We start from the raw sequence: 72,089 nt of genomic DNA on the forward strand, positions 1-72,089 counted from the left end.
AAAGCTAACCTCATTATTCAACCAAGCCAGACATGAAAACTGGATTTTCTGGCAAACTTTTCTTTCAGTATTTATCTATCCTTTTAAAACCTGATTAACTTTGCTATATGCTAGATCTGAAGATAGAAACTGTGAACCTAATAGACTAAGCCTTCTGTTCTTGTGGAGCTTATGTTTGATGAAAAAGGGGAAGGCAGATAACTATGAAATATCTACATATCAGACAAGTGAAATTCATAATATCTAATAGAGTGGTGGGATACATAGTATAAACAGTGAAAACATATTTATGATTAATATGAGCTTATAGTCCAGTGAATAAAATCCAAAAAATTTCAAGAGATAAAGTCAGAATTTGTGGTTCTGAGATGAAAAATTAAAAACAAAACCACAAACCAGCTGAGAACAGAGAGTATATGTCTATGAGGAATGCTAATGTAGGGAAATGTTGGAGAAATCCCCAAAGGGATAGCATTCCTCCTTTAGCTGCCTCATCTGTCCTCTGAGATAAATTAATCTTACCATATAGCATCACATAACCTGCAGAAATCCTACAGCACATTGCTGTGTTGTTACAGTTATTAATTTATCAACAGGACATGTCACATGGCTCTGGACCCCTCTAGGGAATATAAGTCACAGTAAGGTTCCTGAGAGATTTGAATGAAGTAGTTCAAGTTAAAGTTCTTGCCAGACTCAGATACTTGGTGTGTCATACTCACTGGAAGCTGATATCCCTGAACTCAGAATCCAGGATGTAGATTGTGACAAGAAAGCAGAGGGTTGGAGGATATGCTCTGGGGATCAGAGACTGGGAAGGAGTGAAATACGAGGGGCTGGACAAAGGGAGTTCAAGGTTCAAACTCAACAGAAGCATCAAGCAACTTCATAAAGATATTGAAGGTTGGAAGACCATCACTAATTTGAGCAAGGGGCTCTGCAATAGCTTAAAGAAGATTTACCACAATCCAGTCTATTAAAACTGGGATATGGGTATACAGAAGGTCTTTATAGTTGTTATTCTATTTTAATAGTATTTTAAGCCTTCTTTAATGAAATATAAAAAGATTGAAAGGAGAGATGAGAAGCAAATGATATTGACCTTTGATTCCCTAACTGACAGGCAAGCCCATTACATATTCTTAGTTGGTTGGGACAGTCTTTGGTAGCCATCAGAGAGAGAAGGTACTCAACAGGGAACCTTCAGCAATAGCATCTACAATAAGCAGATGGTCATAAGAATCCATATCAGCAGGTTGGGGCAGCTTCCCAAGTTGTTCATCATAGTGCCTCCTGCATGTTACTTTCCTTATGTGCCTTAGACAGTTTCAGGAGTTGTTTCTGGCCAATAGGGGTGTCTCATGTTTTATAGATGCTTTATGGTGGACCATGCTTTGACCATTTCTAAAATTCACCATTCTGCATGAGCATCTTTGCAATGTACTATGAGAGCCAATGCCATGATGATCTAGAAAGAAACCAAACCTGCATGAGGCCTCAGACAGTGGGCTCTGGAGTCAGTGTTGTCTGTACCTATTGCTCCTCTTCCAAAGTTCAGGCTCCATTGAAGCACCTCACTGTTTCTCCATCTGTGCAGTGTCTTCTTCCTAAGTAAATTGATTAATTTGAGTCAGCAACAGCGCCCTGCAGAATGCCATCAATCTTCTAAGGACACCTGGGTGGCAATGTGTCACCACTTCCTTCAGAGTCCCAGGCTCTTATATTTGAGAGCAGCTGCACCTGTAAACAGGCAGAACCCCAGAAGGCTTTGCCTAGTGACTAGTAAGGCTTCATGAATTCTGTCATCTCTGTTTTTCAATGCCACTTCCACTCTCTCTCAGCAGAGGTAATGAGAACTTTAGAAAACACATTGATTTATTATTCCTCTTGGCTACTGTGATGGATCAAATGAGACATGTTCCCCATAGGCTTTGGTACTTGAACGCTTGATCCCTAGGGTTTGACTTTGCCAAAGAAAGTACATCACTAGAGGTGGGACGTGAAACTTTAAAACATCATGCTAATCTAATTCACTTTCTCTGTCTCATGCTTGTGGTGGAAATGTGAGCCTTCTGCTTCCAGCTCTTGCTTCCATACCTGCTGCTTGGCACCATGTCTCTTGGCCTTGATGGAGGCTCTCATTCCCCTGGAACTGTAAGCCCAAATAAATTCTTTCTTCCACATGTTATTTTTGACATGGTATTTTATCATAGCATAAAAGATAACTAATGACTGACTTCTTATTGACAGCTTATAGTTGTCAGAATGTAAAGAAAACAGCAGTTTCCCAAATCAGGGCAAAAGGGGAGAGTGTCTCCTTACCCTCAGGTAGACTACAGGACAGAGGCTGAGGGGTAGAAATGTGGAAATTTTGGTCTTCAGACTACCCAGGTATATTCTATGGCCTTCTGATGAGGCAATAAATTAACACTGCCCTGGTTTAAGGTTTCAGAAGAATGATCCATTGTTTTGAGGATATTGATAATATTACATTTTAGTAACAATATTCTGTGAGAAAGCAAAGATAGCAAAATGTGTGATAAATATAGATGGACTAGGAATTATTTAATAAGACCATATACAAACATTTTTTAAACATAAACATAACACTCAGACTATTTTAAAGAACAAATTTTTAAAAACTGCTTCCTCTTGTTTCTAAGATGTAACATCACCTTTAGTCTTCACATTTGTTATGTAATTTATTATATTTATAAATTTTTCAAATAACACTGAGACTTAAGGAAATAAAGTGACACGTGGGTCACAAGTGACTCCTTCAATTTTCATGTTAAAGAAGATTCTAACTCTTTTCTAAGCAGAATAAAATATGTTTTAAATGTAATGGTAGCACTAGAAACAAATATCTGTAGAAATGTTCATGGTATGTTTTCAGAGCTTATTTGAGTGTAACATCCTAATATATTCAAACCCTTGGTTTCCATGTTGCTCAGAAGTTCTCTGATTTTGGTAAAAGAAGAGCCAAATGACCAAAAGAGCCAGGAAATACATCAAGGTGTAGCTGACATCATAGTACACAAGATATGTGAACACATTGTAGTTCATCTTGAACAGAGTCGCTGAGAGCTTTAGGAAATGCATGTTCTTTAGGTTTTTATTGGATATTTATTTCATTTACATTTACAATACTGTCCCAAAAGTCCCCCACACGCTCCTCCACCCACTCCGCCACCCACCCACTCCCACTTCTTGGCCCTGGCGTTCCCCTGTACTGTTTGCACGACCAATGGGCCTCTCTTTCCACGGATGGCCAACTAGGCCATCTTCTAATTCATATGCAGCTAGAGACACGAGCTCCGGGGGGTTTTGGTTAGTTCATATTGCTGTTCCACCTATAGGATTGCAGATCCCTTCAGCTCCTTGGGTACTTTCTCTAGCTCCTCCATTGGGGGCTCTGTGATCCATCCAATAGCTGACTGTGAGCATTCACTTCTGTGTTTGCCAGGCCCCGGCATAGTCTCACAAGAGACAGCCATCTCTGGGTCCTTTTGATAAAATCTTGCTAGTGTATGCAATGGTGTCAGCGTTTGGAAGCTGATTATGGGGTGGATCCCCAGATATGGCAGTCTCTAGATGGTCCATCCTTTCGTCACAGCTCCAAACTGTGTCTCTGTAACTCCTTCCATGGGTGTTTTGTTCCCAATTCTAAAAAGGGGCAAAGTGTCCACACTTTGGTCTTCGTTCTTCTTGACTTTCATGCGTTTAGAAAATTGTATCTTATATCTTGGGTATTCTAAGTTTCTGGGCTAATATATCAACAAATGGTGCTGGCACAACTGGACTGGCAGTTATCATGTAGAAGAATGCGAATTGATCCATTCCTATCTCCTTGTACTAAGGTCAAATCTAAGTGGATTAAGGAACTCCACATAAAACCAGAGACACTGAAACTTATAGAGGAGAAAGTAGGGAAAATCCTTGAAGATATGGGTACAAGGGGAAAAAATTCCTGAATAGAACAGCAATGGCTTGTGCTGTAAGATCAAGACTTGACAAATGGGACCTCATAAAATTGCAAAGCTTCTGCAAGGCAAAAGACACCATCAATAAGACCAAAAGCCCACCAACAGATTGGGAAAGCATCTTTACCTATCCTAAATCAGATAGGGGACTAATATTCAATATATATATATAAAGAACTCAAGAAGGTGGACTCCAGAAAATCAAATAACCCCATTAAAAATGGGGCTCAGAGCTAAACAAAGAATTCTCACCTGAGGAATACCGAATTGGTGAGAAGCACCTGTTCTTTAGTTTTAATGCTACAGATCCTTCTGGAAATCTGATGTGAAAACAGACAATTAAAGTCCTGCATGATAACATACTAACTAGTTTGTTATAACCTGTTCCCATCATCCTCTTTATTATGTCATGAATGACGTCGGTCAATTAGGAGTGATATGCATTCTCTTCTCAAAGAAAGAGACACACAGCAAGCAGGAAGACACAAGAGAAATAACTCCTTCCTGACAATGCCCTGGAGTCCCCAGGACAAAACTCTAAGCTGCCTGGCTTTGAGAACAAGTAGCCTATTATGACCAAAATTGTTTTCTTCCAAGAGACTCTTGTTCTCTGAAAGCAAAACAATAAGAAGGAAGCTCAGAGGGAAGTACAGGAGACAAACTGAGAACCAAGGGATGGCACACAGAGCAGAGCTCCCTAGGTAGATTGACAATTTTAGCAGAAGACACCACAAAGGCATACAATCCATCTAAGATTATATAAGCAAGATGGCCATAAGTATTCATATAAATGGCAAAGCACAGGGAATACCTGACATCATAGTACGCAAGATATGTGAACACATTTTAGTTCATTGTATTTACTAAAATTTACTATGAACTCTTCTGTTTGAGGTGTATTTCACTTATGAGCGCATATATTCCTCACGATAGCCCCACTGGATGCATTGCACACACCATTATATGGATGAAAGCACTACATTGGGGAGTTCTATTGTTTCTGTCATGATCCATTTCCTTTATGCTTCATTTAGTAACGGTACAGTTTGCATGTTTAGACATTACCTGATTAACACATTGAATCATCATTATTTTAGAGAGGCACAAGCTATAAGAATGAGCCGGTGAATGTTACTTTGTTTCCTATCTCATTTCTTTTCAGAACTTGCTGTCTTTGTGGCCAGTCTGCTCCCTTCTTCAACTGGCCACACCTCCCATCTCCCCATCCTATGGTTCACAAGTCTGTGGCTTCATTTTTCTGGAAATGCCCAATGACAAAAGGAAATAGCATAGCCTATCAACCATCCATCTACATTCCATTGTTGCACTTTGTCTAACCATGTCTTGTGCACACCACTGTAAAGTATTCATGTGGGATCAGGCTCTGGGCTTTTCTGGTTACTCACACTGCATAGACCAGCAGGGTCTTAGTTAGGGATTCTACAGCTGTAAAGAGATACTATAACCAAGGCAACTCTTATAAGGGGAAAACATTTAATTGGTGCTGGCTTAGAGTTTCAGAGGCTTAGTCCATTATCCTGATGGCCAAGGCATGACAGCCTACAGGCAGGCATAGTGCTGGAGGAGCTCAGAGTTTTACATCCTGATCCAAAGGCAGCAGAAGCTAATGCCACAGTAATCCTAGTTTGAGCAACTAAGATCTCAAAGTATATCCCCCCCAGTGATACATTTCCTTCAACAAGGCCTCACCTACTCCAGAATGGCCACACCTTCTATTAGTACCACTCCCTATGAACCTATGGGGGGATATTCCTATTCAAATCACCATTCCACTTCTTGTCCCCCATAGGTTTGTAGCAATAGCATAAAGCACATTTACTCCAATAAGGCCACACCCACTCTGACAAGGCCACACCTATACCACCTAATAGTGTCACATACTGTGGGTCAAGCATTCAAACATATGACTCTTATGGGAGGCATTCTTATTCAAACCACCACAAGCAGCTTTCTAGAGTCTCGTGCCCTGAGTATACAACAGCAGTTAGCTTCATTTTTAGTGCATGGGCTGAGACAGAGTTACTTCGCATCTTTTGTATAAGTGATCAGTGAACATCTATACAGCATAATCTTAGGGATATAGATTGATAAATGATTTATTTATGAAAATAATGTATCACCACCCATTAACTTCTCAAATTACCTCAGTAATGCACAGACCCATGCGAGTATAGAAATAGTATCAGATGGCCTAGATTCTTGAAGTTATTGAGTAGATATCAAACTGGTGAATGATAAACACCACTCATATGGGACTATAGAAAGAGCCCAAGACTGAGACATGGTAGGTATACTGACCTGTCACCCAGTCACTCATTATGAGCCTCAGTTAGGAAGATCACCAAAGTGAAAGGTCACTGCCATTGTCCCTAGGATGAGGGACATAGCTAAAGTACAGTTTCTCCCACCTAGGAAACATAGACTCTTTATATGACACTAAGAACTTCCAGCTACTCAGACATGAGTTTGACAACACTATGCCCTAAACTGCATAGTGCAATTCCCAAGACTTCTGTGGTCCCTTATAGAGACTTACATCAGCTTTATTGTCTACCTCCACCTTCAGTGTGGACCCCCTGAGCTTAGAAGTTGCTTTAATTCATTCATAGCAATTCTGAAACACATGAATATAGTGTATATTGTATGTGTGTATAAGTGTGTGTACACATTATTGTGTGAAACACATGCAAGCTGAGAGTTGATATTAGTAATTAAGCTTGAAATAAAAGAATTTGGTTTTGCTTTCAGCCATGCCTACCAAGTAAAACCTGCTCAAAACCTGCTTTTGGTGAACCAAAAGCCAATAAAATTAAAACAGCTTGTAAACTTATTATTCACAGAATTATGACACTATGGCAAAATCTAGTATGTCCACCTATGCTTCTGACATAGCTATCTAACAAAATCTACCCAGATGTTTCTTTCAAAAATCTGTCACATATAAAATAAACCCCAAAGTCTCTAGACCATCCTATATCACCTGCTCCTTCTCTTTACTGGGTCCTATAGACCATTCTTACCAAATTCTCTAACTGTAGGCTGGGGCTGATTGATCACTTAGTGTGCCCTGGAATTCAAAACACTCAAGGTGCTGTGTTTTTACTTGTACTGACATTTGGAGGTGAGGCTTTTGGGAAACCATGGGCATTATAGGAAGTCATTATAGTTGACCACATAATTGTACTAGAGGTAACTCTGTCTACTATGTATGCTGTTCTAACATGCAACAACCCTTTGTCAGGATATGGTGCAATGAACCCTCATCAAATACCAAGAAGTTGAAAAACACTAAAACTACCCAGTCTTAACAACAATATGAACTAACCAGTACCCCCAGAGCTCATATCTCTAGCTGCATATGTATCATAAGATGGCCTAGTCAGCCATCAGTGGAAAGAGAGGCCCCTTGGTCTTGCAAACTTTATATGCCTCAGTACAGGGGAACACCAGGGCCAAGAAGTGGGAGTGGGTGGGTAGGGGAGTGTGGGGGCGAGGGTATGGAAGACTTTTGGGATAGCATTTGAAATGTAAAATAAGAAAATACCTAATTTTAAAAAACTACCCAGTCTTGTATATGTTTACTATAGCAAAAATAAGTAGACTAAGATAGAAACATGATTATGAGAATTTAACATATATTATTAAATATATGATTTATGATACTGTGGTCAGGCATTATTATTGTCCTCATTTTGTGAATAAGAAAATTGGTACAGAGGATATAATTAGCTTACCCAAGGTAATGCATTTACTAGGAACAGCTGTTTAATATACATCCAAATACATTTATTTCAGCCACACTATAAACATCTTAACTAACATAGCAGTGAGCAGAAATTACCTGGTAAGAAAGAGAAACCCTCTCAAATTCCAGATCCTTCATAGCCACACAGTGAGCCTCAGTGACAGAAATACGTCATACACTTAGAGTTATTCATAATCCATCAGTGAGGACCTTAGTGCAAAAATGTTAGTGCTGCTGACATTCTCACAATTTTAGTGACTAAGTAATTTTGTTGGACTTATTTCTAAGTTGATTATATTGAAATCAGATAGAACAGTGAGTATGTACACCATTCATTCCTTGTGCTACTCAGTTATAGACCAATAGACTTGTTTGACTCCAAGTAAACTATTGAAGAATATATATTCCCTGCTTGGTCTCAGGTTTACCCATTCTATAAAGCAAATCTGTATATACACAACAAATCAAGTTCAAAGTGCTCACTTGAGATTTGCTTGTGCTTTCTGGTCAACATTGCTGTGATTTACCAACTTGAACAATGTATGGCTGCTGTCTCTCTTGCATCTTTTCCAATCTCCCCAGCCCTACCTGTACTCAGACTTAAGTTAGATGGTTCATTTTTATTTTGATTATCTCCTGTTCTCTGTTTGGTATTTTTCTATGCTGTATTATGGATGAATGGGCTCTATTTAGTCTTCCAGCTTCCTAATTATTTTTCAATTCTGTGCACATCTAATATGTCCATTGGGTTTTTATTTGCAGTGATATTTGCCACTTCTGGAAGTTCTACTTGGTTCTTTTGTAAATATACATGGCTTTTCATACAGAGAACTTCATTCTGTCTCCTTTATGTTTGTCATTATTTAATTTTTACTTTTTAAAAAGTAAAGATAAACATAAATATAATCAATACTTAATTTCTAACTTATGCATATATGTAGACTGAGAAATCTAAACATCTTGATTTTTCTGGTCTCATTGTCAGTGCACGCGTGAGTATGTTAAAGTCTTTAATCTGAGCTTATTTACTCTGAGTCCATCTCTGTGACTCCTGGCAGAACTGGGTTTAGAACGTCCCTTTCCAAAGGGCCCATTTATCCCATAATATGAGAGTGATCCAAGTCTGGGGCTCTCTCTCTCTGTTAATCAATAAGCACTGAGAGTCTTAGGTTTGTAGTCAGTAAATCACTTGCCGGTTCTTGTGTTGGTATGGTTCTGGACATCAAATTCTCTATGTATCTTTCTTATGTTAATGGGTAATGACAAACTCTGGGAGCTGGAGAGCCACTGCCACTAGTGCTATAATCCACACTGAGCCTACATGGTTCCAATAGAGCTTTCCAAAGCTAAGGTCACACCACAAGTCCACTATATCTCAAAACAAAACAAAAATGAATGTGGAAAGGGGACTTGTAGGGAGGTGTTGGGGTTGAAGCAGGGAGGAGGGAGGGGAGAGTAGGGGACGAGCAATCAGAATGAAACACACATGCATGAAAGGTTAACGAACCACTTCAATAATTAAAAAAAAAAGAAAAAGAAAAATCATCACTTTTATTCTATCCTTAAAAAAATACATCCAATATTAAGCAAGATCTTAAAAGATACATATAATTCTAACTGTAGTCCTTTGTTTCCCAGAAGGCAGTTTTCTGAAAGGTGAAAAATGCCAGATTTCTATTCCTAACTCAACATTCACTAAGTCAGAAGTTGATCCTTGCCATAAGATACAGCAGTTCAGTGGGAGTCTAAGCCACCCCAGGCTTTCCCACACTACACCAGTAAGGGTCACACTGGTTCTCTAAGGCCAAGTATTTTCCAGGAAATGTTTGGAATGGCTCTTAAGATGCATCAAATTGTAAACAGTGAAATGAGAACGAAGCCTGCAAGCTCCTACCTGGTTTACACAAGGAGTGCCTGCATCTCAGAGCACACATTAAAACCATCCCGGTAACATAGTTAGCTGTGTTTACTCCCCGGGGTCTCACTGTAGATGACCTCTTTCCTATGCAATTATAGAGTTAGCGCCTAAGCAGTAATGTGACTAAACCACCCAGCAGCCTTAGGCTTATGGATTTCAAAGGCTCCACCTCCAACCCAGTTCAGGAGCAGGGTGTTTCAATGACTCTGAAAGTCATATTAGATCTTCCTAATGTTTATTGACTTCAGAGGTCTTGGCATGACCACCTTGGCTAGGGTATCAACATTTTGAGTGCATAGAAAGCAATCACATGGCCAGATGACTTTTATTTTTAATCATCTATTATCCAACAGCCTTTTCTAGTAAACATATTTCAGAAGCACCTGTTAACTGAAGGACACGGAGGCTTGTTAAAGATTATGGTCCCATCCAAATCTCTTTGGCTTTGTCCTGTTCAAGACCTACCTTTAACCTTGAAGCCCCACCCGCCCCAAGGACTTAGAAAATAACAGCCTCATAGGAAAACCCAGTGGCCTTATGGGTTTGTCCTAATAAGCTCCTGTCTCCGTGTCTCATTTTGTCCTAGCAACACTGGCATTGTAAACATTTACTACCAAATAGGACTTTTGTGTGGGTTCTGGTGGTGCTGAGTCAGTTTCTCATGTTTGCATGGTGAGCAGTTTACCCACTAAGCTGCTTCCCAGTTCCAGATTTAGATATTTGAAACGAATGATTTTAAGAGTTCTTTTCCTGATCTGAAACACTGTCTTGCTCTCAGTATTAGTCATACTCCATTAGCTGAGTCCTTCTCAGCTATGTTGCAATTCTGTACATCCTAGACAATGAGTAACTTCCTTGACAGCCACTGACTTAACACTTGTAGCCTTATCCTCATAGCACTGTAAACTCCTAGCTCTACACATCAATCACCAAGTGCCCCACTCCACCCTAAATCCCTGTTACAAATCTCTAAAGTAATTAAACATTTTCTCAAAGACAGTGCTCCCTTGGGGGTGGAACAGATGGCCCCATGGTTAAAAGTGCTTGCTGCCCAATCCTAAGGACCAGAGTTCAGATCTCAGCACTCATTTAGGACATCTCACCAATGCCTATAGCCCCAGCGCCAAGGGATCTAATACAAATCTGTTTTAGCAATGAAGAGAGGAGCATGAATCCAGCCTCTCCTTCGCTAAGTTTCTCAGATTCTTATGTATAGAGGGTTAGAAGCACTTTTTAAACGTTCATTATCTGACACATGAAAAATATTAAGCCATTATCTACTTTCATTTATGTGTGGATTAATGTTCTTTTAAGTATTCAAGTATAAGAGATTAGACTACAGGTGCAGAACTTAAAAAGATAAAAGCTGGAATCAATTCTCTCTGAGAGTACTTATCTTTGCTTCTTCATGCTTCCTTCTCTATGGCTGTTGCTGAGGCTCTCTTGAGCTGCTCTTCTTGATTCTGTTTGATAAAATGTCACTCACAGTTGAAGACACATCAAAGGTACCAATAAGTCCATCTCCTGCAACTTCTGCTTATGGAAATGATGTATTTAGGGCTTGGGGATAGATTACATTACCAGTGAAAGACCCTATCTCAAAAGGAAAAGAAAAGTAGATGGCTCCTGAGAAGGAAAACCTGAGGTTGTCTTTTAGCAAGTACACACATACACACACACACACACACACACACACACACACACACTGATGGACTTATGTCTTTAGACTTAGGGGTGTTTTCTCTTCCCTAAGAGTCAGCTTGGTTAAGGTCAGAGTCAGCACTTCCACCAACTGCTCTCCTCATCTTCACACAGAGGAAGCACAATGACTCTGGTTCCTATTCCATGCATGCGTGGGCTAGGATTGTTTCTTGACCTCTTGTGTGATGGAGGCTCCCTCCTATAGGGCTCCCTAGTCTTTGCTATTCAGCCATGCTCCTTGATCCTCCCACTGAGCTGGACCCCTGTTACTTTTGCTCACTCTGCCTTAACATATCTATTGGGAGACTATCTTCTTTTTTTACAAAGCCATTTCCTCTGAGAAGCTTTGTGGGGCAATTCCACTTTCTCAAATCCAGATGAATTCAGACTTCCCTATCCCATAGCTTCCTGAATATCTTTTTTCAAACACCCCATGTCCCATTGCTAGACCATCTGTCATGGTGTCTACAGTGTGGGGTGATAGCCCTCCAAGAACTGTTCAGTGGATTATCACAATATTCCTAATCTCTACCTCAAGTTAGCTCACCAGGAATTCATTCCAGGCATGTGCAGCCAGTGGACAGAAAATTCTCCCAGGATATCCTGCAGAGATTTATTTAGTACCTGTCTCCTCCCCTAGACTTTACTGCCTCTGATATCAGGGACAAGGTGCTGTAATTACGTCAATTTGTACAGTAGTTTATTGGTGCCTGGCAGGTGTTCCCTCAATAAAGGTTGATGAATGCATCTACCCAGCTGTTTTGCTACATCTCTGTTTCCTGGCAACTCATGAGTTTGTATAACAAGTATCGTTCTCGCTGCTGCATAGTCTCAGTGTCCAGACCAGTGCACGGTGATCACTTACTGCTTATGAATTCATATATATCACCACTGTCATTGTCTCCAGTACTTCTTGAATGTGCTAGGACATGTGACAGTCACTTCTCAGGAATTATTTACTATAACCACCTTTAGGAGACATGGGTTACAGCCACTTTTAAGGCAAGGCAACTGAGATTTTGAGAATTTAAATTCTCTCTTTGTTCACACATTACCTGTCAGTGGAATGAGTACTCAGCCACATATGGGACATATATACCATCACCAACCTCAGGGATTATCAAGAAACAGGGAAAAGAGTCTAAGAGCTTCAGTTGTGGAACACAAATCAAAACTCTGTCTTCTGACTTGGCAAGTACTTAGCAACTCTTGTTTCCTGCTTAAGATCTGCACAAGATCAAGTCAGTCAATATGCTAGCTAGACCCCTGACTGAGGAGTGATAGACATCTGATGGCTTCTGGGGGAGGAAGAGTGAGTGATCCTTAAGCATGTGACCCCACACTCTTTAGTATATTGACAGAGAAAATTGGCTTTAATGGGTTATTGAAAAATGAAGAACAAGGAGGAAGAAGAGGAGGAGGAGAGGACAGGAAGTAGGAGATGGGGGATTAGGATAGAGCTCAGAGCACTTAAAAGTAGATGCAGGGGATGAATATAATCAAAATACATTTAGTGAAAGGCTAAAATGATTAATAAAATAGAGTAAGTAAAAAGATCATGATAGAAAAAGATCCTAGAATAGATGAGGTACATAGATGCTCTCAATGCCCCACCTCTAAGGAGCTACTGGCACTTTGTACCTGTTAGTGGAAGGAAAACCATCATCTTTTTTGATGTGATCACTGGTGGGCTCCTCGTGTTTCATTCAACTGCCACACACCCATCCACTCAAGAGCAGAAGTGGACATTGTACATTATTAAAAAAAAAAAGGCATAAAGTCAAGAAGGAATATGTCGGGAGGAAAGGGGGTTTAAATAGGCTAAAAAATAATAGATTGTTTTTTATGTCAACTTGGCACAAGCTAGGCCCACCACAGAGTCAGGAGCCTCAGTTGAGAGAGTGCCTCTCCATGAGATCCAGCTGTAAGTCATTTTCTCAATTAGTGATCACTTGGGTAGGGCCCAGCCCATGGTGTGTAGTGCTATGCCCAGACTGGGGTCCTGGGTTCTATAAGAAAACAAACAAAACAAACTATGGGAAGCAAGCCAGTAAGCAGCATACCACCATGGCCTCTGCATCAGGTTCCAGCCCTGCTTGAGTTCCTTTCCTGACTTTCTCCCATCATGAACTGTGATCTGGAAGTGTAAGCCGAAAGAATGCTTTCATTTCCAACTTGCTTTTTTGGTCATGGTGTTTGTGTTGCAGCAATATAAATCCTAAAACAGTAGATATCATCATACTTCATTTGATGAAATACATGAAATTCTTTAAAAACAAAGAAAAAATTAAAGAAAGTAGAGTACTTTAAAAGATACATATGTATTCTTAACATTTTGTTTTAATGTACATAACTGTTAATGTGCATGTTTGTGTGTTTACCTCCTGGAACTCAGATCATGGCTGCTGCTTTGAATACACCTTCCTTACTAGAGTCCTACTTAACTGGTATAAACTATATCCATAAAGTACTCTCTATTCTCACAGTTTATCCTTTTTAAGATGAAAGACTTTAAGGTGTTTAAGATACCTTCTAATATAGATGTCATCTAGGTCTTCATGATTTTGCCTCTATTTTTTTCTACTTATAATGACCAGATGAAAGTAGCCATCAATTTGTAAAGCAGCATTTCTTAGTGGCTTTGTCAATGCAAGGTTCCAAGTTTTTCACTGGTTTCAGAAATAATATTCTCTTTGTGCCCTATAGTAGCCTTGGTTTAAAATAGAACTTTTCCATGATGCTTGCCTATCAGAAGCCCCAAGGTCTCCTGCTGGAAACCATTCACCTGTCTACATCTCCAAGCTGGAGTGCTTTGCAGGAGATCACCTCTTATTGGTTAGCAGGGCAGGTCCCCTCGATCTCTTCCTCCAAAAGAGATATGCCACTCAAGCACTCTTCATTAGAATTTTGCTACATATTAACAGATGTTTTCATGCTTAGCCTTAGGATAGTACAGAGAAAGAGGACACTGGATCATCACAGCTGGTGTGAATTGCTGATGAAGGTAGCTCAAGATATCTGATGTAGAGGAACCAAAGTGTAAAATAAACAATGGGATGGGGAAGCCCATAACTGTAGTTGCCAAAGAGGCCAGTCTCTTAAACATTCTCCTGCTAGAGAATTCTGGGAGGTGGCAGTGAGATGTCCTGAGGCACAGGGGACAGCTTGAAGCCATTAAAACTTAGCTTTTTAAAACTGAATGACTGACTAGACAGTTTGCCAATTCTTGGAACAATTGCTCCTGAGGCAATTTGTTGTATTGTAAAAGCCTGAATTTTCAAAAGCAGTCTATAGCCAGAAAGCCACTCAGCAAGAGAAAAGGAGAAACAGAGAGGAGGAAGGTGTGTACCTTCCTGTTATGAGCTTTTCTACAATAGGGAGATCCTGCAGAGTGGGAGGTGTCATCTGTAGATCAGTCCAGCTCTGTGAGTATCATCAGGACCTTCTACCCACCCATTCCCAAGCACATACATCCTATAAGAGAATAACTACTTTAAAATAACCACTATCTGTAAGCAGTTTTATTTTGATTTTTGTGGTTTTTTTTTTTCTATAAAAATGCACACTGGGGTTCTAAAAGGCTGTGGCCTCTAACTGCTAGGCATAGAGCAGCTACAGACCTCAGATCAAGCACAGCGGCTTCCTTTCTTATTGAATGTTTGGAAGTCAGCCAGCAAGTGACCGAGTTTAGGCTAGCTCTCCACAGCAAACAGCAGCATGAGGGCAGTAAACACAGCAATCTTTGCCACTCAATACCATAAGGGAGGGGAACCCAGTGGACAATGGTGTGTGTACAGGAGATGGGAAGAGACAGGAAGAGATACTGGCTTCACTTTTTCATTTCTAGAAACTTCCTGAAAGCCAGTTTCATCCCCAACCTGTATTTGAAAGATAACACTTTCTTATTATATGAACATTTCCTCTTTTGCTTAGGTAACTATAGTTCACTTAATCCTGCTATTTTCTGTCAGAGTATTAAAAGTAATTGAATGATAAACACCTGCATATTCTGACTGTTCACTACATGCCAGATAACTTCTGCAAGGGAGCTACTGTGGACTGATGGTCTCCTCAAATCATATGCTGAAGTGCCAACCTATTTGCATAATGTATTTGTCAACAGAACTTATAGGGAGAATTAAGACTTAACATGGGTTTAAGGTTAAAGTCTGGTAAAAAAAAAAAAATGCTTGCTTTTTAAGAAGCGGGAAATAGAGGCTAGAGTGGCATGCATGCCTGTAACACACAGGAGACTGGGCCAGTTAAACTACATAACAAGTCCCAGGCATGCTTGAGCCATGTAGTCAGACTCTGAGGGAAACAAGAAAAGAAGGGAGGAGAAGAGGGAGACAAAGAAGGAAGGAGGTAGGGAGGGAGGAAAGAGAAGAGAAAGGGCAGGAAGAAAGGGGAGAGAGGAAGAAAGGAAAAGAGAAGAAAGGAGGAGGGAGATGAAAATAGAGGAAAAGAAAAGAAAAAGGAATAGAAGTTGGAAAAAGAGAAGAGAATCTCTTTGCAGAATAGGATGGAGTTGAGAAGGCCCCATTAACAAGCCAGAAGAAAGCCGATAATAGGAACTAAAGCAACTGGATAATTGATTTGGAGCCTCTGAGATTTTTAAAATCAGTAGAGAATCAATCTCTTTTGTTTTCAGTACCCCATATATCGTGTTTCATTCTGGAAGCCTGAACTGACTGACACATAAATGACCATTGCTTGTTTTGCCTTCTATGATCTTTGGCCACTGGCATGCCTCGGAGATGGAAGACAGAAATGCAGGAGTATATTCACATATCTGAGCCCATTCAATAGATGCAAGATCTGAATTAGCTCTTTTAGATGACAAAAGCTGGGGTTCACTAATCTACCTGCCTGTTTTTCAGAACTGGATGCCCACATGGTTAGCTCCAAGCTCTGGTTATTTAATTCAAAATAACACTTACACAGAGAACAGGAACAAAGGCCCCTTGTGGAGAAAGTTGAAGATTTTGCCTTGGCATACATGACTGCAGGCAAAGGGCGAGTAGGATGAACAGTTGATCTCTTCAACTCAGGAGTCCATTTCAAATGTCTTCTGCACCAATCTGAAGAGTGCTCCTGCAGGCATGGTAGATAGGAAATCTAGAAGCCCTGTAGCCCTGCAGCACAGTAGCCATGAGCACTGAAGCCTTTGACCAGAATTCTGAATAGGGAAAAATGGGCCTATAGTAGGCTTTGCCCCAGGGCTGGCATCGCTGCCTCCAGCAAAACATGTCAGTGCCCAGAGTTTCCCAGGAGCAGCTGGAGGCAGGTGCACTCCCAGACAGAGGATGACAACCTCAGAGCTGAGCTCAGAATGTCAGCTCAGGACACACAGTGACTTCAGCTGGAAAGCCATATGGCTTTTCCTCAAAGATTACTTTAATTAAACTGTAATTTTTTATATAGTTACAGATTCATAACCATAATTGTAGCTTCACATACAGAGATTTCCCTGTGTCTCCTCACGGTTTTTCTTCATGGATAACAACTTTCAGGGCTGGGGTGAAGTCTCATAGCCGAATGTTGACAATGAAGCCACCCACTGACCTGTTTCATACGATGTAGGTTTACTTCGACACATGCGTACAATTTGATCCTTAGTGTGGATTCAGATGTCCACTCCAACAGTACTGAGAAAGAATGGTTCTGTCCTCAAGAGAATGCCTCTTGTTGCCCTTTCTAAGAACACTTCCATCAGACCCTCCACAATAACCCCTCTGGCAGCCACAACTCTCGTCTGCAAACTTGTAACTTATCTACTTCAAAACAATCACAATGTCTACAAACCCTTTGGGGTTTCGTCTTTTAGAGATCCTTAATTGACAGTTTCTTATTTATATAATGAATTCATGTTGTTGTTGTTGTTGTTGTTACCCTGCCAGTCCCTTCTCTCAGTGCCCTCTTCTGCTAGAGCCATTCTCAAGGAGACCTGCTCTTACTTCTGTACCTTCTTTCTGTGTGCTCCAATGCATTTAATGAGTTTCTTGCCCAACTGTGGGTGGCAGTTAATTTACTGGAGCAAGGAAAACTTATGAATGGTGAAGCTATTTTAAAAAAGAAAGAGAGAGATACCCTCTTCCAACAACCATTAATTGCCCATAGTCACTCAGAGAGAGGAGAGGTTTAGTAAGACCCTCCCCCAACTGGGATAAAATGTTGAGGTCATATTATGTCACTATTTGCAGGCATTATGCAAATAATCATGCCTACAGGGAATTCCTGAGAGCAGTGGTTCCTTTTGCTGTTTGTTTGTTTGTTTGTTTGTTTGTTTGTTTGTTTTCTGCTCATCTCCCCTTCCTCCGGCTCTCAGGCTCTTTCATTCCCTCTTCTGGAAAGTTCACTGAGCCTTGGACACAGCAGCATATGCTGAAGTCTCAGAGACAGAAACAAATGGCATTTTATGCAGCATGTTCCTCCGAAGAGCCATCGAGGTTGCTATGTGCTTTGGTGGTTTCTTGTCTTCCATTTTTGGATACATGGCATACCATAGATGGACAGTGGCTAGTTTAACCCTTCAAATGACAAAGGGCTTGTGGTTGTTTCCAGCTTGGGAACACGGAAATAAACCTCACAAAATTTTCATGTGCCATGCATTGCTTTGTGTGTGTGTGTGTGTGTGTGTGTGTGTACATAAATCTATATCTCTCTAGGGAAAATATTCAGATCCACACATTCTGGATTGTAGATGCATCTGTTCTTTTTTAAGAGAAACTACCCAACTGTCTTCTGAGCTGTTTTCTGGCATAGTCAGCAGCTGCCTCTGCCTTTGATGTTTCCACTGGTTTAGATTTTAACTATCCTGGTGGGTGGGCAGTCAGGCATTACTGTGTTTTATCCTGCATCTCCCCAGTAGCAAATGATGTTATCTGTCTTTTAAAGTCCTTATTTACCATCTGTATATCCTCTTCAGTGAATGAGCTGTCCAAGCCTATTCTCCATTTTATGTTTGGATTTAATTGAATATAAAATTTTGGATTTTAAGAGATTTGGCTTTTTTAGTTGTTTTCTATGGATCTATTTTTCACTTTCTAAATGGTATCCTTGATTGAATAGATGGTCTGGAAATTTGGAAATATAGTCTCCCAATCTGTAGCAAGTCTTTTTTTTTTTTTCTGCTAATAGAACTTTGCAATGTAAAAGGTTTTTTTTTTTTTTTTTTTTTTTTTTTTTTAATTCAGGGAATGGGAGACTTTTAAGTAAAACCTTACATAAACCACACTTTTACTTTAAGTTCAAAATCCCTTTGCCAAGACACTAACACTAAAGATTGTTTCTCATAGTTGGGGGGATGAGGGGCGTGTGTGTGTGTGTGTGTGTGTGTGTATGTATGTGTATGTGTGTGCTTTCTCTCCTATGCACATAAATTAAGAGACAGGAGAGCAACAGCATCTTCTCTGTCATTTACCACCTATCATTTTCCTTTCTTTTCTTTCTTTCATTTTATTTTGTTTTATCTTATTTTATTTTGTTTTGTTGGAGTCAGGGTCTCTCACTGTACCCAGAGCTCACTGTCTCTGCAGCACTGGCCAGTCCGTGAGCCCCGAGGATCCAACTGTCTTCTTCCTACCAGTGCTGAGATTGCAGGCATGCAAGGCTGCACTTGGCTTTTATGTAGGTTCTTAGGATCCAAAGTCAGATGCTCACGTACTCTGCTACCTCCCTATCCTCTCCTTCAGCCTTTCAAGTGTTTTAGAGTTTATGTTTTAGTTTGTGGGTCTGCTTTTTTGAACAAATTTTGATGAAAAGAGAATGAGAGAGAGCAATGAACCTAAGAAGAAGAGAAACACATTCTTCTAGGTTGCCATTCACTCTTCATTCATTCATTCAGTCAGCCAAGCTGTCAATCATGACCCTATATAGCATGGACTTCCCGTGAGACAAGGTCACTTAGTTTTCTTCTATTGGAGAACACAGCAGCTCCCTCTCTTTCAAAAATGGCAATGGAAAAACCCATCTATAACCACTAGAAGCACGAAGATACACCAAGTCTGGCCCTCTGTTTCCTGAAATCTCTCCCTTCCGCAATGCCAGGGTAGCCAAAGATTCCAATAAAGCAAGGAGAATGTGCAGATTTGTGGTTCACACAGGGCAAGACTTCATAGGGAACAATGCTAAATGAGCTCAGTGAACAATCACTAAAGAGTTCTATTTAACCTCTCCAAAGCTCTCCACAAGGAATGGTACAGGTCGGCCTCCCACCTGGCATGGCTTTAGCACACCCCCTTGGAGAAGGCTAGGATTAAAGGAAGGATAAGATTGACATTTTGAAAGGAAACAGAGGCACAGAAAAAGATGCATAACTAGTCCAAAGACAGGTATCTTAGAATGATAGAATGAGGTAGCTCTCAGATATGTTATTTGTCAATCATGCATACACCTGATATATGACTCATCCCTTTGTCATTGGCTGGATTATCCCAAGGTTCCACCTGATTATCCTCCATGCAGAATTAACAATGAATCAATCAATACATGTTAAAGAAAAAAAGTGACTCTTGGTAACTCTTGAGGATTTATTTCAGGTCTCTTCCCTACTGGAAACTCTTTGCACATTTCAGAACACATTTTTCTCTCCCTAGTGATTGATTTGTGTGAATCTCTGGGTCTCCTTGCTGTCGCCACTAGCTGAGGCTTGTTCAAAGGATGCCCTGGATATCTTTGTAGTAGTAGCATTTATCACACTGACTGTCTAAAAAGAGATGGCCTCCAAATAAACATCAAAGTGAAAGAGAACTAACTAGCTTGTCTACCTCTGCTTCAGATGTGCTGCTCCCTCTGGAGCCACTGAGCTCTCTTGTCTATCTATAATTCTATAACCTGGGGAAGACAGAACATAGACACTTCTCTGCAGACTCAAACACTTGAATAGCCAAGGCTGATTCTGCCTTCTAGGGCCAGCTTGATTTACCCATTGCTGGATGAATCTCTGTGCTGCTCCCTGTCACTTCTAGACAGCAAGGGAACAGGAGGAAGAAAAGAGTAAGATTTAAGGCCTCTTTCTATTCTATTCTTCAGAGCTAAAGGATGAAGCTGAGGAAACGAATACTTTTCTCCTTCTCCAGCTAGGACATAGAATATATATATATGAGAGAAAATTGAATAAAGAGCTCTTTACACATATATTAACTATCCAAGTGCCTGAGTTCTTGCTGCCTTGTGGACAGAATGTGGGTCAGTATTTAAATAAAGGAATTAGCATTGAAGACTGAGGATCTCCTGGACAAGGCTGATCTGGAGTTTACGGCAATCAGAGAAACAAGAGCACAAGAATGGTGTGGTGGCTTAGAAGCCCACAGTGAACTATCCATTGCAAGGAACTTGGGAGCCTGCTTTGCCTCACTGCTAATATAGTCTGAAATTTTCCACTGGGAGCCAAAACTTGGAGCTGAGACCTTTTAAATAAAAAATGCTGCATGGAAGCCAGGCAGTGGAGGTGCATGACTTTAATCCCAACACTCAGGAGGCAGAGGCCAAAGGATCTCTGTGAGTTTGAGGCCAATCTGGTCTACAGAAAGAGCTCCAGGACAACCAATGCTACACAGAGAAACCCCGTCCAACAATAAAAGAAAAAAAGTTGCACTAACTTCCAGCAAAAATACTGTGATTCTACATCATTAATGGAGACAGCCCTCTAAAGGTCTGACAGTCTCCTGTTTGGGATTTAGATTGGTCTTGAAGTCTGGAAGGCAGAAGCTAGGCAATTAGAAGAAGCAGAGTAGAGTGACAAGAGACTTGAGAATCCACAGACATAAGTTCAGGTCCCTATGAAAGCAGGTGCCTCCAACACAAACTACCAAAGCGTCTTGACAACAGTTTCTCAGAAGAAGATCTCACAATCCTAAACCACAAAACATGAAAGAAATGGCATCACTATGTGTGCCAACAAGTATTTATGTCAACTTGACACAAGCTAGACTCATCGCTCAACTGAGAAAATGCCCTCATAAAATTAGGACATAGGTAGATAAGTATGTATGGCATTTTCTTAATTTTTGGTTGGTTGGAAAGGAGTCTTCCCATTGTGGGCAGGAACACCTTGAGTCCGGTGGTCCTGGATTCTATAAAAAGCAGGTAGAGAAAATATTGAGGAACAAGCCAGTAAGCAGAACTCCTCTATGATATCTGCACCAGCTCTGCCTCCGGGATCCTGTGCTGTTTGAGTTCCTGTCCTGATGCCTTTAGTGATTGACTGTGATGTAGAAGCATAATCAAAGTACACTCTTTCTTCCCAAGATGGTCTTTCACCATAGCTATAGAAACCCTGAGATATCATAACATGCTTGTGAGTCAGTAGAAGACAGGATAGATGCTCTAGCTTTGCACACTGACATTTCTGCATATATAATATATAACAATTGAAATGTAAAAATAAGAAGTAGGGGAAAATGATATCCGACCAATACCAGACATCTCTTAACATATGATCTTTGCAAAATGAAATATGATCATTGAAACAAAAACAAAATGTGAAACAAACAAAACCAGTTTAGGTCACATAAAGAACATTAGAACTAATGTACTGGAAGAATTAATGTACTTGACAAGATAAGTCTCCAAAAAATGAAGACAGAGAAGTGGGGGAGGGACAAGGAGAAAGAGGAGTGGGTGAGAACATACAACCCTATCTAATTGCTTCAGAAAACAAAAGGTATAGAGGGAGAAGTGTTCTTCAAAAAGAATTGGTGATGAAATTCTCAAATCAGATGTAGAGAGTCAGCTTACAGAAAGGCAACTCAAACTCCAGGCTTTGTAGTTAAACTGCTATACATCAAAGACAAAGATAAAAGTTTCAAAGGCAACCCAAGAGAAATGTCAGATTGCTAAAATGGCTCCCTATTCTCTCTGTGGAGGCCAGAGAGCAAATCCCTTCAAAGGTGAAGAGAAAATAAGGATTCTGCAAGGTTCCCTTGCCAGGAATTTGATGAACCCAGAGTGAAGGTGAAGTACAGATATTTTACATCAGTAAAAACCTGTCACCAAGGAATCCATGCTGAATAAGCAGTAGAGGAATGACTCATAGAGAAGAAAACTGGCCCCAGGGAGAAAGCCTGAGACACCCTGAAGAACTATGATGTTTAAGTGTGGGCAACTCCTGGCAACACTGGTTAGAGAAACAGCAAAAGTAATCAGTACCTGCAAGAAAATTGAAAGTAGGGCTTAAATGCTCAGACAAACTTTTACAAAATAGTGGGAAAGGAAAACAAACCTTTACATTATATGATAAATTAATATAGAAGTAAATAAATGTGCATTTTCTTACATAATTTGGAGGGGGCACATTTTTAAAGTATGGCAGAAAGGAACTATAGTCTGTACATTTTAGAACAGTGACAGTAAAAATGAGAAATAATATTATGTTACCAAAATAAGAGAAAAGAAATGGAAACAACATAAGTCAACTAAAAGAAGAAATTAATTTAGTATATGCATTGGATTATAAAAAAATAAGATGAAATTCAATTGTATCTTCTCACTATATGTTCATTCAGCAAACTTTTTCTTGAGAGATTCCTATGCAATTGGTCCACTCTGACACCAGACAAAATTAGCAATTATGAAATAGTCCTAAACAGGGTTGTTATGAAATAGTATTAAATAGCTATGCATTACTGTTTTAAAACTCCTGAGATGATGCTGAAGACATGGTCCAGTCATTAAGAGAATTTCTTGATCTTGCAGAAGACCAGAGTTCAGCTCCTAGCACCAACATAGTAACTCACCATCATCCATAAAAGAAGATTAACTGTTTCAGAGATTTCAACCAATGGCCATTTGGTTCAGTTGCTTTTTAGCCTGAGATAAAGTAGTATACCATGACAGATACTTGAGGCAGAGGAAAGCTACTTGCCTTAAGGTGGCCAGGAGCCAAACAATAAACAAGAAGGGATTGGTATCCCAATATATCCTTCCAGGGCCATATGCCAGTGAAATGTCCTATAGCCTCACTCCTCCCCTCCCACGCCCCCCCCCCCCGGCCCCTAACCCCCGGTTTCCCATGACACCATCAGCTCAAGAGTTCATTAGCAAATCTGCTTTGGGCAGACCTTTAAGACCCAAATCATAGCAATGATAAGTTAATTTAACACATAGGACAGAGAGTTATCTGCAAGTGTTGAGGAATATTCGGTTATGCATCAATTCAGTAACTTTATGATAGTCTGTGCATGATTGAACTGTATAGAGTAGCTAAATACATTTGTGAACAAAATGGAAGTTTGCTCTCATAGAGCTTTCAATTTTGTGGGTGGAGATGGGCAGTCGGGCTAGAAAGATACTCATCGAGGATGTGTCCTCAAAACATCCACTGTGGGGTTATGATCTTGTTCTTTAAAACCTGCATAGTCTCATTTAGTATACATATGTTAAGCATTGTTGTAGTGTTTGAAGTACTTGCTTGGACTGTCTAAGCGGTCTCCATCTACAGAGGCCTTCCTAGGATCCCTCCCAATAGAAGACTTCACTTCTCCAAATCAAATATTTCCATAATTTTACTCATTTTTTTCTACTGGAAGATGAATGGAAATCGTGCATGGCATGCCAATCCAAACCATGCTTGGTTCTAAGATTGATGTTTGAATTCTGTCACAGATTACTAAAGGAGGTGGAACTGGAAGGACATACATGAATATAGCCACTGATATATCTTTGTTGGTTATGTTGATGACTGGAGTTTGTCTCACGTTAACACAACGTAATCTACTTGAAAAGCTGCTGGGAATGATGTGCATGAATTAAGTCCAACAATTGCACTATGGCTCTCCTTTTAGGTGATGTGCATTTTATTTACTTCAGAAACGGTGCTCACTCTTTACAGAGCCATCACATGGGATAAACTCAGGGGCTGCTTTTAGAAAACTGCTTCTGTAGCTTCACACATGATTTATATGAAGTAAAAAGATTTGAAGGATCTGTGGCTCAGTGCTGTCAATTTTTTTGAGAGTGTAGCATTATTTTAGATATGTGGGGGGGGGGGGTGGAGGAAGGAGTATGTGTGTGCACACAAGTGTACACATCTGTGAATACGTAAGAAGGTCAAAGGAGGCTACTGTGTATCCTGCTCTATCATTCTTTGCCTTATTTCTTTGAGACATAAAGGGATTCTCGTTGAACCTAGAACTAGGCTGACTTTTGGACAACCCCAGCTGTCCTCTTTTTTTCCTGTTCCAACAGATGCAAACAAAGCCTTGTCTGGATTTTTAAACGGGTGTTGGCTGGGCATTCAAGCTTAGGGCCCCACCCACTAAGCCATCTTTCCAATGCTATTTGAGATTCTTACCATGCAAACACACACCTGTACCCAAAGGCACATATATGTGAGGGAAAGAGAGACAGAGACTGACTTCTCTGCCCTCTCAACTCCCCCCACCCCCCGCTTGAGGGGGTAATAATAATAATATTCACTCACAAATACATTTTATGTGTTAAATGAAAAAAAACATAAAAGCAATTTGTAGACAGTACTGGGAGTATATTCATTACTATAGCATTTTTCTGAATCATGCTGTAAGCTGAACTTGGTTGATACTTGATAAGGTTTTAAGATTCTACATTAATCTTCTTAGCGAATCAGAGCACTTGTAACCACAAGTGATGAGTGAGAGCTGCACAAAAGGAAAAGCAGAGTTTTCTGAGCCACCTTCAAGAGCCTGGGTAATTCCTTTGCCTACCCATGATTCATGCTGTTAGTTGAAGCTAGGGGATTAATGGTTTCTGATTAGGATAATGTAGTTAAAATACTTGGACTCACTTCAAGCATGGATAGATAGTAGGAGGAAGCTGGGCCAAGACACTCAATAATTCATCAGTATTTCTCATGAAGAATTCAGAAAAAGCACAGAAATTACTGAACTATACTTTCGAATGAAGAACAATAAAGAACCCCAAACACACTAATGCATGAAGAGGAAAAATAAATCACCAAAGGGAAGAAGATTTGCCTGTGTTTTAGATGTGACCTACAATGAAGATTAAGGGATTAGTTTGTTTTAAATTACTATTGTGATATACATGTGACCAAAAATTAACTGATATTTTTGATGCATGATTTGCCAGAGTCTAGAGGAAAGACACGAAATGCCATATTACTGCTAACATTGTGCGTTGATGGTGTGTACGTTGCTGAATGTGACCGCCATGGTGGAGACAGTGAAAGTGGTCTGTTTCTAGTATAAGTGATGGTGGTGGTGGTGGTGGTTGGAGCCTACATACAATAAAATTTCCCACACTATCCTGCTGTGTGAGCTCCATTCCCAAGGCACTTTACTTACTCTCCTGGGAGGAAAGCCTCCCCCTGCTGAAGCAAGATCTCCCACCCCAGTCCTGAGCAGTGCAGTTTAGCTCACTCAGGACATTATACAAACAGCATCTATTTGCTAGGAGACCTTCTGTATCCTGTGTACATCTGGTGATAGTAATGAAAACTACTCTGTATACAATTATTGTTGCTTCTCTGTTCTTTCTATGAACTCTGAAGTACTGTGGAGTAAGAGCTTCCGAGAAACCCAATAAAGGGCTCTTGAGCAGTAAATCTGACAGTCCCCTGGTTCTGTTGAAACTCAAATTCAATTGCACTTCCTCAGCACCAGTGAAAATAGTGGTAGTAGTGGTAATGGTGGTAGTGGTGATGGTGGTGGTCATGGTGGTGGTGGTGGTGGTGATAATGGTGTTGATGGTGATGATAATGGTGATGATAGGATGTAGTGATGAAAGTGACAGTGGTGGTGGTAATGGTTGTAGTGATGGTGGTGGTGTGTGACTGTAGAGGTGATAGTGGTAGAGGTAATAATTGTATAGTGAAGTTTTAAGAAGAGATAATTGTACCTTGACAAATATTATTTCAATTAAAAAAAATAAGGCTCTTAAACACCATTTAGCTTTCTTCCTTCCTTTTGTCTATTTTCCCCCCATAGGAGTAGTGGAGGACTCAAAGCTGACCTCCTAAACTTGCACCATGCATTCGTGTAGAGTCATCAGGGGGAGGCGATGTCAGAAGAACAACAGAACATATTTTAAAGTTAACCAGGAAAGTGTAAAAACACTTGTGTTCCTAGAAAAAGCATGTCTTCACTGAAAACACTGGAACCCTGTCTCCGTGGATTTTCCCTGGCCTATGGAATAGGGAAAATGTCCTATGTTGACTCAGGCAGGTCTTTGGATATGCATCCATCATGAAAAGAAAGTGTTGTAGCAACTGTCTTCATATCCTTATGCTTTCACGGAAGAGAATTAGTCCTGTACTTCTACACTTTCCCATCTTGCCAAAGGTACATTTTGCAAAATTTTTTCTGCCATCGTGCCAATGGTTCATCCTTCTCTAAGTCTCTCAAGTGTTTTCTATCTCTCTTTTTTTTAATTTTTATTAGGTATTTTCCTCATTTACATTTCCAGTGCTATTATCCCAAAAGTACCCCATACCCACCCACCCCAATCCCCTACCCACCCACTCCCCCTTTTTGGCCCTGGCCTTCCCCTGTACTGGGGCATATAAAGTTTGAATGACCAATGGGCCTCTCTTTCCAGTGATGGCCGACTAGGCCATCTTTTGATACATATGCAGCTAGAGACAAGAGCTCCGGGGTACTGGTTAGTTCATAATGTTGTTCCACCTATAGGGTTGCACACCCCTTTAGCTCCTTGGGTACTTTCTATAGCTCCTCCATTGGGGGCCCTGTGATCCATCCAATAGCTGACTGTGAGAATCCATTTCTGTGTTTGCTAGGCCCCGGCATAATCTCACAAGAGACAGCTATATCTGGGTCCTTTCAGCAAAATCTTGCTAGTATATGCAATGGTGTCAGCGTTTGAAAGCTGATTATGGGATGGATCCATGGATATGGCAATCACTAGATGATCCATCCTTTCGTCACAGCTCCAAATTTTGTCTCTGTAACTCCTTCCATGGGTGTTTTGTTCCCATTTCTAAGAAGGGGCAAAGTGTCCACACTTTGGTCTTCATTCTTCTTGAGTTTCATGTGTTTAGCAAATTGTATCTTATATCTTGGGTATCCTAAGTTTCTGGGCTAATATCCACATATCAGTGAGTACATATTGTGTGAGTTCCTTTTTGGTTGGGTTACCTCACTCAGGATGATGCCCTCCAGGTCCATCCATTTGCCTAGGAATTTCATAAATTCATTTTTTTAATAGCTGAGTAGTACTCCATTGTGTAAATGTACCACATTTTCTGTATCCATTCCTCTGTTGAGGGGCATCTGGGTTCTTTCCAGCTTCTGGCTATTATAAATAAGGCTGCTATGTACATAGTGGAGCATGTGTCCTTCTTACCGGTTGGGACATCTTCTGGATATATGCCCAGGAGAGGTATCATTTTCTATCTCTTAAGAGCTCTCTCATACCCTAAGATTCCATTCAGTGTCTGGTGGAATTTGGTCCTCCTTCTCTGGTTGAACATGATACAAGACAGTCATTTCTAAGCCTTCCAGATGGCTGGCCCCATCTATCAAAAAATACCCTGGAAAACTTCACAACTATATGCATGCTTATTTACTTAAAATTATCTACAGCAGTTATAATGTAGAGATTGAGCAATATTAAACTGCCAATGTCCAACCTTTTGATCTATGAAATGACATAGCAACCACAGAGTAGTTTTTCACACATGTCCTCATAATCTTCAAAAAGGTAATGAAAAAATCAAATAAAGATGAAATTGATAGCATATTTTAAATTATGTCATTTTATTTGTTTTTTCCTAACATAGGGAACATTTTCCTTCACTGAACCACATTATTATGAGTCAAGTTTGGCTAACTTAGGTGTTAAACCTCCCTATAACTGTATTGGCTTACCGGTTTTGCTAGCTAATATCTCAAGCCTCACATTTTACTGGAAACATAGTTTGTCATTAAGAAGAGTAGCTCTTAAAAGAGTGATGCTCTCTCACTGTCCCCTGGCAGAGGCTGCCATTGCTGTGGTGGAGTCATGGATTTTTTTATGTTGTTTTGTCTTCATGGTTGTTTTAGGATGAGCTATGCTGTAGGAAAACTATAAAAACTACTAATATACACAGATCTTTTTGGTAGTCAAGGTAGGTGATTTCTAATCACAAGATGAAAGTAACTTTGCATACTATATACAAATCAGTTTTAAATTTTATATCAAGCCTTACTTACACATGTAAATCTGAGTACACCTGTCTTAGTTAGGATTTTATTGCTGTGAACAGACACCATGACCAAGGCAAGTCTTATAAAAAACAATATTTAATTGGGGCTGACTTACAGGCTCAGAGGTTCAGTCCATTATCATCAAGGTGAGAGCATGGCAGTATCCAAGCAGGCATGGCACAGGCAGACCTGAGAGTTCTACATCTTCATTTAAAGGCTGCTAGTGGAAGACTGACTTCCAAAAAACTAGGGTGAGGGTCTTAAGCCCACACCCACAGTGACACACATACTCCAACCAGATCACACCTATTCCAACAAGGCCATACCTACAAATGGTGCCACTCCCTGGTCCAAGAATATACAAACCATGACAACACCCATGCAATAAAATGCAGATTCCTTGTAAATAGACAAAATCACTGCTACCAACCATATCATTTCCAATAAAAAAATACTAATATGTAACAATCCTGTACAACAAAAGAACTTCTGGAGGTTTCAAGCTGTACTATAGAGCAATATTAATAAAAGCCACAAGGTATTGGCATAAAAATAGACAGGTCAATCAATGAGATCGAACGGAAGACCTAGAAGTAAATCCGCACACCTATGAACACTTCTTTTTAACTGGGAACACTGTTGCAGTGGATATGTTGGAGAAATCTTTTCAACCCAGAGCTTCTTGTTCTAAAAGCTGTTTTTCCTCCTGTTCACTTGGGGTGTGATGCTGTTTGAACATGAACTTTTTCTCCCTGTCCAGAGATGTGTGAGAGTCATAGACCCTGGCATACACGAATTTAATTCCATTTACTCTTCATGGGATACAGAATTGGGCCACTGCATTTATAGACTGGAGGGTTTAGTGTGGTACCATACTTAGAGCTGGAGCTGCTCCATGCCTGGGCTAAAACTTCATTTACTTGCTGTGTGCACAGCAGAATAGAAAAAGTGGGTTTGAGAAGTGAGATCAATGAAGCAGATAACCAGAGTAAAACAAGGGTGAGTTAACAGTTGAATGAGCTTCCTAAGCCAGCTTGAAGGACACTTTTGTGGCTCTCCTAGCAAATGCTTGCCTACTTAGCTTTTCAGGGGAAGATGATAATTTCTCTAAATAAACCCTGTAGATAAGTGTCAGAAATGAATGTCCCAAAAGCTTTCGTGGAAAGAGGCAGAAAGGACAAAATGGTATTTGGGCTTTGTTTGAGTCTCTGCATAAGGTACTTCCTCTGCAAGACTGTAATTACAGCAGGGCTTACCCTAAATTGCAGTGGATCATAAAAAAGGCAATTATTGCCAGCAGTCCTTGTTCTCTGGTTGCAAGTTGAATGAGAAATTTAACAATATTAAGCAAACTTTTTTTCTACCAAACTAATTTTCAGAAATGGTATAAATTGGATGTGTGTTTATTTTTAAGACAAGCTTATCTTAATTGAGTTTTCATAATTATGTTCCACTGGTTCTTGTAAAATGAAAAGGGGAAAGACATGTATAGGAAACTTGAGTATAAATATTTTTTTAACTGTACATTTTTTCAGTCTCTTTTGGGCATCATTTTGAGGTGTCTTTCACCTCTTAGGACACTGAGCATTGTCCAAGGATGTTGGGTAGGATCTATCACTGATTAGTAGACAACAGTTATAAAGTTCTGAATAATTATCAAAACACTGTGAAAATCAATGCTTCTGACTCAGTGTGAATAATCCTATAAATGAAAATTTGTTGATAAGATCTGAAAAGTAATTGGGCACCTCAACGAAAACATCATTTCTTATTGGAATACTTACACTGCCTTACTTACAGTTTCATTAAGTCTCTCCTCATTCACGGTACCATATTAGTTTCAAAGAACAGGGCAACCAAGAGGTTAATTAAGCTCTTCAAAGAAATACCATTAGTAGGTAATAGAGTAGGAGCCCAGACTGGACCTGATCTAATGAAGTCTCAGTGCTTCGCACTTTGATTTAGTTAAATGGTCTTTAGTGAGTAAAACACCTGGTACCTGATCTCATTCTCCTATTTTTGAAGTTAATAAATGTTTGATTGGAAGATTGCTAATAATAACATATAAATTTTTCCTTCTATCGTGATTCTGTCTTAATTAACAGTGTCCAGTAAATCCTTAATTTAGTTAGTCTGAATTTTTCTAACAGTTAAAAACTCTTTACTATGTTATAAGCATGTGTAATGCCCCCATGGAAATGATAAGGAGTCTTTGAAATGGAGGAAAATCCGTTTTTTAGTCATCTTAATGCAAAATAGAATTATCTGGGAAGACACTAACTTAGTTCAGGCAATACTAAAGTGAGCCCAAAATTCCAGTAAAGCTGAGAGTTCTTCTTAGGGATGGGGTTCCCATGGAGCACATGGAAGATCGGTATTGGACTGACTACATCTCTTCACCTCTGATTATGTCTTCCCTCCCCAGGAGCCAACTGGCTATGGAGTAGAGATTTGTTTCTTTTTTTAATATAATAAAATAAAACAAAAATATCACATCAATGTTGAACAAAGTAAACCAACAGGGGAGGAATAACCCCCAGAGAAGGCACAAGAATCAGAGATTTACACATTCACACATGCAGGAGTTCCATAAAAGCACTAACTTGAAAGTTATTATATATATATATGCCTGCAGGGCTATAATTTATATCCCTGTAGGGCCTGTACTTGCTACTTTAGTCTCTCTGAGTTCGTATGAGCTTTGATCAGTTGATTTAGAGGCCCGTATTTAGAGATTTATTTTTGAAGCCCCGAGTCTCTTGATTCCAGAAATCTCTTCTCAATAGTTAAACTGAAAAATCTAAAATAGAGGGCCAGTGAGATGAGTAAAGGAGTAAAGACACTGGCTGCCACATTCAAAGACATAAACTTGTTCCTTACAGTTCTCATGGTATAAAGGTCAGAGATAACTCCTGTAAGTCGCGCTCTGACTAACCTTGAAATAACTCTAAGGAGCAGAACCATGTGATAGTCTTACACTTAGATTAACCCAGATCTTTTTGGTAGTCAAAGGAGGTGATTTCTAGTCACAAGATGAAAATAACTTTGCATACTATGTACAAATCAGTTTTAAATTTTATATCAGGCCTTACCTTCACATGTAAATCTGAATACACCCATGCTATAAAATGCAGATTCCTTGTAAATGGACAAAAATCACTGCTACCAACCTTAAAAATGTTTATCATTTGCATGTACATCTGGGCATCATGTATGTGCCTATTGCTCACAGAGGCCAGAAGACAGTGTTTTATTCCTAGTGCCTGGCATTGCAGATGGTTGTGAGCTGCTGGTTCTGAGAACTGAAAACCACCAAGTGTTCTTGACCACCGAGCCATCTCTCTGGCCTCAGATGTTATATTTTTAGATGTAGGGTTATTTAATAACATGTTCTTTTCTCTTTCTCTGAGATCTACAGGGCACCAGAAAGATGTTCCAAGTTTTTGTTCCAGTGTTAAATATAATTGATTCCTATAATGAATAGCTCTGACAGTCAGTATTAGACCATATAAATATCAAATATCCTAAGAAGGAGGAGATGAATACATTGGTCCTATCTGCGTATACAGTACTTATAGAACTGTGGATCCCTCTGTTTTCTTGTGCCAAAAAAATGAAACAATCAAACAAACAAACCAAAAAAAAACATGTTCCTTGCAGAACCAACATGATTTCCAAGGACTTCCAATTAGGTGACCTCCCTTCCTTAGCTGTCACCCTGGAACACTCCTAAGAGAAACAACACACTGTCAAGAAACCCTGTGCTCTGGCTGAGCCTCCAATACTGCAAAGAACCACAGGGTTGTATTTGGGAATGCAAAATCCAGACCACATTTTATGATGTTTAGTGTTTCCTTAGCCATAAATATTCTTTAAAATCCAAGTTGGCTATCTGACAGTTTCATTTTCTGCAAACTGCCGGACCGAGGCCATACACCATGTCTGATCATTATCTTTGAATCAAGATCCTGCCCTTTTGATGGCTTATCAATAGCCCTGACATTCTGACTATCCTCTTTGGCCTCAGATTAATGGCTTCTGCCCTGAATCCTGCCTCAATGAGAAGTGAAGGCTAGGGCAGGAAGATGATGCAAGGACAATCCTATTCTTTCCCCACATTCCTTCCTCAGCTGTGTAGGCCATAGGCAATGCTCACCTCTTTCCTATTTCACAGCATCCTATCTGTGCTCATACTAATTTTACTGTGAGGTTAGGAAACTTGGTTTCACAACTCCATTGAGTGTCCACATCACTGTCTGACCTTTATAGGTTGAAATTCCTGAAGTCACCTACATGAGACTTTATATATTTTTTTTTAAAAAGGGGGGCACTCAGTGTCTTTTTGCTTTCAGATGGATCAATTTGCCCCCAAGTTGTAGAAGTACACTAAAGACTAAATCACAGACCTTACAATCCAAAATATGGAAAGAAAACTAATATTATGGGGTTTTGGACATAAAGTTTAAGACCAACGGGAACCCTAGAAAGTGGCAACAAGATACTGTGCTATCTTACAATAAAATGGTTCCAAAATTGTAGATGAGCATGGCAGCTGTATTTGTGGGAGAGGGGTAGTAATGATAAAGAGTTTGGAATCACCCATTACTCAGGAGGCAGAGACATTTGGATCTCCATGAATTCAAGGCCAGCATAGTCTGAGTAGTGAGTTCCAGAGCAGCCAGAGTTATATAGTAAAACTCTCTCTAAACAAATAAGTTCTTTATTGCTTCATCATAAATCCACCTTCATATTTCAGTCCCCCCAAACTTTTATCTTCATTTTTGGTACCAATTATCACTTTTTGTAAGGATTTTTTTTAATTTGAAATGACTAAAATTCAATCTAAGCCTGGCATGATGGCTATAATCCTATAATCCAGGAGGCTCGGGCAACAAGTCAGAAAGATGAAGGCTAGTCTAGGCTGTATGATGAGCAGTGAGCCCAGCCTGCACTGCATAAGAAGATCTATCTAAAAAAAAAAAAAAAAAAAGGCAAATTAAAAAACTCGTCTCTATCTAACTTAAGCACACAAATACTCTTATTTTTGAGAATATTGATTAGAAAACTCTAAGTATATCAGGGCAGGAGTATGGTTGATATCATGAGATATCTAGGGCACAAACATGAGATTTAATGTCATGGGATAACTTTCTGGTTTTTTCTTGTTACTATTTTTTATAGAGCATCTTTATGCATCTATTATTATAACTGCAAATATGCTACTAGGTGGAGTCATATTTTTCTAAACTGTTACATGAAGAATGGAAGTAACTCTTCTTTTTTTTGTTGTTTTGTTTTGGTTTGTTTTTTTTGTTTGTTTGTTTGTTTTTGGTTTTTTTGTTTTTTTGTTTTTTTAGACAGGGTTTCTCTGTATAGCCCTGGCTGTCCTGGAACTCACTCTGTAGACCAGGTTGGCCTCGAACTCAGAAATCCACCTGCCTCTGCCTCCCGAGTGCTGGGCTTAAAGGCGTGCACCACCATGCCTGGCAGAAGTAACTCTTCCTAAGACAGTTGTTTGTCAACTAAGGTCTGGTCTTCTGTAATTGATTGGTCTCAACCTTCCAAAATGCATCTTCATCTTTATAGTGAATGTTTCCAGATACAAAAGAGGTAGAATATGGAGTGTAAAAAAACAAAGACAGCAGTAGGAATCACCACAATGAGCAGCACTGTTTGTGACAGCATATCTGTGTAGGAACTACCACAGCAATGCAGGGGAAAGACTCGGGGACTTAGTCTCTTGCTGCTTAACTAGACTATGATGTGTCTGAGGTCAGGGACTGGGTCATATTTGCTTCTGTGCTCATATAGTTTAGAGCAGCAAATATAGTTTGTATTTAAATTTTTAATAAACATAGAAAGAAATCAGGCAAGAGGAAAGCATATAATAAATTCACATATTTTCCTCAGGAAGTCTTTCTGGGACAAAGGAGAAATAGTCACATTCACCATGTTGGGGTGCAGACTGCAACAGAAAGAGGAGCAGAGAGTAAACCTCCCATTCCAATCACAGACTTTCAGTGATGTCTCTTAATGTCAGTCTTAGTGGTGACTGCTTTTCAACAGGAACACATAAGACCCACCCAGTCCATAGGTTTGGGGGCTTGATTTGTTTTGGTTTTGGTTTTTATTTGGTGTGGGTCTTTTTGTTTTGTTTTGTTTATTTTTATTCACTTTACATCCCAATATCATTCCCAATGCCCCCATTCTTCCTCTAGTCTCCCCTCACACAGATCCTCCCCCCATTCTTCCCTCCTCATCCACTCATATATTACATCCCCTTCTCCTCACCCCAGTTGTTTCTAGTTTCTGGCTACTATGAGTAAAACTGCTATGCTATCCTGAAAATTCCCCATACCCTCTCCCCCCACCCACTCCCACTTCTTGGCCCTGGCATTCCCCTGTACTGAGGCATATAAAGTTTGAATGACCAATGGGCCTCTCTTCCCAGTGATGGCCGACTAGGCCATCTTCTGATACATATGCAGCTAGAGACACGAGCTCCGGAGGTACTGGTTAGTTCATAATGTTGTTCCACCTATAAAGTTGCAGATCCCTTTAGCTCCTTGGGTACTTTCTCTAGCTCCTCCATTGGGGGCCCTGTGATCCATCCAATAGCTGATTGTGAGCATCCACTAAATGTATATAAAGAAAATATCTAATAAAAAAAAGATTTCATCTCATTTCATTTTTTTGCTGCTTTTTTTTTAAGATTTTTGAGTTTGAATTGTTATAATAATTAAAATAATAATACTTGCATTGTAAACTAAATGGCTGGTTTCTCAATTCTCATTAATAAAATACTAATAATTTATTTTAAAAACTGCTATGAACATAGTTGGGGAAGTATTTTTGTGGCATGGTAGAACACTGGGGGGGGGGGGGTATATGTCTGAGTCTTGAGGTAGCTCTATTTCCAGTTTTCAGAGAAACTGCCAAATTGATTTCAGGAGTTGTGTAAGTTTGCACTCCCACCAGAAATGAAGGAGTGTTTTCCTTGTTCCATATCCTCACCAGCGTGTGCTGTCATTTGATCTTAGGGATTCTGATGGGTATAAGGTGGACTCTCAGAGTCATTTTGTTTGCATTTCCCTGAAACCAAGGACATTGAACATGCCTTTAAGTGCTTCTCTGCCTTTTGAGATTTCTCTGTTGAGAATTGTATTTGGCTCTGTACACCATGTTTTAATTGGGTTAACTGGGCTGGTGTCTAACTTCTTGAGTTCTTTATATATTAGCCCTTTGTCAGATATAGAGATGGCTAAGATCCTTTTCCAATCTGTAGGCTGCTGGTTTGTCCTATTGACAGTGTCCTTTACCTTACAGAAGTTTTTAGGCTTCATGAGGTCCCATTTATTAACTGTTGATCCTAGAGCCTGAGCCATTAGTGTTCTGTGCAGGAAGCTGTCTCCAGTATAATGCGTTCAAGGCTATTCCACACTTTCTGTTCTATTAGATATAGTATATCTGGTTTTATATTGAGGTCTTTGATCCACTTGGACTTCAGTTTTCTGCAGGATGATAAACATGGGATTATTTGCATTCTTCTTCATACAGATATCCAGTTAGACAGGCACCATTTGTTGAAGATAGTCTCCATTTTCCATTGTATGGTTTTGGATTTGTTGTCAAAAATCAAGTGTCCATGGGTGTGTGGGTTTAATTCTGGGTCTTAGATTTGATTCCATTGATCAACCTGTCTGTTTCTTTACCAATACCATGACATTTTTATTACTATTGCCCTTCAATACAGCTTGAAGTTAGGATGTTGATACTCCAGAAGTTCTTTTAACTGTTCAGGGTTGTTTTAGCTATCCTGGGTTTTTTTCTTTTCCATAAGAAATTGAGAATCATTTTTTTTCAAGACCTGTAAAGAATTATGTTGAAATTTTGATGGAGACTGTACTGAATCTGTACATTGAATGGCCATTTTCACTATATTAATCCAACCATTGTGCAAGCATGGGAAATCTTTCCATCTTCCTCAATTTCCTTCTTCAGAGACTTGAAGTTCCTGTCAAATATGCCTTTCATTTGCTTGGTGATAGATACACCAAGATGTTTTATATTATTTGTGGCTATTGTGAAGGGTATTGTCTCCCTAACTTCTTCTCAGCATAATTACCATTTGTCTAAAGAAGGGCTACTGATTTCTTTGAGTTAATTGTGCATCCATCCACTTTGTTGAAGGTGATTATCAACTGTAGGAGTTCTCTGGTAGAATTTTTATGGTCACTTATGTATACTTCCATGTCATCTATGAGTAGGATACTTTGACTTCTTCCTTTCCAGTTTGTTCTCCTTTGATCTCCATTACTTGTCTTATTGCTCTAGATAAAACTTCATTTACTAATTTGAAGAGATAGGGAGAGAATATACAGCCTCGTCTTTTCTCTGATTTTAGTTGAATTGCTTTAAGTTTCTCTCCATTAATTTTATTTAGCTATTGGCTTGCTGTATATTGCCCTTATTGTGTTTAGGTATGCACTTTGTATCACTGATATTCCAAGACTTTTAACATGAGGGTGTGTTGGATTTTGTCAAAGGCTTTTTCAGCATCTAATGATATGATTATGTGGGCTTTTTAAATTTTTTCACTTTATTTACATGGCAGGTTATATTGATATTGTGCCAGTACTGTGTCCCTGTGATGAATCTTACTTGAATATGATGTGTTCTTGGATTAGGTTTGCAAGAATTTTATAGAATATTTTTGCATCAATGTTCGTGAGGAAGATTGGTCTGAAATTCTCTTTTTCTGTTGAGTTTAGGTGTGCTTTAGGTATCAGGGTGACAGTGACCTCAGAGAATGAGTTTTGGCAATGTTCCTTCTGTTTCTATTTTGGGAAATAGTTCAAGGAGTATTAGTGTAAAATTTGTTTGAAATTCTGGTAAAATTCTGTGCTAAAACCCTATGGCCCTGGGATTTTTTTTTTATTTTTATTTTTTTTGGTTGGAAGACTTTAAATGACTACTTCTATTTCCTTAGGACTTATAATTTACCTAATTTTGATTTAACTTTGGTAATTAGTATATGTCTAGAAAATTGTCCATTTTATTTAGATCTTCAAATTTTGTGGAGTACAGGCTTTTGAAGTAAGACCTAATGTCTATTTGAATTTCCTCCGTGTCTGTTATGTCTTCCTTTTTATTTTTGATTTTGTTAATTTGGGTACTGACTCTTTGCCTTTTAGTTAGTTGTGGCTAAAATTTTGCTTATCTTGTTGACTTTCTCAAGGAACCAGCTCTTGGTTTTGTTGGTTTTTTAAAAATTGTTTCTGATTGATGACTTTCAGCCCTGATTTTGATTATTTCCTGCTATCTATTCCTGTTAGGTGTGTTTGTTTTTTTGTTTTTATGTTTTTGTTTTTTTCTTTTTTGCCTAGAGGTTTTAATCTCTAATGTTTCTGTTGTTGTTGAAATCCATCTTTAATCCATGGCACTCTGAACCTCCAGCTTGTTTTCTTGGATATGCTTACTTGGGACACCTTTTTCTAGCCATTTGCTCTGAGGTAATATCTATCTTTGTTGTTCAGGTGTGTTTCTTGTATACAGCAGAATGATGGATTTTGTTTATGCATCCATTATGTTAGCCTGTGTCTGTTTATTGAGGACTGAGTCCATTGATGTTGAACTATATTAATGTCCAATGGTTATAAATTCCCGTTTTTTGCTCTTGGTTGTGGAAGTGTGTGTGTGTGTGTGTGTGTGTGTGTGTGTGTGTGTGTGCGCGCGCGCGCGCACGCACGCATGTGTTTCTCTTTTAATAATTTTAATTCCATAAAATTATTTATTTTTTGTGTTTTCTTGAGTGTAGTTAGCTTCATTGGGTTGCAGCTTTTAATATTCTTTCTTTGTTCTAACATTTAGTGTTTTGATTATTTTATTATGTGGTTGAAGAATTTTCTTTTCTGGTCCAGTCTGTTTGGTGTTCTGTAAGATTCTTGTAGGTGTATAGGCATCTCTATCTTTAGGTTAGAGAAGTTTTCTTCTATGATTTTATTGAAGATGTTTTCTGGACTTTTGAGTGGGAATCTTCTCCTTCTTCAATTCCTATTATTCTTATTATTCATATTGTCCCAAGTTTCCTGAATGTTTTATGTCATGAACATTTCAGATTTTGCATTTTCTTTGACTGGTGTTATTGATCTCTTCTATAGTATCTTCTATGACTGAAATTCTGGCTTCCATCTCTTGTATTCTACTGGTTATGCTTATGTCTATAGTTCCTGTTCTTTTTCTTAGGTTTCCCATCTCCAGGATTGCCATAGTTTGTGTTTCCTTATTGCTTCTATTTCCATTTTCAGATCTTGGAAAATTTTATTCATATCCTTTACTTGTTTGATTATATTCCTGTTTTTCTTTATATTTATTGGCTTCCTCTTTTAATGCCACTACCTGCTTGAATGTATTTCTTTAAGGGTTTTATTCATATCCTATTTAGAGGCCTCTATCATCTTTATAAGCTTGAATTTAAGATCATCTTCTTTTGTTTCAGTTTCCTTATGATATCCAGGGCTTGCTATAGGATACCTGGTCTCTGGTGGTGTCGTATTGTCATAGCTCTTGTTGATTTTGTTCTTATGTGGTCCTTTAGGCATCTGATTTTTGCCTGGTATTGGCTGGATAATCCTGATGATGGCAGGACTTCTCAGGAAGGCAGGAGGAGTAATGGGCCAGAGAATGAAGGTCGGGGACATAATGCTGCTGGCTCTGCCTCAGGTAGAACTCACAGGAAAGGGATTGGTGTGGAAATATTCCAAGCTGGTAGCTCTTGGGGCCCCTACAGGCTTCTCTGTTGGCTGTGCTCCTGGCACCAGACTGGGAGGAAGTTGGTGAGTCAGGAATATATTGAACCTAGCTATTCTTGGGGCCCTGCAGTCCTCCAAAGAAGGATAGGGCCAGTGCCAGTTAATGGAGGTCAGGCGACTGGGCACAACTCACCTCTGCTGGCTGTATTCCAGCAGACCAGACTACATGGGGATTGGTGGGGCAGGTATCTAAGCTGTTTATTGTTGCTCTGCATACATACCCAGGGAAACAGAATACTCTTGGGGTCCCACAAGTCTCCTCCAGACCCAAGTCCATTGTTTCAACAGTTGCTACTATGTCAGAATAATTTAGAAATTGAAAAATTATCCAACAGCCATTTCTCCCTCGACCCAGTGGTTCTAACATCATCATTTACAATTTCTTCAGAATTTAAAACATGTTGATTGAGCAGAAAAAGACAATTACAGTTCCATGCCCTACACTAAGTGACAAAGTCAACAAAGCCAAGCATTCAGCTCAGTTTCCTTTTTTGCTGTACCTGGACTTCACACTTTCTCATATTCCCAACTACTACTTTTCTATACTATTCAGTCACTGTGGGTAGGCACAATAATTAGCTGGTAAGTACAATGGGTTCAAATATTTGTAATGAGATAGGTATTGTACTACTTGTGCTGGAGCTGAATGATGTAGTTATCAAGTAGCACCTGCAAAGAATTGAGATAGGAAAGGCTTTCTAGAATGCTAAGAGAGAACTGTACTCTATAAACATGAGACCTGGTAGAAACTGCAAATGCAGAAGAGAATTCTACCCAACCTGATCCAGATTACTTTTGAAATTTTGATCCATAGCAATTAGTCTAAGTAAAAAAATCTAGGACCACTAATGAATTAGAGACAATAGGCATAACCCAAGACAAAACCAGAAAGTTGCATGACTACCATCAAAGCTGTTCTCTTTAGGCAAAAGTGAAGGCTTCTCTCTCTCTACCCCTCTCTCTTTGTGTGTGCCTGTGCGTGTGTGTTTTGTGTGTTCACAGGCATGCATTTTTGTATTTAAATTTTGTTACTAACATTGAATGAACCAAAGTTTCACAATTCTGAAGCAATATTGCCAAGGGCATATTAGAACCAAGAAAAAGCAGATTGATAGTATTTAGCAGACATTTATTTACATGATATATGAATTGGATAAACAGCTTGCATGCTCTGACCCTCATTATTCATATTGATGTAATGAACCTCTTATAGTATACATGCTAGTAAATCTTCATCATCAATTTGATACAACCTACTGTCTCAGGGAAACTGGAAACTCACCTGAGGTATTGCCTCTAACACACTGGCCTGTGTGCATGTCTCTGGGTCATTTTCTTGATTGCTAATTGGTGTAGTTGTACCCAGCCCATTGTGGATGTTACCATCTGTATGCAGGTGGGCCCAGATTATACAAGAAAGGTAGCTGAGCAAGGTAGAGGGAGCAAACCAGTAAGCAGCAGCCCCTCCTCACAGTTTCTGCTCCAGAATCCTGCCTTTGTTTCTCTCAATAGTGGGTCATAATCTATAAGCCAAATAGACCTTTTCCTCCCAGAGCTCCTTTCACATCAACAGAAAAGAAATCTAGATTAATATATAAGTGAAATGTAAATGAAGGAAATGATATGTTTGAAGGAGTTGTGAAGTCTAAAAAGCCTTTGATAAGCAGTGTAGATTCTTGCTCTCCATTTAAACCAGCACACTCAGGAATATCACCCATCACAGCTTGGCAATTTCTTTTCCTGCTGATCATAGGACACTCTTGTGTCTCCAGACACCATCACCCTCTCAGAGACCTAAGATTCAGCACAGATTCCTTCCTTTGTTGAGATCACTTTCATCCTGTCATTCACTAAACTCATATGGACATTCTCTCTTTGCTCCTTTGAGGTAGAAAATGAGGAGTTGTAATCTATCTGATCAACACTGAAAGTTGTTACTACTTTATTTTATAGGACATGTTATCATTGAAGTCAGGCATGTATAGTATTAAATATAATAATCGCTTCCCTCCCCCCAAACAGTCAACATTTGGAGGCAGTAAGAATTACTTATTTGGGCACAGTAAGAAATGCTGCCATCGCTTTGAGCCTGAATAACATGATCCTCTCAGCCTTTAAGGGGAAACACTTTGTTAAGGTGATTCTGCATTCCTTAAAATTTTCATTTTGAATTTGACTCCTGTTCTTTGCCCTATCTTGAAGATGCAAAGGGAAAGGGTGTGAATGATGGACAATGTGGATTCAGTTGGTCTTGTGTGGGCCTGGGTACCAGAGGTTTTCCACAGAGATCTCTGTCCAGGCCGGGTGGGAAGGCCCCAGCCAAGAGAAGTGAGTGCAGGCAGGGAGATGAAGTCTCTGCCATGCCTTCCATGTCACTAGGTAACTCAGAGCCTCTCTGAACTTAGTGGGGTCAGGCTGGGCTAATGAAAAGCCAACAATCCAGTGAGGAGTGTGGTTTTTTGGGAGAGAAGATCTCTTCCCAAGTATTACATACAGGTCTTGGAACAAAAGGCTCAGACAAAGGAATAGTTCTCACATACCTTTAATTCCCTGCATGGCTTTATATACAGTTCTGGGGGTGATTCAGGGTTTGACATCAGGCACCTCTCATTGGCTTGGACTGAGAGTTTGGGGGAAACCTTATTTGCATGTGGGAAGGCTTGGTGCTATTCCTAAGTGGCTGATAGCCACGCCTCTCCTGTGGGGGTTTTGGGGGTGGTAACTCTTACAGGAGCCAGGGTCCAAGAGACATGAGAGAACTCCTTCTGTCCCATGTAAGTGAATTATCACTACCGGGTCCAGGAGTTCAAGATCTAGCCTCGACTGGAAACCAGGCTGTCTGCGCGTAGCCCATTGCCCCACAGTCTTGGACCCGGTGTCTATCATCACTTCTAAAGAAATCCTTATTGTTGGACCCACATGGCAACAGCTCTGTCGAGCATCTCTCAACTCCCAATTCAGAACTCCTACCAACAGCCCTACTAGCAGGGTTTACTCTGTCTGCAGGGCAGCCAGCTTGCTATGCTTGGGTGTTGCAATGATTTGTGTGCACACATCCCTCCTCCCATAGTTGAAATCCCCAACAGAATTTCTATTCTCTATACATCTTCCTCTGCTCCCAGAGTTGTACCTAGATAATAATAGACTCTCAATAAAAGCAGTGAAGGAACATTAATTTAACATCACTTGAATGCACCTTGCATTTATTCCCTGAGGGGGGAATGCACACCTGCCATTTGTATAAGTTTATCTCTCTAGAGAAAGAAAGGGGGAAAAAAGCCCAGCAAAACCTTATCAGAATTATTGATCTAGCATTAAAACCCCTCAAACTATTGCAGCATTTCTTTTCTAACTTCACTGAGAACCTTTCATAACATCTATGGAGTTTATTCAGCTTTGAAAGGTTATGTACTGCTCTCAGTCCTGCTTATCTTTCAAGAGTTACCCAGTGTCACTACAGATTTGTGGGGAGACCTCTCTCCCTTCCACTAACTGGCCTGGTAAACAGTCTTCAAAGCATGCATATCTGTAGTGCCCATTGAGCAGAGCGAGCAGGCACTCAGCAGTGGTACTTTTGGACAGTCCAAGACCTGTGATTTGTAGCACTGAATAAGGACCTTAACCTCTGCAGTCCCAATGATCCAGATCACTGTCAGGAAAGCCATCCTTGTATTGAACTTTTCTGATGGATATCAGATAGACTCAGAACTTTCTGTGCAATTAAAACAGCCAGAGGTTGAGATAATGCCTCTGTAGGTAAAGCATGTGGCTCACAAGCTTGTGAACCATAGTTCAAATCCTCAGAACTACATATAAGCTAGATGCACAGCACAAGCACCTGCAATCCTGGTGCTCCTATGGGAACATGGGAGGCAGAGACAAAAGAACCCCAGGAGTTCACAGGCCAACTAGCCCAGCATGCATAACAGCAAACAAGAGACCCTGTCTCAGAGAAAGTGAAAGGCTGTTCTTGAACCTCCATACTCATGCCATGGCATTCACGCAGATGCAATCTTATATCCAAATACTAGAAAGAAAGAAATAACCAACCACCATGTGAGGCTAGAGCTGATATTAGCCATAGGTGGCTGATAAGGACACTGAAGCACTGGTTCCTTAAAGACTCAGCAAAAGGTAGCAGTCCTGGGTTTGGATCCCTAGACCAGCCCACTGCTCTCAATCAGAGTTCATGGCTCTAGGAGCAGACAAAAGGGCCCACCATCAACAACCTTAAGGAATTATTCAAACCTCAAATGTCACTAATTTAAGAGCATGAGAAAGTAGCCTTATTTTGAGACTTCTGAAGTTTTAAGATGGAATGAAATTAATAAAATACTTAATGAAATACTCCTACCTTTGTGTTACATCTTAGTGAGTTTTGATCAGTATAGACGACCATACAATGTATGTTCACCTCAAGAGATGGAAGATACTGATCATTGCTAGAAAGTCCTCTGAACCCATTCCAAGTCAGTTCCACACCTCCAGGAAATTATTTTGTTTTACCATAGATTAATTACTTGTTTTGTGTTTTTACTTTGAACTCAAACCAATTATTTCCAGCTCTCACCCCTTGAATGGTGAGAAAATTCATCTCAATCAATGGAGGATTTTCTCACTTGTCTTCTTTGGGTCTTGCCTTATTTGATGCCTTTAAAATAATTGGAATGATCCATGTGTATGGATGTCCCTGTATGTGTACATGTATATTCCATCACACACACACACACACACACACACATACACACACACACCAAACAAACAAACAAACAAACAAACAAACCTCTGGAGGGGACAATGTGATAATACCATGAAATAAGATTCAGACACATTTTCAATCAATAAAAATGTGTGCTGATCAGACACCACAATTAACTGTTTAATTAGCACATTTCACCTACATGATGTGCCTGCCCCAGCAACAGTGATTGGTGGTGCACACAAGGAAACAAGAATCTCAAGAGAAATGTCCAACACACAGTCATTTTCTACCTAGGGACCAGACCTATGCCTCATGGATGTTATCTTACTGCCTAAAATCTTAAGAGAAATTCCATTGTTTTCTCTTTAGTAATTTCTCTTTAATGATACAAATGCATGGATACAGTGTAATCCTTTGATACATGTTTAGTACATATACTGATCAAATCTAGATCATTACTGTTTTAAGGAAATCACCATGTTTTAAATTGAAAAGTTTTGAGCAGTATAAACATTGTGCTTACTTGTGGGTGTGATGATTAAGCACACATATAGGATGCTTGGATCAGGGGACATAACTACTCCTCTTTAGCATTAATTTTCTTAAAAAGAGATTTCACAATTTTAATTCATTAACTGCCAAACAAAGTTCTTATATCTAACATACTTATCAATCTAATAAACAGATATAATACTTTCAATTTACCTGAGGATGAGAAAAACACATTCTGACAAAATATACCATGAAACAAATAATTGCTATTTATAAACTACTTTATCCTTTTTTATTGTTGCTTTCAAGTTCCTCTCTTCTAGTTATTTATAAAAATATAGGTTACTATGAAATATAGCCCCCACAGTTCCATAGGATGCTAGACCTTAGACTTCTGACTTCTTGTTACCTAACCTAACTCTATCCCTGTTTCCTCCACACTGATCTCAGTCTCTTGTGATATGTGTGTTGGGGTCCAGCTGTGGTTCTGCATCCTGCCTTTCTTGCTTTGGGGTCTCCAGGCACCGCTGCACACCAAGCTGGAAGGATGAAACAGCTCTCTTAAATGATCTTAACGTATGCACATATGCTTTATTTGGGTGGGCAAGGGATATATATGAACCATGGAGAGTGAGAAGGAATTTTCAGAGTGATTGTAAAGTCATTGGCTGTGAATACCTCATTTGTATGGACAGGCATTCCAGGAATCCAAGGTACTTTCTGGGTAGATTCTTATCAGGAAAGAGGAAGTTGAAGTTGTAGGTCTGTCAAGGATTATTCAATCTTTCCCAGGTAGAGGATGTGGGGTGTCAGGCTCCATTTTTCTCTTGAGCTTAGAAGTGTTATCTAGACATGGTAAATTGTGACCTTAATTAGCAGAGTTTTCCCACAGTCTCCATTAATCACTATTACACAGCCTGGTTGATAATTGCTTTTCTTATTTTAAAAATTGAAAATAGATTTTTTTCATATAATATATCCTGATTACAGTTTCTGCTCACCCAACTTCTCCCATATCTTTCCTATTATTCTCCTGCAAAAATCATCTCTATCTCTCTCTCTCTCTCTCTCTCTCATTAGAAAATGAGCAGGTATCCTTTTTTCATGGTTTTAGAGCTTTATTGTAGGAAAGCAGAGAGAGAGAGAAAAGGTAGAGAAGTAGAGGCTAACCATGTGGAGAGAGGGGAGAAGGGAGGGGGAGAGAGGGAGCAAGAGGGCTAGAGAGAAAAAATAAACAGGTATCTATAATAATAATAATAATAATAATAATAATAATAATAATAATAATATAAAAATAAACTAGAATGGGATAAAACAAACAGAAGAAAACGAGTCAAAGAAAAAGCACAAGAAACACATATAGACACAAGGAATCACAGATTCAAATAAACAGAAATCCATAAAGACACAAAACTGGAAACCATAATATATACACAGAAGACTCCAAGACTGATGTGTTTTTTTTTTCTGTTGTCCATCTACTACTGAGCATGGATTGCCCTTAAGAGTTATTTTTCTATCCAGTAATGCTCCACTGGGGAAATCTAAGTTTTCCATCATGGGTGATTGTACATTAGAGATAACTTCTGGGTTAGAAATTAAGAGTTTTGTCCACTTCCCTTCTCACTGCTGGAACTCCATTTGGTTTATACTTTTGCTGGCCTTGTGTGTATTGCCACAGTCTCTGTGAGTTCATGTGTGTTGGTCCTGCTCTGTTTAGAAGGACTGGCTTTCCTGGTGTCTTTTTTTTTTAATTAGATATTTTCTTCATTTACATTTCAAATGCTATTCCAAAAGTCCCCTATACCCTCTCCTGCTCCCCAACCCACCCCTCCTGCTTCCTGGCCCTGGCATTCCCCTGTACTAGGGCATATAATCTTTGCAAGACCAAGGGCCTCTCTTCACATTGATGGCTGACTAGGCCATCCTCTTCTACATATGCAACTAGAGACACAAGCTCTGGGGGGTCGGGGGTAGGGTACTGGTTGGTTTATTTTGTTGTTCCTCCTATAGGGTTGCAGACCCCTTTAGTTCCTTGGGTACTTTCTCTAGCTCCTTCATTGGGGGCCCTTTGTTCCATCCAATAGATGACTGTGAGCATCCACTTCTGTATTTGCCAGGCACTGGCATAGCCTCACAAGAGATAGCTATATCCTGGTATCTTCTATCCCATCTGGCTCGTAGAACCTTTCCACCTCCTCTTCCAAAAGTTTCCCTGAACCCTGAAAGAAAGGATTCTGGTGGAGACATCCCATTAGGACGAAGTGTTTCAAAGTTTCTCACTCTGCACAGTGTCCAGTTGTGGTTCTCTGTATTTCTTCCTATATATTGTGGTAGGAAATTTCTATAATGATGGCTGAGTAAGACACTGATCTATAAATATAGTAGAATGTCATTAAGACTCATTTGATTGTTACATTCCTTTAGCAGAACAGTAGTATTTGGTTTATCCTAGGTCCTACCCAAGCTAGTCTGAGATTCTTGGTCACCCAAGCAGTGTAAGGTATTGGCTTTACCTCATAGGGTAGATTGTAAGTCAAACAAATATTGGTTGATTTGGTTTCTTCTATAAGTTCTGTGCCCATATTGTACCAGGTTATCTTGCAGACTGATCACCATCATAGATTTAAAGGTTTGTAGCTGGTTTGGTGTTTACCTTTTTCCTTTAGTAGCATGCACAGTAGCTTCCATCCCCATGAACACATCAGTCTTGGAGGCTTTCTCCCTTCTTCCCTCTCCCTACCCTTCCACTACCTGTTGCCTGAGGATCAAGAGGTAAAGCACTTAGATACTTTTCCAGCACCATGACTGTACTCCACCCTGATGATAATGTACTACATCTCTGAAACTGCAAGTAACCCCCAATTAATTGCTTTCCTTTATAAGAGCTGTATGGGTCACGATGTCTCTTCACAACAATGGAGCACTAACACTCTGTACCTTACATCTGTGGGTATAGCAATTGTACCATGCTTACTGAAGACTTATAGATAACACTGACATATTAGTGAATATATACTATTTTTGTATTTTGCATTCTGTGTTACTTCACCTGGGATGATGTTTTTCTAGCTCCATTCATTCACTTCCCACTACTCCATGATGTAAGTGTACAATAGACATTTTCTTTATCCGTTCTTCTGTTGACAGTTATCTAGGGTGTTTCCAATGTCTGGCTCTGGAAAGAGTAGCAATGAACATGGTTGGTCAAGTGTCTCAGCAGAAGAATGTGGCATCCTTTGTGTATTTCCCAAGAGTGGTACAGCTAGATCTTGAAATAGATCAACTCCCAGCATCTCCAGGAACTTCCACAATAATTTCCACAGTGTCTGCATGAGTTTTTCATTCTCACCAAGAATGAACGTTTCCCTTATTCCACATCCTTTCCAGCATGAGCTGTCATGTGTTTTATTGATCATGGCCATTCTGACAGATATTAGGAGAAATCTCAAAGTATTTTTGATTTGCATTTCCCAAAGGACTAAGAATATTGAAGAGCTCTTTAAGTGTTTCTCAGTCATTTGAGTTTCCTCTTTTGAGAATACTCTGTATAGATCTGTACCCCCATTTAAAAATTTTCTCAATGTGCAGTGTTTTCATAAGTTATATATTGCATATATTAGCACTTTATTGGATGTGTAGTTGCCAAAAATCTTTTCTCATTCTGAAGGCTGCCATTTTGTCTAAATGGTAATTTCATTTGCCATACAGAAGCTTTCTGTTTCATGAGGTTCTAGTTATCAATTGTTGTTCTTCGCATCTGTACTATGTTTTCTTTACAGAAAGTTATTTCATTTACCAGTGAATCTATCAGATGCAGTGTAGCTGGCCTTGGGTGTTGAGGCCTTTGTTACATTTGGAGTTGAGTTTTGGACACAGGGATAAGTATAGATCTGCTTGCATTCTCCTACATGGAGCCATCCAGCTTGACCAGTACCATTTGTTGAAGATGCTGCCTTTTTGTTCCACTGTACATTTCTTGCTTCTATATAGAAAACTCAGATGTACACAAATATGTGAATTTCAGTCCAATATTCAATTATATATGATTGAACTTCAATTGGATAATTCAATTTCATTGATCAGCATGTCTGTTTTGGATCCCAAACCATGCTGGTTTTATTACTATACATCTGTAGTGCAATTTGAGATAAGGGATGGTGATACCTACAGCAGTTCTTGTACTATTCAGGATAGTTTTAGCTATCCTGGTTTTCCTGTGTTTTCATATGAAGCTGAATTCCTTTTCCTTTCAAGTTCTGTGAAAATTTGTGTTATAATTTTGATGGGGGTTGCATTGAATCTGATTGCTTTTCATAAGATGACCATTTTTATTATATTAACTTTACTGATCCATGGCCTTTCCATTTTCTATATCTTCTTCAATTTTATTCTTCAAAGTCCTAAGGTTTTTACTATGTGAGTCTATAACTTGCTTAATTATAGTTACCCCAAGACATTTTTGAGGCTATTGTAGAAGATACTGTTTCCCTGATTTCTTTTTCAGTCCATTTGTCCGATCATCTTTTATTTTGAGTTAAATGCGTATTCTGCTACCTTGCTGAAAGTTTTGGTGAAAAAAATATATATATATGTATGTATATATATATATATTCTGCAACTAAAAATATTTTGACTTCTTTCCTTTCTATTTGTATCCCCTTGATCTCTAGTTCTCTTATTGCTAAGACTTCAAGATCTATATTGAATAGGTATAGAAAATGTGGGCAACCTTATTTTGTTCCTAATATTAGTGGAATTGCTTTGAGATTCTTTCCATTTAATTTGGTGTTGGTTATAGGACTGACATAAACTGCCTTTATTATATTGAGGCAAGTATCTTGCATCCCTCATCTCTCTAGGGTTTTTCTCATTAAAGGATGTTGGAGTTTGTCAAAGGCCTTTTTGATATCTAATGAGGTGATCATGAAGACCTTTATTGTCTTCCAGTTTGATCATACATTGAATTACATTTATTGATTTATGTACATTGAACCATCCTTGCATCTTTGAGATGAAACCTATTTGATTATGGTGGATTATCTTTATGATTGATGTGTTCTTGGATTCAGTTTGCAAGTATTTTATTTATAGTTTTGCATCTATGGTCATAGGGGAAATTGTTCTGTAATTTCTTTTGTTGGCTCTTTATGTGGCTTATATATCAGAGAAAATTTGGCATAATAAAAATAATTTGACAAAGTTCCTTCTGTTTCTATTTTGTGTAATAATTTGTGGAGTATTGGCATTAATTCTTTATTGAAAGTCTGGAAGAATTCTGCACTAAAACCATCTGGCCAGTGCTGATTTCGGGGGGGGAGACATAAATACTGCTTATATTTCACTAGAGAGTATAGATCCATCTAAATTGCTTATATAACCTTTGGTAGGCAAAATATATCAAGAAATTTTTAGATTTCTTTTAGATTTTTTCCAATGTGGTGGAGTACAGGTTTTTAAAATAAAGTGTTTCTTTATGATTCTCTGGATTTTCTCCATGTCTGTTATTATGTCCCCCGCCCCTTTTGAATCTAGTTTTGTTCATTTGAATCTTCTCTTTAAGACTTTTAGTTAATTTGGCTAAGGGTTGGTCAATTTTACTAATTTTATTTTTAAAGCAAATCTTTCTTTTCACTGATTCTTTGTATTTCTTTTCTCTGACTGGTTGTTTCTACTCTATTGTTTTTAGCAGAGTTTGATATTTCTTGTTTCTTCTGCCTTTTTGGTATGATTTGTTTTGTTGTTCTAGAGTTTTCAAGTATTTTAAATTACTAATCTGATATACCTCATATATTATATATGGCATATATGTGTATATATGCACTTAGTTCTGTGAAGTTGCCTTTTAGACTACCTTCATTGTTTCTTATGAGTTTGGGCATTCAATTCTAAAAAGTTTTTTTTTTTTTTAAAGTTCTGTCTTGACTCATATTTTCATTCAAAAGTGAATTGTTGGGTTTCCATGAGATTTTAAGCTTTCTCTTGTTTCTCTGAATACCCAGATTTAATTTGTGGTGGTCAGATAGGAATCAGGGTATTTTTCAATTTTTATGTATCTGTTGAGAACTACTTTGTATTCATGTATATGGTCAGTTTTGCAGAAAGTCCTTTAAGGTACTGCAAAGAAAGAATATTCTTTTGTGAATCGGTAAAAATGTTTTGTAAATATCTATTAGGTCTATTTGGCTGATGATACCAGTTAGCTCCAACATTCCTCTGTTTAGTTATTATGTGGATTATCTATTGGAAAGAGTGGGATGTTGAAGTCACTCACTAAAAATGCATGAGAGTCAATGTGTAATTTAAGTGTTTCTTCTATGAACTTGGGTGCCCTTGTGTTTTATGCATAGATGTTAAGGATTACAATGTTCACTTGGTTGGTTTTCCCTCTGATAAGTTTCTTGTGTCCTATGACTTCTGATTAGTTTGGGTTGAAGTTTATTTTATCAAATTTTAAAATGGATATGCTAGTTTACTTCTTATGTCCATTTTCTTGGAATATCTTTTTCCATCTTTGTAGCTTGAATTGATATCCATCCTTGATGTTAAGATGTTTCTTGGATATAGTAAAAGGATGAATCCTGTTTTCAATTCCAATCACTAGTCTATGTTTTTATTATTATTATTATTAAGGAACTGAGACCATTTATATTGAAAGTTTTCACTGAGGTGCATTGCTGATTCCCAAATTTGTTGTGTTGGTATAGACATATTGCCCCTCTTTTGATCTACTGGCCTGTTTTTCTTCTGTGTTTTCTTCTGTGTGGTTTACCTCTTCAGGTTGAGAATTTCTTTCTAGCACCTCTGTAGGCATGAATTGGTAGGTAGATACTGCTTAACTTTTATTTCATCATGGAATGTTTTTCTTTCTCTGAAACTGCTGGCTTTTTCACCCTCATCCCAGTTCCTGAAATAATGGTTCTGAGAATTTCTCTTTATGAATAAATGGCTAGGCCATAAGCTAGGGCTTGTTCCCTGACTAGTTTATAACTTAACTATCCATTTAATCTCATCTAAGTCTGCCATAAGCTTAATTACCTCTCCTCAGTTTCATGTAATCATGGTCCTCAGATTTGGGGTGAATCTGTTCCTGCACCTGACTCTATCCCAGAGTTCTTCTCTCCCTACTTGAGTTTGTACCTCCTATTTCCTGCCGTAGCTAATCTGCCATTAGCTTTTATTGATAGGTGATGCTTGCATATAGGACAAAAGAGATTCTCTCTACATTTCATTACATATTGTAACTGAAAGTTTTGCTAGGTATTAAGGCTGGGATGGCATCCGTGATCTCTTTAAGAGTTTCTAGAGCATCTCCTCAGGCCCTTCTGATTTCAGAATCTTCACCAAGAAGTCAGGTGTTATTCTAATGGGATGGATTTCACATGATACTTGGTCGTGTTCCCTTGTAGCATTTAATATTCTTTGACCTGTACTTTTCCTGTTTTGATTACATGTGCTGAGGGAAATTTTCTTGTTCCTTGTCTTTGGTATTCTGCATGCTTTTGGTACCTAGATAGATACCTCTTTCTTTCAGTTAGGGAAAATTTCTTCTACGATTTTATCAAAAATATTTTCCATACCTTATTGTCCAGGATTTCTTCTACTTCCTCTCAATCTATTATTCATAGATTTGAATCTTTTCACAGTGTCCCAGATTTTCTGGATGTTTTCTGCTTGAATTTGTTAAGATTTTACATTTTTTTTAAATTGAGGTATCCATTTTTTCCTATATTTTCTTCAATGGCAGAGATTTGTTCTTCCATTTCTTTTATTCTGTTCTTGAGGCTTACTTCTAAAGTGTTTGTTTGACTTCCTACATCTTTTATTTCCAGTTTTACTCATGTCTGGGTTTTCTTTAGTAATTATATTTCTATGTTCATGACTTGAACTGTTTTCTTCATTTGTTTCCACTGTTGGTTTCTTTTTTGAAGATTTTATTAATAGGTTTCTTCATATCTTTGTAAGGTCTTTAAGGAAAATGGTAATAATAGCCATTTTGAAGTCTTTGTCTTATGCTTCAGTGACATTGTATTTCTCAGGCTTTACTGTAATGCTGTTGAGTTCTGGTCCAAACAAATTTTCTGGTTATTATTGATTGTAGTTTCACACTGGATATGTATAGGCATCTGGGTTTGGACTGATTGTGATTCTAAGTGTTTATACCACATCTTGTCTTTGTTAGGTGGGTGCTCCATTTCTTAGTTCCTACTACCCTGTCTGCTTCTTAAGAGAGTGTGATGACTGTGGGTGACCTGAATGCTTTTGGGTCTCTGCCAGGTGCGTGTGGTGACTGCGGACTCTTGGAAGAATGTGTTTCCAGGAGCTTACGGAAGGAATGAGGATGCCTGAAAGGATTCAAAAGAGGGAGGAAAGTTGGGTTTGTCTGGAGGAACTGTTGAGTTGCCAGGGAATGACAGCAGAGAGTGAAGACATGCCCCTGCATTTAGACTACTACAGGGCAAGGGATAAGTCTAGAGAGCTGGAATTAAGAGCAGGATGGACAGTGGAAATCAGCTATCTGACTCCCTGACAGGCCTGGCCAGCAGATTTCCTGGTAGAGCGGGCCTCACCTGATGGCAGCTGATACAAAGTAATAGAGTAAGGAAGAAAGACTGCTTCCTGAAATGATTCTTGGAGTCCTCAGGAAATGGAGACAGAGGAGAAAGACAGAATCCTCAGGTCTCCTACAGGGCTGAGATTGAGAGTGGGGAACTGGAAATCGAGAACAGGAAAAAGAGTGAAGGTCACCTGATTCCCAGGTGATTCTCAGGCCAGTGTGACTGCTGGGTTGGTTCCCCTGGTTGACTTTTTAAGACCACATATGAACAAACCCAGGAAGAATATTCCTTTATATGTCTGACTTATTTCACTTAATATAATGTTCCCAAGTTCATATTTATACAAGTCTATTATTATACAAAGATGATAGTAGACCAGACTTTATATAGCTTAATAATATCCCATGTTGTATTTGCTCACTCGTCCCTTGATGGGTTTATTCCATCGTAGATATTATAACACTGCAAAAATGAATATGAGCATGTGTGTATTTTTCTTTTGGTAAGTGGTCATTTCCTGTGGATTTGGAAGTAATACATTGTGTGTGCGTGTACATGTGTGTGTGTGTGTATGTGTTTAGAGAGGACTATATTCATCCTTAGAGAATACTGAATCTTTCTCTATTAACATCCATTAATTCCTTATAGCTCTATATAGCTCTATATCTAGCAATGGAAACCTATATGATTTTTCCCATCTACATTGAAATGCACACTGGTGTTGGAATTGTTCAGTTCTTCCTGAGGAAACCACACTATTGAGACTTCATGGGCATAGCTTACCTGTCATAGTCAGAAGACACTATCACATGGCAAACTTCTCTGACCCAATGACTCTAGAATCTTTCTGCCTCTGGCTTCCATAATGTTCCCTGTGCCTTAGGTGTAGGGTTTGTGTTGTTGATATGACTACTGGTGCTGGGCTTTCTATACCAATTGTTCTCTGACTTTTAACCTGGAAAGATCTGTGGAGTCTGCAGGGAATGAATATCATTACAGAAAGGCTGGCCCCTTCAGGTGGTCTGCTACAGGGCTTTCTTTAATGCTCTCTGTCTGTTGCAAAAGAAGCTTCGTCATGAGGAAAGGTGTACTTACTCTGTCTATAAATTGGAAATTTTGCTGTTGGTGTTTTTAAGTTCTTTATCTACTCTAGATCAATATTCTTGTCTCAACAGTTTGCACTTGTCCCCTTCTTTAGTAGAGGTTGTCTCTTTCCCATTGATTGTTTCATTTCTGGGCCAATGCATTCTCACTCCATAGAACTTCATTTGTCTGGTTTTGATTTGTTTTCTACCCATTGGGTCCTCCCCTGCCACTGGTATCCTCTACTTTTTCAAAGTTCAGATCTTAAACTTCTCATTTTAAACATAACACAACACACACACACACACACACACACACACACACACACACAATCAATCAATCAAATGGATCCTGAGAGTTTTATAAGATACTTAGAGGTGAAGATTGAAATGATTTCCCTATGTTCTGTGAAATATTAGCAAGTCTTCATTGTGATCACTAGTCCACACTGGTCTGTTGGAAAACAGATCTCATTTTGTATCCACAGCACTCAAACCTTCTGGGTTGGGGGCTTGTTGAGCTGTCCTAGACTCCTCTGAGGTCAAAGAAACTGGTCCCGTCCCTACATCTACCACCTGATCTGTACCTACTAAATGAGTTTGTTAAAATATTCACAAGCCCCTGTGCTTACACAAACCCTACACCATGGAGCCCCCTCTTCATTGAAATAGTCCCCCCAAACAAGGTCAGAGACGGAGAAGATCTGCCAATGAAAGGAGTCCTCCCTCCATAATGCATGGAGCTCACAAGGCTATGTGGTCAATAGTAGACTTCAGACTTAATTAATGGAGCAACATAGAACCACCCCTTCCTTCCCTTCAGTCATAGACAAGTAAGGGCTCCTGATTGCAAAGAGAATGTTTCTCCGTGTAACAAAGGCTGAGGAAGGGAAACACCTTACTTAATATATAGAAATATCCCAGTACAGAAAAAGATGGTTCCCTTAGGACCATCACACTATTGTTTCTAGCCATAGGACTGTAAGGCTATTGTTTCTACCTGCAATGTATTCATCTTGTTACTACTTCCTACACTGGCATTACTGTCACAGTGTTGAGCCAAGGACACTGCTGCTGCATTAAACTTGAACCAGAACTTGGCTTTCTTCTAGTTCTATGTGGTCCCCAAGTTGTACTGTGGGGGACTGTGAAGGGCTCATAAAATTTGGAAATGCTCCAAGTAGGAATAAAGAGAGTCAGTAAAGACATAGGCAGTGGTGTCTGAAGTGAATCATTAATGATAGCTACCAGCTGTGCTTAAATCTAGCACAAAGAGAAACACACTTAAGCAGTGAGGGTCAGCTGCTTCTAGTTCTCTGGACAGAGAGTTGTTCCTGGATCCTTTGGAAGACTTGGCAGTCAACATACTTTCATCCCACTGTCTTAGCTCTTTAAGCCAGGTAATACACAATAGAGGAAGAAGCCCAATAAGACAGACTGGACTGTGAACGCTGCAGCCTAGTTTGGGCATTAACTCCAGAGCCAGCTTTACTGCATCTGCCACAGAACAGTTACATGACTTTGAGTGACTTCCCTCGCCCCTCCTTCCCTCGATTGAGAGTTCTGGGAATGCCTTTCTCTTTGCCTTTGGTGTTCAGGAAAGAGAAAGATGCCTAAACTTCCCCATTCCCTTGTCCCACGCTTTTCCCCTACTGAGCTACTTGGGTGGTAACAATGACAACATAAAAGTTTTCATCATGCATTTTTGCTTTCTAACTTACCTGGGTGAAGAAAAGGCCATTACCATGTACATGACAGCTCTATAAACCTGAATATCCACTGAGTGTGCTTTTCCCAGGTCTAAGTTGTGTGTGAGAACACTAAGAACCATAGCACATCCACACACCTAAACTGCTCACCACTTCCATTTTCACTGATATCTTAGCTGATCTGACTTACATCTGCCTTGTTGCTTTCTATTGCTCATTATCCCCTCACACTCCAGTAATAATGGGCTCTCCCTTCTGTAATTTTTGCGATGAGTGTCGAGGTAATAAAGATGTAAAGTGTCTGGAACATATTACATGCTCACTACCTGTTTGCTATAGCAATTGTTAGTGGATATTTCACTTCTACAAACCACATAAGTGCCTCTTACTTAAGTTTCCTAACCTTTAACATGCCATTAAGAAATTGTATGAATTCCATTTGGTTTAAGGTTGGCACTTGGTACACAGTATGCCACTTTGTCCAGTGTGACTTCGTTAAACTTATAAATGCATTTTGACTCTGTCCCATGGGTACACCATGAAATAACAGAGGAATGTTTTACAAATACTCTGCAGCAAAATGGGTTCCCCAAATTCCTTGAAGCAAGTGTCCTTGTCTAAGATAATTAATATATCATGTGCTCTCCTCCCAGGCTTTAGCAAACATCCTCTCCTCCACATATACTTTGCAAATGACATACTGTTCCACAGAACTATGTCCTAGCTCTTAGAGCCTATTATTTATTATTATATCATATGTACTGATGATTTTGTGTGTGTGTTTTGAAAACACAAATTCAATCTTTGAAGTTGGACCTATAACTTACAGGTCATATGATCAAAACCCCTAATGCTCTCCTCAGGTAAAAGTAGAAAACCTGATCAAAGAATAACAACAAAAAGGCAGGCTTAAGTGTATGCAATCAAATGCTTGATACAAACCCAGGATTTCTGCACACATCTGTTCCTTGTTCTTGGAACCAGGCTTTGCCTATGACACAGTCACCTCTGCGTATGTGTTAAGTTCTACTATGCTCAGCTTATTAAGAAGTACTGATGAGGAAAAAGTAGCTAACTTCACAAACCTGGACTCCACACACATACTGTGATACATAGACAGCAGCCACACATAAGCATCATAGATATATACCCTGACATATACTCAGGTGCCTGCACAATATTGATGTGTAAATTTATTTTTTTTAAATAATTACAATGCTTCAAAGAGTGAATCTAAGTTTACAGCTGCCTTTCTCATGGTTACCCATGTTCAAAAGAACACAACTCTCAAGAAAAAAAAATGGTGTCATCTCTGTTCCCATTTTTTTTTGAGTGTTTTCTTTTTTTTTCCATTTTTTATTAGGTATTTAGCTCATTTACATTTCCATTGCTATACCAAAAGTCCCCCATACCCACCCACCCCCACTCCCCTACCCACCCACTCCCCCTTTATGGCCCTGGCGTTCCCCTGTACTGGGGCATACAAAGTTTACGAGTCCAATGGGCCTCTCTTTCCAGTGATGGCCGACTAGGCCATCTTTTGATACATATGCAGCTAGAGTCAAGAGCTCCGGGGTACTGGTTAGTTCATAATGTTGTTCCACCTATAGGGTTGCAGATCCCTTTAGCTCCTTGGGTTCTTTCTCTAGCTCCTCCATTGGGAGCCCTGTGATCCATCCAGTAGCTGACTGTGAGCATCCACTTCTGTGTTTGCTAGGCCCTGGCATAGTCTCACAAGAGATAGCTATATCTGGGTCCTTTCAATAAAATCTTGCTAGTGTATGCAATGGTGTCAGCGTTTGGATGCTGATTATGGGGTGGATCCCTGGATATGGCAGTTTCTACATGGTCCATCCTTTCATCTCAGCTCCAAACTTTGTCTCTGTAACTCCTTCCATGGGTGTTTTGTTCCCAAATCTAAGGAGGGGCATAGTGTCCACACTTCAGTCTTCATTCTTCTTGAGTTTCATGTGTTTAGCAAATTGTACCTTATATCTTGGGAATCCTAGGTTTGGGGCTAATATCCACTTATCAGTGAGTACATATTGTGTGAGTTCCTTTGTGAATGTGTTACCTCACTCAGGATGATGCCCTCCAGGTCCATCCATTTGGCTAGGAATTTCATAAATTCATTCTTTTTAATAGCTGAGTAGTACTCCATTGTGTAGATGTACCACATTTTCTGTATCCATTCCTCTGTTGAGGGGCATCTGGGTTCTTTCCAGCTTCTGGCTATTATAAATAAGGCTGCTATGAACATAGTGGAGCATGTGTCCTTCTTACCAGTTGGGGCATCTTCTGGATAAATGCCCAGGAGAGGTATTGCTGGATTCTCCGGTAGTACAATGTCCAATTTTCTGAGGAACCGCCAGACTGATTTCCAGAGTGGTTGTACAAGCCTGCAATCCCACCAACAATGGAGGAGTGTTCCTCTTTCTCCACATCCACGCCAGCATCTGCTGTCACCTGAATTTTTGATCTTAGCCATTCTGACTGGTGTGAGGTGGAATCTCAGGGTTGTTTTGATTTGCATTTCCCTGATGATTAAGGATGTTGAACATTTTTTCAGGTGCTTCTCTGCCATTCGGTATTCCTCAGGTGAGAATTCTTTGTTCAGTTCTGAGCCCCATTTTTTAATGGGGTTGTTTGATTTTCTGAAGTCCACCTTCTTGAGTTCTTTATATATGTTGGATATTAGCCCCCTATCTGATTTAGGATAGGTAAAGATCCTTTCCCAATCTGTTGGTGGTCTTTTTGTCTTATTGACGGTGTCTTTTGCCTTGCAGAAACTTTGGAGTTTCATTAGGTCCCATTTGTCAATTCTCGATCTTACAGCACATGCCATTGCTGTTCTGTTCAGGAATTTTTCCCCTGTGCCCATATCTTCAAGGCTTTTCCCCACTTTCTCCTCTATAAGTTTCAGTGTCTCTGGTTTTATGTGAAGTTCTTTGATCCACTTAGATTTGACCTTAGTACAAGGAGATAAGTATGGATCGATTCGCATTCTTCTACATGATAACAACCAGTTGTGCCAGCACCAATTGTTGAAAATGCTGTCTTTTTTCCACTGGATGGTTTTAGCTCCCTTGTCGAAGATCAAGTGACCATAGGTGTGTGGGTTCATTTCTGGGTCTTCAATTCTATTCCATTGGTCTACTTGTCTGTTTCTATACCAGTACCATGCAGTTTTTATCACAATTGCTCTGTAGTAAAGCTTTAGGTCAGGCATGGTGATTCCACCAGAGGTTCTTTTATCCTTGAGAAGACTTTTTGCTATCCTAGGTTTTTTGTTATTCCAGATGAATTTGCAAATTGCTCCTTCTAATTCGTTGAAGAATTGAGTTGGAATTTTGATGGGGATTGCATTGAATCTGTAGATTGCTTTTGGCAAGATAGCCATTTTTACAATGTTGATCCTGCCAATCGATGAGTATGGGAGATCTTTCCATCTTCTGAGATCTTCTTTAATTTCTTTCTTCAGAGATTTGAAGTTTTTATCATACAGATCTTTCACCTCCTTAGTTAGAGTTATGCCAAGATATTTTATAATATTTGTGACTATTGAGAAGGGTGTTGCTGGATCCTCCGGTAGTACTATGTCCAGTTTTCTGAGGAACCGCCAGACTGATTTCCAGAGTGGTTGTACAAGCCTGCACTCCCACCAACAATGGAGGAGTGTTCCTCTTTCTCCACATCCTCGCCAGCATCTGCTGTCACCTGAATTTTTGATCTTAGCCATTCTGACTGGTGTGAGGTGGAATCTCAGGGTTGTTTTGATTTGCATTTCCCTGATGATTAAGGATGTTGAACATTTTTTCAAGTGCTTCTCTGCCATTCGGTATTCCTCAGGTGAGAATTCTTTGTTCAGTTCTGAGCCCCATTTTTTAATGGGGTTATTTGATTTTCTGAAGTCCACCTTCTTGAGTTCTTTATATATGTTGGATATTAGTCCCCTATCTGATTTAGGATAGGTAAAGATCCTTTCCCAATCTGTTGGTGGTCTTTTTGTCTTATTGACGGTGTCTTTTGCCTTGCAGAAACTTTGGAGTTTCATTAGGTCCCATTTGTCGATTCTCGATCTTACAGCACAAGCCATTGCTGTTCTGTTCAGGAATTTTTCCCCTGTGCCCATATCTTCAAGGCTTTTCCCCACTTTCTCCTCTATAAGTTTCAGTGTCTCTGGTTTTATGTGAAGTTCCTTGATCCACTTAGATTTGACCTTAGTACAAGGAGATAAGTATGGATCGATTCGCATTCTTCTACACGATAACAACCAGTTGTGCCAGCACCAATTGTTGAAAATGCTGTCTTTCTTCCACTGGATGGTTTTAGCTCCCTTGTCGAAGATCAAGTGACCATAGGTGTGTGGGTTCATTTCTGGATCTTCAATTCTATTCCATTGGTCTACTTGTCTGTCTCTATACCAGTACCATGCAGTTTTTATCACAATTGCTCTGTAGTAAAGCTTTAGGTCAGGCATGGTGATTCCGCCAGAAGTTCTTTTATCCTTGAGAAGACTTTTTGCTATCCTAGGTTTTTTGTTATTCCAGACAAATTTGCAAATTGCTCCTTCCAATTCGTTGAAGAATTGAGTTGGAATTTTGATGGGGATTGCATTGAATCTGTAGATTGCTTTTGGCAAGATAGCCATTTTTACAATGTTGATCCTGCCAATCCATGAGCATGGGAGATCTTTCCATCTTCTGAGATCTTCTTTAATTTCTTTCTTCAGAGATTTGAAGTTTTTATCATACAGATCTTTCACCTCCTTAGTTAGAGTCACGCCAAGATATTTTATATTATTTGTGACTATTGAGAAGGGTGTTGTTTCCCTAATTTCTTTCTCAGCCTGTTTATTCTTTGTATAGAGAAAGGCCATTGACTTGTTTGAGTTTATTTTATATCCAGCTACTTCACCGAAGCTGCTTATCAGGTTTAGGAGTTCTCTGGTAGAATTTTTAGGGTCACTTATATATACTATCATATCATCTGCAAAAAGTGATATTTTGACTTCCTCTTTTCTAATTTGTATCCCCTTGATCTCCTTTTGTTGTCGAATTGCTCTGGCTAATACTTCAAGTACTATGTTGAAAAGGTAGGGAGAAAGTGGGCAGCCTTGTCTAGTCCCTGATTTTAGTGGGATTGCTTCCAGCTTCTCTCCGTTTACTTTGATGTTGGCTACTGGTTTGCTGTAGATTGCTTTTATCATGTTTAGGTATGGGCCTTGAATTCCTGATCTTTCCAAAACTTTTATCATGAATGGGTGTTGGATCTTGTCAAATGCTTTTTCTGCATCTAACGAGATGATCATGTGGTTTTTGTCTTTGAGTTTGTTTATATAACGGATTACATTGATGGATTTTCGTATATTAAACCATCCCTGCATTCCTGGAATAAAACCTACTTGGTCAGGATGGATGATTGCTTTAATATGTTCTTGGATTCGGTTAGCAAGAATTTTATTGAGGATTTTTGCATCGATATTCATAAGAGAAATTGGTCTGAAGTTCTTAATCTTTGTTGAATCTTTCTGTGGTTTAGGTATCAGAGTAATAGTGGCTTCATAAAATGAGTTGGGTAGAGTACCTTCTACTTCTATTTTGTGAAATAGTTTGTGCAGAACTGGAATTAGATCTTCTTTGAAGGTCTGATAGAACTCTGCATTAAACCTGTCTGGTCCTGGGCTTTTTTTGGCTGGAAGACTATTAATAACTGCTTCTATTTCTTTAGGTGATATGGGACTGTTTAGATGGTCAACTTGATCCTGACTCAACTTTGGTACCTGGTATCTGTCCAGAAATTTGTCCATTTCGTCCAGGTTTTCCAGTTTTGTTGAGTATAACCTTTTGTAGAAGGATCTGATGGTGTTTTGGATTTCTTCAGGATCTGTTGTTATGTCTCCCTTTTCATTTCTGATTTTGTTAATTAGGATTTTGTCCCTGTGCCCTTTAGTGAGTCTAGCTAAGGGTTTATCTATCTTGTTGATTTTCTCAAAGAACCAACTCCTCGTTTGGTTAATTCTTTGAATAGTTCTTCCTGTTTCCACTTGGTTGATTTCACCCCTGAGTTTGATTATTTCCTGCCGTCTACTCCTCTTGGGTGAATTTGCTTCCTTTTTTTCTAGAGCTTTTAGATGTGTTGTCAAGCTGCTAGTATGTGCTCTCTCCTGTTTCTTCTTGGAGGCACTCAGAGCTATGAGTTTCCCTCTTAGAAATGCTTTCATTGTGTCCCAAAGGTTTGGGTGAGTTGTGGCTTCATTTTCATTAAACTCTAAAAAGTCTTTAATTTCTTTCTTTATTCCTTCCTTGACCAAGGTATCATTGAGAAGAGTGTTGTTCAGTTTCCACGTGAATGTTGGCTTTCCATTATTTATGTTGTTATTGAAGATCAGTCTTAGGCCATGGTGGTCTGATAGGATACATGGGACAATTTCAATATTTTTGTATCTGTTGAGGCCTGTTTTGTGACCAATTATATGGTCAATTTTGGAGAAGGTCCCGTGAGGTGCTGAGAAGAAGGTATATCCTTTTGTTTTAGGATAAAATGTTCTGTAGATATCTGTTAGGTCCATTTGTTTCATGACTTCTGTTAGTTTCAGTGTGTCCCTGTTTAGTTTCTGTTTCCACGATCTGTCCCTTGATGAAAGTGGTGTGTTGAAGTCTCCCACTATTATTGTGTGAGGTGCAATGTGTGCTTTGAGCTTTACTAAAATGTCTTTAATGAATGTGGCTGCACTTGCATTTGGAGCGTAGATATTCAGAATTGAGAGTTCCTCTTGGAGGATTTTACCTTTGATGAGTATGAAGTGTCCCTCCTTGTCTTTTTTGATAACTTTGGGTTGGAAGTCGATTTTATCCGATATTAGAATGGCTACTCCAGCTTGTTTCTTCATACCATTTGCTTGGAAAATTGTTTTCCAGCCTTTCACTCTGAGGTAGTGTCTGTCTTATTCCCTGAGATGGGTTTCCTGTAAGCAGCAGAATGTTGGGTCCTGTTTGTGTAGCCAGTCTGTTAGTCTATGTCTTTTTATTGGGGAATTGAGTCCATTGATATTAAGAGATATTAAGGAAAAGTAATTGTTGCTTCCTTTTATTTTTGTTGTTAGAGTTGGCATTCTGTTCTTCTGGCTGTCTTCTTTTTGGTTTGTTGAGGGATTACTTTCTTGTTTGTTCTAGGGCATGATTTCTGTCCTTGTATTGCTTCTTTTCTGTTATTATCCTTTGAAGGGCTGGATTCGTGGAAAGATATTGTGTGAATTTGTTTTTGTCGTGGAATACTTTGGTTTCTCCATATATGGTAATTGAGTGTTTGGCCGGGTATAGTAGCCTGGGCTGGCATTTGTGTTCTCTTAGTGTCTGTATAACATCTGTCCAGGCTCTTCTGGCTTTCATAGTCTCTGGTGAAAAGTCTGGTGTAATTCTGATAGGCCTTCCTTTATATGTTACTTGACCTTTCTCCCTTACTGCTTTTAATATTCTATCTTTATTTAGTGCATTTGTTGTTCTGATTATTATGTGTCGGGAGGAATTTCTTTTCTGGTCCAGTCTATTTGGAGTTCTGTATGCTTCTTGTATGATCATGGGCATCTCTTTCTTTATGTTTGGGAAGTTTTCTTCAATTATTTTGTTGAAGATATCAGCTTGCCCTTTAAGGTGAAAATCTTCATTCTCATCAATTCCTATTATCCGTAGGTTTGGTCTTCTCATTGTGTCCTGGATTTCCTGGATGCTTTGAGTTAGGATCCTTTTGCATTTTGTATTTTCTTTGACTGTTGTGTCGATGTTCTCTATGGAATCTTCTGCACCTGAGATTCTCTCTTCCATTTCTTGTATTCTGTTGCTGATGCTCGCATCTATGGTTCCAGATCTCTTTCCTAGGTTTTCTATCTCCAGCGTTGCCTCGCTTTGGGTTTTCTTTACTGTGTCTACTTCCCTTTTTAGTTCTAGTATGGTTTTGTTCATTTCCATTACCTGTTTGGATGTGTTTTCCTGTTTTTCTTTAAGGACTTCTACCTGTTTGGCTGTGTTTTCCTGCTTTTCTTTAAGGGCCTGTAACTCTTTAGCAGTGCTCTCCTGTAATTCTTTAAGTGACTTATGAAAGTCCTTCTTGATGTCCTCTATCATCATCATGAGAAATGTTTTTAAATCTGGGTCTAGATTTTCGGTTGTGTTGGGGTGCCCAGGACTAGGTGGGGTGGGAGTGCTGCATTCTGATGATGGTGAGTGGTCTTGATTTCTGTTAGTAGGATTCTTACGTTTGCCTTTTGCCATCTGGTAATCTCTGAAGCTAGCTCTTATAGTTGTCTTTGTTAAGAGCTTGTACTTCAGGTGACTCTGTTAGCCTCTATAAGCAGACCTGGGAGGGTAGCACTCTCCTTGGTTTCAGTGGGTAGAGTATTCTCTACAGGAAAGCTCTCTTCTTGCAGGGAAGGTACCCAGATATCTGGTGTTCGAACCGGACTCCTGGCAGAAGTTGTGTTCCACTCACTAGAGGTCTTAGGATCCCGTGGGGAATCCCGTGTGGGCCCTTGCGGGTGTCAGGCGACTCTGCTGGCAAGGAAGCCCGGGGCTCGAGTGGAGCGGAAGGGGCTTTTGCCCCGGGTCAGGCCCGGGTAGTCTGCTTCCCTATGTACCGCAGTCTCTGGTTCCCCGAGATTGGATTGGGGCCAGCGCTGTGTTCCACTCACCAGAGGTCTTAGGATCCCGTGGAGAATCCTGTGTGGGCCCTTGCGGGTGTCAGGCAACTCCGCTGGCCAGGAAGCCCGGGGCTCGAGTGGAGCGGAAGGGGCTTTTGCCCCGGGTCAGGCCCGGGTAGTCTGCTTCCCTATGTACTGCAGTCTCAGGTTCCGCGCGATTTGATTGGGGCTGGAGCTGTGTTCCACTCACCAGAGGTCTTAGGATCCCGTGGGGAACCCTGTGTGGGCCCTTGCGGGTGTCAGGCAACTCCTTTGTCCCCATTTTGAAATAAATAATGTGTTCTGCTGGGGTCAACTTACAGATTGTCAAATGTGTTAAATGCTTCACTCTGTGTATCTCAAAGCAACAAGAATATCATGGCCATCATCATCATCACTATCTTCATCACAAACAGCAGCAGCATCACCCATCTCAGCCTCACGCACTAGGAGAGGAGGAGACTTAGTGGGTTAGGAAGAGTAAAACTTAAGTTTTACTTTTAAGAGGAATAGTAGAGAAAAAGAATTTAGATCCTAGAGAATTAAGACATGTGTGTATGTGAAAGTGGTTTAGGAGGTGGATAAAGGAGAAAAGGGCAGAGGGAAGTGGAGTACAGCAGTATTAGAGACCTAAACTGGGCTGGAAGGCAATGGTTCCTATGCATCCCAGGCCAGCAAGAAGACATAGCGGTGATTGCAATCCCCTCTACACACCAACTCCATGGGTCTCAGAGATCTGAGAAAGGGAAAAGCCACATGGACTCAGGAACTTAGATTTAAATCTTAAAGGGAAGAATGCCCACAGAAAGTGATAAGCCTATGGGAGGCAGAGGTCTGGGCTCAACACTGAATTGTTTTCATTCTTACTAAGTTCAAATCGTGTAGGAAATGTGGGAATCACCAAACATAAACATTCTAAGAATGAAGAAATCAAGGCCTAGATACAGGATGGTCCTACTTGTCCACTAGCTCACCAATGGGCATGTGTGTTTGACAAAGTAGAGCAAGGAAGATCATTTTGTTTATTATTTACGTTATATTAGCATCGCCACAAGAACAGCTCCATTTTCACGTGTCTGGAAACATAATCCCATTGAATCAACCCTTAATATCAGCATCCTTTCATGGTTCCTCTGCAGCTGAGGAACCAGGGGTGGAACAGGGATCAATAAATGGACTGCCTCTTTTTTTTTTTTTCCTCTCCCAACTCCACCTGTTCCCCTGCAATGTTCCAGCATTCTGAAATAATGGAAGATCTTCTTTTTTGAACCTCCCTTTTACTTGTAAATGTCCTGTTAAGGCAAACTTACCAATGCTCTCTTTCTAATTAGAGGACTTGATAGGGTTCTGACCATTCTTGTCTCACATCACAGAAGATACAGAAGATGCCCCATGTTTTACATGCATAAATCCAACCTCTTCTAATAGTCCCTTATGACTGGCTTGTGTGGCATTGTGCCTCTCTCCTCCCTTTGAAAGTGGAGGCAATTGACAAGTCTTTTATTTCTCAGAATTGCCTTCAAAGCTGTCCTTCAAAGGTTCTCCTTTTTCTGCCAGGCTGGAGTGCCTAACATGATGAAGCTTACTGTATGAAGGCACCTGTCATCCATAGTTATCAGGACCAATTTTCTTTACCTCTCTGTCTCTTGGTTTCTTTGTTGATAAATAAAAGAGACATGGTGATAATAGTCTCTGCCCCAGGGAGTATTGTATAGAATGAGTGAGTAAGTAAATATGTGAAAAACTCCAACAGCAGTTTTCTCGTCCACAATTATAAATGTTCGCTATTTTTCATTATTGCCCACAGCTGTAGGTCCTTAGCCAGCACCGAAAAACAGCAGGAAAAAATGCAGTTAATATCATGTATCACCCAGATGCCTCCTAGATCAATCATTTCATCTTCTAATGAGTAAACACTGACACAGAAATCAGCATCAGGAGCCAAACCCAAGCCTCCCCCGTGTTTTTGCTCCTCAGCGTCCACAACACTCATTACCTGAATTATATATTTCGAAAGAAGATTGCATTTAGTTTTGCATTTGATTACAGGGTGTCTAATCCTGCTTTCTATAATGGCATGCCGGATATGAGTTTTTTCTTTCCTAAAAACTAAGACTCAGAGTGAAGAAAGCCCTAATTACCCCATATTCAAAAGAGTACTGGAAACAATTAGCCCTGGCCTCTCCCAGGGCTTACTAGGAGGTATATGTAACTGGCCTTAGACATCCCAGTTTCCTTCTCATGTTATAAAAATGACAGATGAATAAAGGAAAAGAAAAGAGTAACTTGCCTTTTATTTAAGACAAGGATAAATTTAAGTGTGTTCAAACTACTACATGGGATAGACTTATGCTTAAAAAGTGCTATTCAGATGAAACTCCTCTTTGCCTAGTTTCTGTATATTTTTACTTGCTAACTATGGAAACCCTATTGCTAATAAAGAAACTTAAAAAAAAAAAAAAACAGTGGACTCTGTCCCTTATGATTTAGCCAGCTGAAGCTGTGTCTCATACCCAGTACAGCTCACATATTCCTGAGAGGCTCACATCTCAGGTTCATGGTGGAAAGACCAACAGTACCAAGACAGAATGTGAGTAGAATTGTTTCCCCACTGTGAATGCATGGTCAGTGACAAAATAGAGCCCCTCCAGAGAGGATCAGGCAAGATGAGAAGGAAACTATAAGTGCTTGTCGCGTTTCAGGACAAGGCAAGTTCTGATCTCCTACCTTGAATTCACACACACCTACATTTTCCATATGACTGCGATGAAAGAATGAAAGTGTGAATCACAAATCATACTCTCATTTTGTTCAGCTCACAATGCAAAAGTTTAAAATTTCAGATTGAAGTTTTAATAGGGAGCCATTTCGAATACCCAGTAAAGAGCACAAATTCTTTTTTTTTTCAGGAAGATGGAGTATATGGACTTCGTTCTAGTTCTTTCTGAATGCAACCAAAAATCACAGGATGTGTCAGGGAGAGGGAGAGGACGGGGAGGAGGTAGGAAAGAAGAAGGGGGGGAGGTACTGATGATTCTGAAAGATGGAGGGAAAAGCAGACAAGACTTGACACTGGGATGTAGGAACAGCACCATGATGTGGTTCCTATTTTATTTGTTTGTTTGGTAGGTAGTAGCTTTTATTTTTCTTTCTTACATATTATATTTCAGATCGAAAGCAGTCAAAAACACTCAGTAAAAACCTTTCCATTGTAATTGAATGATCCAAAAAAGTAACCCCACCAACAAAGATTAAGTGGGGAAACAAAATCCATACTTGCCAGGCTACAATGAGGCATCTCTTAATCCCTTTGTTAAACTGCAGTCAGAAATGGCTTAGTGGGGAGCCAGCTTTCACCATAGTTCAGCAACAAAGAGGCTTTGCTCTTTTCTTCCCTGCTCACCTCCTCTGATTATCAGAGGTGACCATATGAGGAGGAAGCTGGGCTTCCACTACCACCATGGGCTACCAACAAGACAACTCCATTACACCCTACTGTGGTGGTATCAGGGAAGACCCTGAGAACAACATTGTTCATGAGTAAGCACTCTCCTCACAGTCAGGAGAGGACAAATAGGAACAGAAATAAAGCTGGACCCAGAGTTCCATCATCCACCCTGCAGTAGCAAAGAGCTATCTTCATCAGGGCCAGCAATATGGCTGAGTGAGTAACAAGGCTTGTTCATTCTGCCAAGTCTGAGAACCTTAATTTGATCCACAAGACCCACAAATAAGGAAAGAACAGTTCCGAAAGACTGCTCTCTGACCTTCATAAAGTGCTGTGGTACCTTCCCACATGTCCCATCCCACTAAATAAATAAATAGATACAACTTTTAAAAAGAGCTTCCCTTCCCTCACAAATGTCACTAAAGATCAAGTGGACCTGTTTAACTTCACCTGACTTTAATGGGATGGTTCTGTATATCATCCACCAAACTAATTTAGCCAGATGCCAGCTAAAAGAAAAGAAAGATAACATTGTTATAAAATCACCCAATAATATCTAAAGTTGTCTCTGCTTTTATTTCAAAGTGATTTACCACATGAAAAATGAGGAGAGGGGGCTCAAACTAGGTAAAGAAATCTAATTAATAGATGTCATTACTATGATGGTAATAATCTTAACTATCAGCATAAAGCAACCATACACCACAGTGTTTAATTATTAAGTAAGCACATTTGGAAAATAATAGAAGTTAAATCTCCAGACACAAGTCGGAAGTGTCAGAGACAAACCAGCTTACAAGGGGAACGAAGCAGAAATTTTAAAACTGAAAAATTTGAAAATAATTAAGGAAAGGTCTCTAAGCAAAAAGGTGGTAATAAAAGAAGGGTTTTGGAAGATCACAAAGAAGGAAAAAAAAGTAGTAGCCTCTAGAAAGATAAAGCATCGAGGAATTACAGTGAGCTTCCTTTCTGTTCTTTACTTTTCTAAATTTGATTTAATTAAGCCAAACTTAGACTACTATACAGCATATGTGGAAGAAAAATCTAAAACAATTGCAATTGAAGGAGGGCAGATAAAGTGAGTTAACTGTGTATACTAGTAGATTTGGAAAAATTATGTATATGCAGTATAATATCTAGTATACACATGAATTAGAGATCCAAAAATATTATACATAAATCTTTCCTGCAGTATGATATGGTATGACTGTAAAGGGGTAACCAACTACTTACTGATTAAAATCATGATCTAATTCACAGGAGGGATTCCATGCCTTTTACTGTAAACCTAGTCAAACCCCCATGATATGAGGAGGTTGTAGGCCCTAGGATGGGGATACTATTTTTATTTGGTAAACTGTATCTTTGTCAAACTGCTTTCTAAATATTTATGGTATATCTTGGTCAGAGAAGCTTCTTTTTAGATTTTACAGACACCCACAGGATAATGAGAGAGAGAATGGTATAAAGAAGTCCGCACACACCAAAACTACAAAGCAATGAAGCTCACCCAATACGATGAAGAAAATAATAATAATCCTTACCAAAATTTAATTTGGGTTCACCAACCCAAGAGCCAAGGTCATAAAGGACAGCACAATGGGCACCTGCATTGAACAAATCCTTGTGAGCCTCTATGTGATGTTACAAATAGAATACTGGAGCAAAGTGAATACAATGTCTAAGGCCATATTTCAGCTTTCATGGTCTTCTACATACAGTCTAGTGGGAACCTGGCATGACTAAATGTAAGCACTAAATCAGAGAAATCCTGGAGGATACCTTGTGGAAAAAAGGGAACTAGCCCTACCTTAATTTGAGTCTTCTTTCTCCCTTATTTTCCAAGGCATATTGTGTATCATTTTATACCTTCAATTTTAACAAATTGAGAAATAGGCATCAATTGTATTAACTATGAGGAAATTTGACACCTTGAGCATCTGAAATGGCATCATGGAAGAGAAACATCAGCTGTTTATCACACTCCAACTGATAAATTCACCATGCACCCCCTCACCAGAGATTCTCTATGCATAGAACAAGAATTAGATTTGTGAGAGTAGATTTTGAACTGGGTAGATGTTTTTCTGCAGAGATAATCACTACAAACATTCTCTGTGAAAGTCATTTTCCACTTTATTTCCTGCGCCTTGCTTGGCCAAAAAAACAAATCTCACCAAAGAACCCTCTGTAGTGGCATCTGTGTGCAATCTGCTGCTGACTCTTTTTTGGTGTCAGCAGCCCACTCAGAATTCATGGGCTCCTCGCAGAGTCACAGGGGAATTCTGCAATAACTGGCATCTCAGGCACATTCCTTTCCAGCTCAACTGTAAACTCAAACCTTTTCTTAAGCAAGCAACTTGCCAAGCTCTCTTATTTCCTCTAGCAGGACCCAGCGTAAGTCCCAGCTCTGATGAGCAGTGTAGTCATGAGCAAGTTTCCTCAACTCACTGAGCACAGATTTTTTTTTTATACATATCATAAGAATGCCTCAGAGTTTGTGGAAATTTCAAAGATAGAGCACTGTCAAAACACCAAGCAGCAGTAGGTGCTCAACAAATGTCTTCAAGAAAATGAACCAAGATGCTTCATTCCATATAATGAGCCATCTCAATGCTCATAAAGCAATCACCATCCCTACGTGTTCACAACTTTGTACATTGGGATTTCTGGTAGACCTCATAGAAATAGTTCATCTTTTCTCTGTCACAACAGAGCATGGACTGGAGAGACTCAAATATGCAGGTGACTAAAGAGATGATCATGGGTCTTGAGTCCAGGTCCTCATTGTATCCTTCAGCTGGGCTTTTTTGATTCTTTTCTGCATTGTTTTTGGAAGGCCTGATATTTACTATTTACTCACATGTCGGGAGTCATGAGTAGAATGAGTAGAATATCTCAGAGAAGCCAGGACATCTGCCTTTCTTCACCCAGTTTCTAGGCTTTTTCACAGCATGTTCTCCATGGTCAGGCTTCTGATACCATGCTTCGTTTTCAACAGAGTAGCTCTTTCCAAAAGGCCTGGCTGTAAGTTGCCAGACTTCTTTTGGTTTGGCCTCAGAATCTCATAAATAGCTCTTGGCCATGCACGTTACCAGGACCAGCAAAGTTGAAGTAAAGAAAGTTGATGCCACTCATGACTCAGCAAAGCATCCATCTGTCATCTTTCCATACTTTCTTCATTCCAGTATCAATATGCTTTCAGGTTAGGTCTTCCTGGCCAAACTGTTTTCTGAGTAGCTTTATCCTTTGGCCTTTATTCTAAATTCTTAAATTAATTGCAAATTTTACATGACACGTTACTCTGAGGTTTTTGCTATGTAATATTATGATATTTTCGTCATGCTATGTTTGGTTTGGTTTATTTTGGTTCAATTAAGTTACATTTGGATTGAGATAGCTTCTCCCTCTATAGCTCAGACTGACCTGGAACTCATGATGTTGCCCAGGCTTAACTAAAACACTGAAATCTTGTCTCAGCCACCCAAGTACTAAGATGACAAACAAAAACCACCACCCAGGATTCTGGCTCTTCCTTATATCATTGGCATAAACGGCATAACCATAAAGTATCAACTTGTAGGGATAATCTTTTGGGCACTGTGTAAAAACATCACCTGTCAATACAAAGTGGATGGCCTATTAGCAAAAGGCAAAAAGTGGAAAGTTGGAGTTCCAGTAGATATAGGATCCTGGAAAGGAATCAGGGATGGAAAGATTTACCATCCGGAGTTGAAGGAAGTTGGACATATGAAACTGAGGAAGAGTAACCAGCCATGTAGCAGACATAGAATAGTATAAACAGCTTTAATGAATTACAAGCTAATGAGCTAGTCAGGGAACAAGCCTAGCTTAAATCTTAAAGCCACAATTAATAAATAATAAGCCTTGAGTCATTATTTGGGATCTGCAATGTAGGTAGAAAAGCATATCAACTGGCAATAAAATGAAGCACAGCAGAAATGCTGGCTCAGCAAAGACAGTTTGCTCCCCAGGAAAGCTAGGACCCTGGATCAGTATAGAAGTAACAAAGAGGTTATGTCTCCCAACACAGGCCCAAACAATCAACTTCCATCAGAGCCTGGATAAGGGTACTAATTG

This window comes from Mus musculus, chromosome 15 (genome assembly GCF_000001635.26).
Source record: "Mus musculus strain C57BL/6J chromosome 15, GRCm38.p6 C57BL/6J".
Lineage (NCBI taxonomy): Eukaryota > Metazoa > Chordata > Mammalia > Rodentia > Muridae > Mus > Mus musculus.